The following is a 72,089-nucleotide window of genomic DNA, read 5'->3' as shown; positions in this document are numbered from 1 at the left end:
ACCTATCTGCCCTTGCCTCCGGGCATGAGGACTTGTGTGTCGTGGCCTCCGGGCCAGTCTCTGTGGCCTCCGGGAAAATCTCCTCGGCCTCCGGGCCAGTCTCCACAGCCTCCGGGCCAGTCTCCGTGGCCTCCGGGCCAGTCTCCGTGGCCTCCGGGCCTTCCTCCGTGGCCTCCGGGCCTGTCTCCATTGCCTCCATGGTCTCCAGGTGTGCATCCGTTGCCTCCGGGCCTGTCTCCATTACCTCTGCGGTCTCCAGGTCTGCTTCCATGACCCCTAGGCCTAAACATATCAGCCAAGAAAAAATTTCTAGAGTATCGATGCCTACTATACTGGACATCCATAAGGCTTCAGCAGTGCCTCAAGTTCAAGAGACGTCCATTGTGTCTAAGGTCCCACCAGGGTTGGCTAGTACACAAAAGCCAGCTGAAGAGTCTTCTGAAGATATTTGTTTTGATGGGAACCTTGCCCATTACCAGGCTTTAGCGGATCACTACTTAGATGCCATGAATCATGATCCATCTTCCAGTGTCAATATGGCAAATATTGTAAGATTTATGATCTTATCCTTCCGGGGAGAAGGACTAAAATGGGTCAATCCACTTGTTGAAGCCAATGATCCTCGACTGCAAGATCTAATATCATTCTCCAGGGCTGTGATCGAGAAATTTGAATCTAAGACTCCCTTATCCTCCCTGGCTAAAAGTCTGCCTATGCCTCTTCAAAACCATGGGTCATCTAGACGGCATACCGAGAGTACTAGAGCTTCTGCAAAAATTTTTTTTTACAAGATCTGAATCGAAGAACTCAATAGTTAGGGGCATCCGTGTCGGCTCTTTAGCACTTCATGGTCTCAAAGAATCATCCGCTAAAAAATCTTTGATTTGCACCCCAGAACTAGACTCCAACTCAGATTATGATTCTGAACACGATGCTGCTCCTTTTTTGGGTGGTCTAGTGTTGGCCAGAGCCCACTTTGAAAAGCCAGAGGCGTCTCCAGCCTTGAAGGGATCTAAGTGTTCTTCCAAGAAAAAGAAGAAGCACCACAGGCGACCTTGAAAGTATCCATGTGGGGTGTTCGGAGCCCACCCCTAGAGGGGAGGGTAATGTCACAACATTCAGTTATTGTTTGTTTCTTACCTGGTTTGTGGCTTCTCCTGTCTGTTCAGCCTGCTCCATGCTGCAAGGAAGCTCTGTGTGGCCTGAGCTTTGCTAATTACAGCACCTGGAGGAGTCTTTGCTGCTGACAAACTCTGTGTAGTTGAACTGTGCAGTGAGATCTGAGCTTAACTAATTAGTACACCTGGTAACTCTCTCCTGCAGGAGAGTTCAGTGTAAACTGAGCATGCTCAGCCCATTGATCAGTTCACCTGTGAGTTCCCTGTGCTTCCTATAAAAGGCAGCCTCTGGCAGAAGGAAGCTGCCAGAGTATAGGTTCACACCAGCTCCAGCGTTCCAGTGCCTTGTACTATTCCAGACTTCTGATTATTGCATCTGACCTCGGCTTGTTCCTGACCATTCTCCTGCCTGATCCTCGTGTACCGTACCCAGTGTTTACCAGTGTATGATTCCGGCTATTCTCCTGACTATTCTCCTGCCTGCTCCTTGTGTACTACATCCGTGACATCCAGTGTATGACCTTGGCTAGTTCTGTTACCATTCTCCTGCCTGCTCCCTGTGTGCTGCATTCCTTGGTACCGTATCTGCTCACCTGTTACTGATCCGGCTTGACGACCACGCTCCATATTCCACAAGCTACCACCACTCATACGGGGAACCTGACCAGGGGGCCGCGACCGACGTGTCGGGTGCCGCAGAAGCCCATATCCCGCTTGGAGGGGTCACTGGCAGAAAACCCCCGGCATGGTTAGACTCCGCGCCCCTGTGTCAGGTCTAGCCAATCCCCGAGTGGTAGTGCACCCCAAGTTTGTGACAGACCCATGGTATGCGGTCACACTGTGCATGTTTAGGTATTTGGCAGAGTGTCTCTTCATGAGAGCGATTCAAAGCCTTCAACTTAGCTGATTCTAAATGTTCATGATCATAACCCCACTCTAAATAGTCAGTAATCATTCTGTCAATATGGACAACAGCCTGTTCGCGTTTGGGACAGATTCTGACAGTATGTAAAAATTGTGAATACGGGAGAGAGTATTTACATTTTTTAGGGTGGAAACTCTCTGCATGGAGTGTGGTGTTCTGATCTGTTTGCTTGTGGTACAATTCAGTATGTAATTGGTTGGCAGAGACACTAACTAGTACGTGAAGGTAATTAACATATCGGGTACTGATGGTATAAGTGAACTGGACCAGATGTACAGTAGCATTGTGTCTACTGACAAAGTCCTCAAATAATGATTGTTCTCCTGTCCATATGATGAATAAATCATTAATATATTTGGTGTACAGTAAGATGTAATCGGAGAAAAGACGATCATTGAGCAAGATGTCATTTTCAACAATATACATATAGGCGTTGCCGTACGATGGGCCACAGTCGAGCCCATCGCACAGCCAGACGCCTGTAGGTAGTAATTACTGTCAAATACAAAGTAATTGCATGTAAGTACCATATCCAGCAAATCAAGTACAAGTTCTGTATCAGGTCCACACAGTAGCCCAGTATTTTACTGTTATAATGTGGGTTGTCTGGTAGTGTAAAAACTCAATAGAGGTACTGGACAGAATTTACACTACCAGACAGCCCACATTATAACAGTAAAATACTGGGCTACTGTCTGGTAATTACAAAGAAGAACTGGACAGAATCCACACTGCCAGATAACCCTCACTACAACAGTAAAACACTGGCCTACTGTGTCTGCACATAAGCAGATTTAGTTAAATGGTAATTAAATAGAGGAACTGGACGGAATTTACACTACCAGATAACCCATACCATTTATATAAAAAAACTAAAATCTGCACATTAAAGCACATTTACGTGAGACAGTGGAACCATCCAAATAAATTGTAGCTGAATGGGAATGAAATAGAGGAACTGGATAGAATTTATGCTGACAGATAATCCATACTATACTAGAACCAGAATTATTTTACTACAGTAGTAAAAATCTCTTTTGTTTGCCTAGCACTTATATGAGATACGTACTATTCGTACACACACATCCGTATATCTCCCCAAATTAATACAGAACGGATACAAACAACAATAAAACACAAACACAACACGTGCATTTTTTAGAAAAGTTTATTCAAGAGTTTATGTTGTAAATATTTCACTTAAACGGTTTTATTACAAATATAAATTAAAAGGTACATTTTATCTTGTATTTATTTAAAAAACAAAAATTTCCTCTATCAGTGCTCCAGCAAAAGAGACAATACTTTTGCCCACTCTTTTTCTTGTATGAATTTATTGTCTATGGCAGAACCCCCACTTTGACTGAATTGTAATCCACACAGCAATTAAAACTGGGGTAACTTGAACCTAATAACACAACCATACTAGTGCAGAAGTACCCCCATTCCCCTTTTTTTCCAGTAAATGTCCATACTGCACAGTAAGGTACCATCCGGTATGCGGCCAAAATCATTAACTTTTTTAAGAAATGCAGTCGTATCCAATAGGTGTCTCGGATGGTTAATATCACACGGCTGCAGCAAGACATCGAGGTAGGTTGATACTTTATGAAAAAACCATTTCAGGCAGAAATGATCAGCCGACCGGGTGGATTCTCTCAGGGACTTATGAATTTTAGGCAACATGTATATAATTAACCACCATTTGCAATCTCCCCTTTTACCAAAGACATTAGTAGGATCAGAATCTAATAATCTATACACATTGATGTCACCAAGTTGTCTATTCAACTCGCATGTATAGTCCTTAAGATTCTGTATGACAATTCCCCCACCCTTGTCGGTGGGGCGAATAATTATGTCATTATAGCCAGATAAGTCCCGTAACGCCTTCATTTCATTGGCAGTAAGATTAGTGAGATGGTTCTTACCCACTGACATGGAAGGTCCAATCACATCCTGGTTAACCCTGTGCTCCAACATAAGATTAAAAGTACAAATAGATGGATTAGAGGAGACCGGGTCAAATTTGGATCTATGTTGTAACTTACGAAATGAAAAAGGTAAGTGTGTGTCCTCAGTCCTGGTCCCAGAAAATTTTGGGTTATTGAAATACTCCTGCAGTTTAAGCTGACGTCCAAATTTATAATGTTCAATGGACCATTGCATAGTATTAAAATGGACTGTAGGGACAAAGGACAAACCCAGTCATAAGACTTGCATCTCAGTGGTTGTAAGGGGGTGATCAGACAGATTGAAAATCAGATCCTCTGCTGGCGAGGTGGTCTGTCGACATGACTTTGACCTCTGCCTCTCCCTCTGGCCACCACAACGGGTTCTCCCACAGGACCGCCACATCCACGGTGGGTAGTCACCCCTAAAGGGGCCTGGGTGGTAATTCCACAAGCCTCTACGGTGCCTTTAGATTCACTATTTGTGCCTGCGTCCTGGGAGGAAGCCACAATTGTCAGTAATTCCTCGGTCGACAATGTCTCATAAATTGGCGGCTCTGATTACCATTGGCCCACTGCTACAACTGACTGTGTTCGTAGTTAGAATTGACCTTAAGCAATTCCTCATTTTTAAACTGAATAAGGTCCCTTTTATAAGACGCTACTTGTGCGTTCAGTTTCTGCACCCAGCTTTGTGAAGAATCCTGCTGGAAGTCAATTAAATGCTGCTTTACAAACGCTGAAATGTTCTCTTTAGCAACACAAAAAAGTTCATATTGTTTTGCAACAGTTCTCTGTGTAATATGACTCAGTAATGCTACTATGCAAAATCCACCGACTCTCTGCTTTGCAGAACATTACCCCCCTGTTGCCCCCACATTTAAGGGAGGATAGGGAACATCTAGCCATTGCAAAATGTCGAGCTATGGGTTGGTTACTTATGTCCGACAATACAGCATGTTTAATAGCTGACCTATGGACAGCAGCCCTTTCTTTGAATGCCCTGATCTTGCCGACATAACGTCGGCCACATAGGAAACTTATGAGATAAACAAAGTAGCTGGAAGAACAACAGACACATTTTCTGATTTTGAATGGTTTACCCTGAATAAAAGTATACAAACACGGCCCGACAGCCGTTTCAACTGTGCAGCCTCTGAAGAAAACTGTGGTGAACAGTTGAAACGGCTGTCGGGCCGTGATTGTATACTTTTTCCTTATGCCCTGAATAAAATCCCTTTGGACTTTATAAACTGAGTTCCGGTTCTTCTAACTTTCTTTCTACAAGAGGGTGAGTGTGATTATATATATATATATATTTATATATATTTGGGTAGTTTCTGTTGTCATTATGATTTAAGAAGAGTAAACACAGTTGAGATATATATATATATATATATATATATATATATATATGTATGTATATATAATGCAAAAACTCCGGCACTCTGGCTCATTTGTTCTCACTCAGTTTTCTTACCCCGGTGCCTTCCAAAGACCATTCCGGTCTGTATAGAGATCCAAACAGGCAATAAGGCGTCACTCAGGGTTTTGTTCAGCAGGTAAATACTGGATTTATTCCAACATGTTTCGGGCTGCTTTGCCCGTCCTCAGGGAACAAATGTGCTCACACCAAATACAATGTAATATACCCTATTCGGGTCCCACCCCCAACACACATAATTAAGAAAGAGGCATACTAACCTGCGCCGTGTTGTTAGCATCACACCAGGCACCGTCCCATGGACCCAGTCTGTGTCATCACTCAGCACTCACCCCCCGGACCCTAGATGCGTCTGACCTCAAATCCGGGCAGGTGGTTGCCATGGATATAATAAGCAATCTATAATATAAAAAAGTGTCATAATTAGTACATAAATACAATACATTTAAAATACAAGTAATAGTACTGCGGATTATAGGCCTATTGATACAATTTTATCTCATCATGACATTTCCATCTTCGAGAATTATTAAGATATTTGAACATAACCCGCTCATACCTAATCCCCTGTTGGCCGCGATACTCATCACTTCTCATAAATCCTCATTAACTCTAACAGGTACAGTATATGTCCTTAAGGGAGGTGATTCTACAAAAAATTATGTAACCCCAATTGCTCATTAAGCCCTTTTGGGGCTAACGTATCAAGGCGGAAAATCCACTTTGTCTCCACCTGTAAGAGGCGCTTACTTCTATTGCCCCCTCTCACTGTTACTGGGACGTGGTCAATGATTTTTGACCTGATGCTAGCCACACTGTGCCCATGTTGAGCACATTGTCTAGCAACGGGCTGGTCACTATTCCCTGTGGTCAGGGCCTGTCTGATTGCCAGCCTATGATTTTCCATTCTTTCTTTGAACTGACATTCTGTCTTGCCCACATACTATAGCCCACATGGGCAAGACAGAACGTAAACAACAAACCTACTAGTACAAGTCAATTGGAAATGAATACTTAATTGACGTCCCGTATGTGGGTGGTTATTGCTTTTCCCCACCAGCATAGACCTACACGTGGTGCAGCCTATGCATCGATAACATCCAGCTGGTCTGGACAAAAAATGTTTAGAGACTTCAGTTCTAGTCAACTCCGTGACATCAATCTTGACTAATTGGTCACCAAGGTTCCTCCCCGGTTTGTATGCTGGCATAATGCGGGTGTTCCTTAAGCATGCCAGGTCTTTATCAGTATTGACAATGGGCCAATACTTTTTAACCTGCTTTGCAATTTCTGTGCTGCCATTGGCGTATTGGGTGACCCAAGGTATCCGGTTTGGTACATTGGTATTACTTTTAGTCTGGATTAGGGCATCCTCTCTGGGGGTATTAAGCACCCTCTCCTTAGCCTTCACAAGATCTTTATTTTTATAGCCTCTATCTAGGAATTTCTCCTGCATTAATTCTAAGTCCCTTGCTGTTTGTATGGGATCACTGGTAATTCTCCTTACCCTCAACATCTGAGAGTAAGTGAGGCCTCTTCTCAAAGATATTGGGTGATTACTCTCATGCCTTAAAATGGTATTCCGATCCATCTCTTTAATAAAGATCGACGTCGAGATTTTTTGGTCAACCACCTGGATTTTAACATCCAAAAAATTAATAATGTTCTTACTCATTACAAATGTAAACTTAATAGGGCTATTAGTTGCGTTGTGCACCTCAAAGATGTCAGTCAATTATTTTTCTGTGCCAATCCAGAATATCAACAGGTCATCGATAAACCTTACATATAGCAGCACCTTATTTGCATATGGTGCATCAAAGAATAGCGCATTATCAATCATATTCATATAGGCATTGGCATATGATGGGGCCACATTGGACCCCATCGCACAGCCAAGCCTCTGATGGTACATTGTGCCGTTGAAATAGAAATAATTTCTATTTAATGTCATTGTTAACAATTGGAGGAAAAAATTAGTTGGCGGGCCCCTGTAAAAACTCTAGACTCTATTAGTTCACCAACTGCTTTGATACCTTCATCATGCGGTATGCTTGAGTATAAGCTAACTACATTAATGTGTCTGCCGGGAACTCACCCAGGTTCTTCAAATTTTCATTCAGCATGTTGGTGTCCCTTAGATAGGTTCTAGTGTTTTGTATACATGGATTCAAGTGGGCATCAAGAAAGGTGAAAACTGGCTGGAAGAGCGAACCCCTGGCCGATATTATAGGCCTGCCAGGGGGGCTATCCAGGCTTTTGTGCACCTTGGGCAAGGTATAACACATCGGTGTTAATGGATAATCAATGCTCAAAGCTTTACACAAATCCTGTGATATGATACCCTCATTTTTAGCTTACTCCAACAATTCATCAAGCTCTTTCTTATAATCTGTCACTGGATCTTTTATCAATTTCTCATAAACCTCCTCATCTCCCAGTTGTCTGGATCATTCTTGTACATAGTTAGTTACCCCCTGCACCACCACTGAACCCCCTTTGTCCGCTATTCGTATAACGATATCTTTACGGGACTGCAACCACTTTAAAGCATCCTTTCAGGATGGGATAAGTTATTATAAACCTTCTGTTCAGACATCTGCGTGGTCCCTGTTACTTCCATCATCCTGACAAAGGAATTGATGGAGGGATTTCTTGTGGGGGGATCAAATGTGGAACGGGGTAGCAACTTTTTAACCTGTTAGGGAACATCATTAATTGGTACTTCAATGGGGGTTGTCTGTTTTTTATTCCCAAAGAACTCTCTAAGACAAAGTGAACGTCCAAACCGGTGGCAATCCACCTTCCATTGGAATTTGTCCATAGAGTCACTAGGCACAAATGATAAACCTTTAGACAAAATGTGTACCTCATGTTGGTCCAAGGTCACATCCGACAAGTTAAAGACCAGTTCCTTTATTAGTCGCCTCGACTGCGACCTCCTCTCCCTCTCGGTCTGCCCACCACGACTCGTCCTCCTCTCTGAGGCCTTTTGCTGGTCATGGGCATATCCCCGCCTAAAGGATGGGTATTCTCCGAGGTATGTGGTGTTGGTAACTCTGCCTCACTCGCCGTGGTACTGGTCCCCTCATAATCCGTGAAGCGATATTTTTGTCTTTGATGCTTGGATGGCTTCTGTGCCCCCCCCCCCCCCTGTGGGCCAGATGTACTTAGCCAATGGTACACTCTATTTAAATCATAATCAGATTGTACCTTACTTCGCTTCTCTCTTTTAAATCAAATCAAGTCCTTACGATACTGTTCAATCTGCTTATCAAATTTAGATATCCAATCGACCTGCTTATCCTCCACTAGTGTAGACTTGTGTTGTAATTCAAATGTGGCTAATTTATTTCTTGACAGAGCCAATTCTTTGGATGACTCATCCACCACCAGGATTAACAAGTCCATTGAGCACTTGTTCATGATGCTCATCCATCTTTTACAAAAGGCAGCATTTTGCCTACCTATGGTTGGGGAGTTCCTTATCCTGAAACCACGTGGTATCTGCTTGTCTTCATAATAGTCCGCAAGGGTAGAAGCATGCATCATGAAATCTTCTTCACGTTTCTTCATGAAATACCAGTCTTTGAATAAGTCCTCATTATCAACAGCTGCCGACTGAACTTGTGTCGACACTGACTGCAGGATTAGATCAACCTGTGCATCTAAGTTGCTGTAACAATCTTCCATGTCAATCTGAGAATAAATCACACCCGGTTCTCCCGAATCCATTGTGTCACCTTAGCAGTCTATTTTCCAGCCAGTGTCCACCTTTCTTGATGCCCACTTGAACCCATGTATACAAAACACTAGAAAGTATTTAAAGGACACCAACATGCTGATTGAGAAGTTGAAGAACGTGGGTGAGCTCCCGGCGAACACATTAATGTGTTGCGCCGATGTGGTTAGCTTATACACCAGCATACTGCATGATGAAGGTATCAAAGCAGTTGGTGAACTAATAAAGTCTAGTGTTTTTTACAGGGGCCCGCCGACTAATTTTTTCATCCAATTGTTAACAAAGACTTTAAATAGAAAATATTTCTATTTTAACGGCACAATGTACCATCAGAGGCTTGGCTGTGCGATGGGGTCCAATGTTTTGGCAGCCATTTTCTAAGAGTCACTTTTCATTATCAGCAGGAGCCGGCGCCGGGAGACTGGACGGGACAGTGACCGCAGATGCAACTCTATCAGGTATGGGCATGGGGAGGGGCGCTGAGGGGAGGGAGAGGGGGAGGGGGGCGCCGAAAAAGTTTGGCGGGGGGCGCAAAATATATAGTTACGCCACTGGGTCCAATGTGGCCCCATTGTACATCAATGCCTATATGAATATGATTGATATTGCGCTATTCTTTGATGCACCATATGCAAATAAGGTGCTGCTATATGTAAGGTTTATCGATGACCTGTTGATATTCTGGATTGGCACAGAAAAATAATTGACTGACATCTTTGAGGTGGACAACACAACCAATAGCCCTATTAAGTTTACATTTGTAATGAGTAAGAACATTATTAATTTTTTGGATGTTAAAATCCAGGTGGTTGACCAAAAAATCTCGACGTCGATCTATTAAAGAGTCGGATCGGAATACCATCTTAAGGCATGAGAGTAATCACCCAATATCTTTGAGAAGGGGCCTCCCTTACTCTTACAGTAGATGTTGAGTGTAAGGAGAATTACCAGTGATCCCATACAAAAAGCAAGGGACTTAGAATTAATGCAGGAGAAATTCCTAGATAGAGGCTATAAAAAGAAAGATCTTGTGAAGGCTAAGGAGAGGGTGCTTAATACCCACAGAGAGGATGCCCTAATCCAGACAAAAAGTAATACCAATGTAGCAAACCGAATACCTTGGGTCACCCAATACGCCAATTGCAAACCCAGAAATTGCAAAGCAGGTTAAAAAGTATTGGCCTATTGTCAATACTGATAAAGACCTGGCATGCTTAAGGAACACCCGCATTATGCCAGCATACAAACCGGGGAGGAACCTTGGTGACCAATTAGTCAAGATTGATGTCACTGAGTTGACTAGAACTGAAGTCCCTAAACATTTTTTGTCCAGACCAGCTGGGTGTTATCGATGCATAGGCTGCACCACGTGTAGGTCTATGCTGGTGGGGAAAAGCATCAACCACCCACATACGGGAAGTCAATTAAGTATTAATTTCCCAATGACTTGTACTAGTAGGTTTGTCGTTTACGTTCTGTCTTGCCCATGTGGACTATACTATGTGGGCAAGACAGAATGTCAGTTCAAAGAAAGAATGGCAAATCATAGGCTGGCAATCATACAGGCCCTGACCACAGGGAATAGTGACCAGCCCGTTGCTAGATACTGTGCTCAACATGGGCACAGTGTGGCTAGCATCAGGTCAAAAATCAGTGACCACGTCCCAGCAACAGTGAGAGGGGGCAATAGAAGTAAGGCCTCTTACAGGTGGAGACAAGGTGGATTTTCCGCCTTGATACGCTAGTCCCAAAAGGGCTTAATGAGCAATTGGGGTTACATCATTTTTTGTAGAATCACCTCCCTTAAGGACATATACCTGTTAGAATAAATGAGGATTTATGAGAAGTGATGAGTATCGCGGCCAACAGGGGATTAGGTATGAGCGGGTTATGTTCAAATATCATAATTTTTGAAGATGGAAATATCATGATGAGATAAAATTGTATCAATAGGCCTATAATCCGCAGTACTATTACTTGTATTTTAAATGTATTGTTTTTATGTACTTATTATTGCACGGAGGGGGGGGGGGGGTGCTGAGTGATTACACAGACTGGGTCCGTGGGACGGTGCCTGGTGTGATGTCATCGGCGCTTTCATGCAGCCGATCAGAAGGGAGATGGATTCTGGCTAACAACACGGCGCAGGTGAGTATGCCTCTTTCTTAATTATGTGTGTTGGGGGTGGGACCCGACTAGGGTATATTACATTGTATTTGGTGTGAGCACATTTGTTCCCTGAGGACGGGCAAAGCAGCCCGAAACATAGTTACATAGTTACATAGTAGGTAAGGCCGAAAAAAGACTTGTGTCCATCTAGTTCAACCTGGTATAGATATCCATTGCTGATTTGGTAGGTTCTTAAATTTAACAGACAGATTATATTTCTTATTTGTACCCATGGATGTTTTTATCCAGTAAATGTTTGTCCAACTTTGCCTTGAATGCATTAAATGAGCCGGCCATTACCACCTCTCTGGGAAGAGAGTTCCAGAGTTTGACTGTTCTGACCGTAAATAAATTGTTTCTACTAGCTGAATGAAATCTATACTCATGCCCTCGTGTCCTAGATTCCTTTCTAGTAGAAAAGAGTGTGTGTGACAATTTCTTATATTGGCCCTTGATATACTTGTACATGTTGAGCATGTCCCCCCTTAAATGTCTCTTTTCCAATGTAAATAGTCCCAAATTGCTTAATCTCTCCCTGTAGCTTAAATTCTCCATTCCCCTAATAAGCTTTGTTGCTCGCCTTTGGACTTTTTCTAATTCTATGATGTCCTTTTTATAGTGTGGGGCCCAGAACTGCACTCCGTACTCGAGGTGAGGTCTCACCAATGCTTTATACAGTGGCATAATTACCCTTGAGTCCCTAGTTTCCATTGCCCTCTTGATACATGCCAGAATTTTGTTGGTCTTTTTTGTAGCTACATTACAATGGGCACTACATCCCAGTTTGCTGTCTATTTGGACTCCTAGATCCTTTTCAAGTATGGAATTACCCAGTTCCTCCCCACTTAGGTTATAAATTTCACACTGGTTGTGTCTCCCAAGGTGCATCACCTTACATTTATCTACATTGAACCTCATCTTCCATTTTTTGCCCACTCGTCTAGAATTGCAAAATCATTTTGAAGCGTGGTGACATCTTCTGATGATTTGATGACATTGCTAAGTTTTGTATCATCCGCAAAGATGGATACATTGCTGAGTAACCCTATCCCAATATCATTAATAAAAATGTTAAACAGAATGGGCCCCAAAACCGAACCCTGGGGCACTCCACTTAGTACCGGTATCGTATCTGATACGGCACCATTCATAACCATTTTTTGTTCTCTATTACATAGCCAATTCCCTACCCATCTGCAGATATTTTCACCCAATCTTAGGTTCTCCATTTTATTAATCAATCTCTTGTGTGGGACAGTATCAAATGCTTTAGCGAAATCTAGGAAAATCACATCTACAGCATTTCCATTATCAAGGTTTTTGCTAACCTCTTCATAGAACCCTAGTAGATTAGTTTGGCATGAACGATTTTTCACGAACCCGTGTTGGTTAGTACTGAGTAGACGGTGATGGTCTTAATATTCCTGGATACCATCCCTTAAAAATCCTTCAAATAGTTTACCCACAATTGATGTTAAACGAATGGGTCTGTAATTAGCGGGATCTTCCTTTTTTCCTTTTTTTGAATATTGGCACTACCTCTGCTATTCTCCAATCTTTTGGTACTATACCTGACGATAGTGACTTGCTAAAGATATAATGTAGGGGGGTAGCTAGTTAATTCCTTCATTCCATTAATACCCTCGGATGATCCCATCTGGCCCTGGTGATTTATTTGTTTTGAGTTTGCTTAGCCTCAGTACTATTTTCTTCAGCGTGAAATCCACAATGAGGGGTACGTGAAATGCGGGAGCGGGGTCGCGGGGTTCCGCTGGGGGGTGGAATTGCCGGAAGGGGGCCGGAAGGGGGTCAGGGGGGTCTGCAAATTGCGGGAGGGGGGTGTACGGGGATCCGCGATTAGCTGGAGGGGGCGGGGGTTGGCAAATCATGGGAGGGGGCGCGGGGGGCTTGAATCGCGGGAAGGGGGGTCCGCAAATTGCGGGAGGGGGGTTGTCGGGGTCAGTGAATTGTGGGAGGGGGGTTGTGGAGGTCTGTGAATCGCGGGAGGGGCGCAGGGGGGGTGGCGCGGGGGTCCATGAATCGCTGGAGAGCGCATGTATCGCGGGAGGTGCCGCAAATTGCGGGAGGGGGGGTCGCAGGGGTCCCGCGAATCGCAGGGGTCCCGCGAATCGCAGGGGTCCCGCGAATCGCGGGAGCGCAGGGGACCCGTGAATCATGGGAGGGGGGGTCGTGGGGGTCCTGCGAATCGCTGGGGGGGGGGGTCGCGGGGGTCCCGTGAATCGCGGGAGGGGGGTGTTGCGGGAGGGGGGGTTGCGGGGGTCCCGCGACTTGTGGAAGGGGAGGTCACGGGGGTCCTGCGAATCGCGGGAGGGAGGTTGCGGGGTCCGGCGGGGTGCAGGCAGAGGGGGGTGCAGGAGTAATGTTGGATGGTGGCTGTGGAGTAATGGTAGATGGTGGGAGTATATTGTAGCCCTGGCTGGGCGGGGGGAGGTGATGTCAAGGGGGTGGAACGTTATACACATGAAAATGTTATACACATAAAACACTGGTCTTTTCCCTAGGGTGGGCGGGTTTGTGTATGAGGGACATATCTGGCTAAATATATAAGAGATACTGTATATAAAAAAAAATTATGAACTCAGTGCTTGATTTAAATCAAGTGAAGACCTTACTTGATCTTTGTAAAAACATTGATTCAAACAACCCATGTAAAACAACAGTGGTAAACAGGTATAGCCTAGAGTGAACTTCTAAACAAATAGCTGTAAAATGTTTTTCATGTCCTTCAGACTTATTTTATTGTATCATATATATACAGTATATATAAGACTTTATAGTGGGACAATATATATTGTTTACAATTACTACAGAATTCAGATTTTTTTCCTTGTTCCTCCTCATTCCAATGTTATCATACACATTGTTTTGCAGTTGATATATTGACTATTTTGCTATAGCAACAAGCAGAAGATATACTGTAATTAACTTCACTCAGTGAATGCTAAAACATTATAATTTACCTTGTTTAGCATATCACCACATAACATTTTATCTACAAAAACAAGCACATACATCCTGCAGGAAAGTCTAAAGTCTAAATATGACTGATTCGGGATGCGGTCAATATGCCAGTTGTAGAAATACAGAAGCCGGAATCCCGACTGCCACAATGCCAGCACTATGTCCCTCTATGGGTGTCCATGGCACCCATAGAGGGAAAATAAAATAGTCTGCCGAGCCTAGCGAGGCACCGGGCCCACTGCGTGGCGAGTGCAGCGTGCCCGCAAGGGGGGGGGGGGGGTCCACAGCCCCCCCTTCTCGGCATTGTGGCGGTCGGGATTCCGGCGTTGGGATTTCGACCGCCGGCGTTTCCTGCCAGACCCACTGATTCTTTTGTTGATAAATGTAACATTAATTGGAATAGATAATCAGGTCACAGTCAATGGGGGTGTGGATCATTAGGTTACCACAGGAAGGTTGGCATGCATTAGGTTGACCAGTGAAGGGCGACAGGCCTTAGGTTGACACAGGGAAAAGTTTGACATGGGTTTAAAAAAAAACATAATTAATTGAGAGTTTAGGAGTGGAGAAAGTCCCGTAATGATGAGTCACAGTCTATGACACTAGAACTCTGGTGATTGGATGATACATAAGTGACACTTGGAATTGTCTGAGACTGAATGAGATGTTGGAATCAGCTGGGACCAAAAGAGAGACTGGAACCAAAGGAGAGACTGGAATCGGCTGGAATTGAAGAGAATTTGTCGGCTGGAACCAATGGTAACCATCAATGATGAGAACAATGCCCCTGGAAACTCAGTAGTCAGAGCAAAGGTGAATGTCCCAGAGGTGACAGAGGGTGCTACTGTGTACCTTTGCTGTAATCCAATGTTGACAAGTACCGATGGTGGGAACAGATGTTGAGGAGGTACCAGTGATAAATACTATGGGTAACAGGTACTAATGCTACACCAATGTAACAGGTGTCGAGGAAGAATATTATTGATAGCAGGTACCAATGGTGGTCACTAATGGTGGCTGGTATCTTTGGTGGAACACTGATGATGGCTGGTATCGATAGTGAGACTATTGATTGAAATCAGCTGGAACTAAAGAAGAAAAGAATCTGCTAGAACTAAAGAAGAATAGAAATCTGTTGGGACTGCAGAATGGAAATTGGTGGAATAGGAATGCACGCAGCAGGATGGAAACATACACCAGCATCTGCAGTGAAGAGAGTGAGAGTGGTGCTCTGACTCCCTTTATAGGAGCCAATGTCTACATTTTATATTTTTAATAACAACACTATAGACTATATATGTAAAACTTCCCCATCCCTAACTCATTTAAAACACTGTTGCATTAGTCTTAGGAGTGGGTGTGTTGTAAGTGTAATGTGCGTGGGTGTATGCAGCGATGGTGGTGGGCTGAGCCCTCAGCCGGGACCACTGTTTAGAATGGCCACGGCAAAGCCCTACACTAACTCTGTTGGCCATCCCGGGCAAGTGACCGCAGGCTGCAAGGTGCTAGGCTTCTCCTTTAGTCGCCGCGTTCGAAGGAGCAGGTTAAGCCCTTTTCCAACCCCGATGCAACCAGGTTTTATGTTGGGACCGCCGGGCGACACGCCCAGACCTCCTCCAGCGTCACCCGGCCAGGTGGAAGTGACGCGCCGCGGCCGGGCGGACGTGACCCCTGCTGCCTGGAGCTCGCCAGGTGGAAGTGCCCGGACCACCCTTCTAAGGGCGCCGGGACGCTGCTGCAGCGGCGCCGCAGCAGCGATGCTGACAGTAAGCTTTTACAACCAATCATACAAATTCATCATTGTCAATTTTACACTTAACTCAGGGCCCAATTCAGATCTAATCAATGGGCTGAGAGTTATTGGAACCCAGCGATCAGGTACAGTAAATGCTGCCACGCTGTACAGTACACACACCTCCACCCATGTGTACATGAGGGGGAAACCATTCAAAATCGCTCATCATCAAATGGATTTTCCCTTTGTTCATAGTGCAGAGTAAGCCAGGACTTATTTGGTGCAGTGATGGCCGTGGGGAAAAGGATGCCGCTGATATCATCAGTGGCCTTACCTCCCAATGGCCAGGGAATGTACGGTTACCACCCCCAAATGGCCGCAGGGTGCCAATCACCCTGCGAGCAGCCAGCGATGGCTAGCCATTGCGGGCTGCCTTCGCACAGATGGCTCACACATGCACACAATGTACCGTGCGCATACGTGGTCGTTCCATAATTGCTCATGCTCCAAAATCGCAGCCATGTGATTGGGTCTAAATCAGGCCCTCAGTCCCCTCCAGGAGACTGCATTTGAGACTTTTCCACTACCATTTTAGTCGCATTCTGCATATGCATGCCACCTGCTGCAGAATGAAAACAGATGCAAATAGCATTTCAGACTGGCTCTGAATAAGAGCCTTAGAACGAAGATACATTAAGCATCACATGAAGAATGCAATATATTCCACCACTCATTGCACAAACATTGATGTTTATCAATGCAATATGAATGAACATTTTAGAAAAAAGAAAGCTCTCCCAGGGGCATACATACTGGGCCTGATTCTGGTTCACTTGTTTATACTTTAAACTGAAATCTATTTTGCAGTATGAAAATTAAGCAGCCAGTATTTACCCTGCACAGAAACAAAGTAAAACCTAAGTTTAACTCTCTCTGCACATGTTACATCTTCAACCCCCCCCCCGCACAGTGCACATGGTTTTGTCCATTAGAAAGAGAATTTTATTTTGTGAGTGAACCAGAATCAGACCCACTGTATGTAGGATCGCTCACCTGTCCTCTGTTATGTTGCAGGTGCATCCACAAGTAATTAGAAAATACATTAGCCGGCAGATCAGTGCTTTGAGTTATGTGTGCGACATTAAGTGTGGCCATGTAGCCATGAGAAGCATGACTACATCTGTGGCAGGAGCTGGGCAGTCACAGGTTTAACTGGAGACTGAGAGTGGCTGTTGCACTGAGCAGCTGCCTTTACTTATTCTATTATGCATTTGCTGCAGTGTTTGGTGGACTCTCACATTAAAGGAACTTCCTGTGAGCCCATATCTGCTGGTAATAGCTTCTTGTAGCCTATTCTCCAGCCACCTGTGCATTGTGCTCCAGTGAATTCCCTGGTCCTTTTCCAGTTTCTCCTGACCCAGATTACCTTGGTTCCTCCGGTGTCTCTATTTCCAGCTTTTGTGGTACCATGAGTCCGGCGGCTTTGCCTCATTTCTTGTATATACTTCGTTTGTATTGTGTTCTGTGGCTTTGCCGTTTATTTCTGTTATTTACGTTATTTGTGGTTTATTTTACCTTTGGTGCTTTCTGCGACTAGAACACTGTTTCTTTAGTGGGGCTCTGTATTGCAACAGTGTTGCAGGTCGCGTTGTTACTGAACATCTTTAGTTGTTTCTGCATATGCAACGAAGTAGCATTTATTCTGTGGAGCTACCGCTCATAATTTGTTACTATTTTACCTGTGCTTTAGTTTTGGTATCTTACATCTTAGCTTTAGCCAGTTTGTCTTCCTATCCACTCTTCAGTCTCGGTTGGTGCCTTGTTCCCCTGTAAGACCTGGCGGCATCGGAGTTGGGCAAACCTGGTTTGCCCATTCAAACGCGGATATTATGGGGGAAATTTACTAAAGGAAATGTGTAAAAAATAGGTGTATTTGTATCCAGAAATACACTTATTTTTGACATTTACTATTCCGAAAATACGGCAATTCGTATTCGTATTGATAGCACATCAATACGACTACGAATTGCCGTATCTTAAATTGCCCTCAAAAATAAGTGTATTTCTGGATACAAATACACCTATTTTTTTACAAATTTCCTTTAGTAAATTTCCCCCTATAGGTGAAGCCTAGCTTTGTAGGCACCAACCAGCAGCTGTGGAGGGATAACAGAGTTATGGCCAGATGCACTAAGCTTCAAAAGTGATAACATGGAGAGTGATAAACAACCAATCAATCCGCCCTTGTCTGCCATTTTTCAAACACAGTCTGTGACACGGCAGGTAGGAGCTGATTGGCTGTCTGTTTATCACTCTCGGTTTTATCATTTTTGAAGCTTAGTGCATCTGGCCCTTAGTCAGTAGAGTAGAGTTTGCTGTGGTTTTCGTTTCACAATCACAGCTCCACAGGCTTCGCTGGAACTCTTCACTCACCACTCTATCCTGTGGGTTCCAGAGATCCAGTCCTAACAATCTGTAATCTGTAACTAAGCCTTGGAGAGAGATAAAGTGCAGAGAGATAAACTACCAACCAGTCAGCTCCTGTCATTTTTCCAACATAGCCTGTAAGGCAGTCAATTGTGTGCTGATTGGCTGGTACAGTTATCTTTCTTCACTGTATCTCTCTCCAAGGAAAAGTATACCCTCACCCTCCCCATAAAGAGCTGTCCTCTGCAGTGTTGGGACTAGTATGTCTGCACATATGTTGGCTGAAGTATGTGTCCTGTAAGGTGCTGGGATTGTATCCCTGTTAGAAATGTGGAAAGAATTTGATAGGTTACTATTGGGTAATGCCATCCAGTGGCGTAACTATTAATTATGCGCCCCACCTGTCAGCCCTCCCCCCCAGTAGGGTTAACAACCCCCCACCCCCTATAGGGTTAACAACCCCCCCCAGTAGTGTTAACAACCCCCCATAGGGTTATTCCCCCGTGCGGCCGGTACCTCCTTTCGCATCTGTCTTGCGGGTCCCGGCTCTCCCGGCTCCTGCTGCTTATAAAAAAAGTGACATTTGGAAAAAAAACGGATTTACTTATTTTAGTCTGTACAAAAGGCAATGTCCACTAGTTGTCAATTGAGAATTTTAATCTTCTGACAAAACGAGTTATACAGGTTATTACTACATGTTTTACTCGAGTACTTCAGGCCAGGATTGAATAAAGGTTACGGTTGTTACCTGTATCCAAGACCAAAACTGCATGTTCTGATTTGAACCAATAATTGTTTGTTGTGAGCTTCAGTGTCCCGTCACTTCTTGGTGCAGGCACTAAACACTAAACTGGAAACTGTATTAGGCAAGGAAAGTCTGAACATCAAAAATATTGTGTACAATGGATACTTGCTGACTTTGTTGCTGCTCCCTTCATGATTGGCGCAACAATAGGTGGGGCTCTGGAAAATAGGTGGGCGTGGACATAGAGACATGGACCCCTCATCATGGCCACATGACCTGCTATGCGATGCCAACTTTAGCAGCATTGGAATTCAGGGATGGGGCTACAAGGACACAATTTAGTGAGAATTTCATCATTGCCGCAACCATTTTTCATGCCTAGATTGGGGTGAGTGGGGGCAAGCAGGTACAGGTGTGTTTGCGTGTGTGTGTGTGGGGGGGTTATAAAGGGGTGTGGTAGGTCGGGCAAGACTTGCCTAGCTTTCCTGGGGGCCGGGAGTGCCACAAAGATTATTCAGGTCCGGTTACATCTCTGTCCTGTGCCGCATATTTGATATTTGGTACTTTGTGCATATACCTGACCTGTCAGGTAATTATTATTAGACTACAAATGTGTACGGCTCTTAGTATGCATGAACAAGGTCATCCTGCAATAAAATCCTGCTACTTTTTTGATCGCTGGCTGTACGCAAGTTAATTGACAGAAAACCGACGATTAGGGTGGCACTCCCATTTCTGGGAGTGTCAGGAAAAATGCAGGAGTGCCCAATTGTTTGAGGGGAAGTTGTGTGAAGTCAGCTCTAGCCCCAAACACCCTGTTCCTATCGCACTGGTTTAGTAGGTCCTGGTCTCACAGGTCGCACAGACTGAACAAATTGGAAAAAGCCTATCGCATCAATGTGGAGTCAGCTTTGGGACACGTGTCCCAGTGTCCGTAGACTTCCGTTCCGCTTTTCAACCATATTTTTTGGGTGCGAATCTATTTGCTTAAATTACTTTTTGGATGGACTTTCAATGTCAAGGCATGTTTAACATGGAAGTAATCAGTGGACATATAATAAAATACATTTTGTTACTGTATTCAAAGTACATTTATAAGAGGAAGATGAAGATAGAAGAACCAGGGCTGGATCTACCACTAGGCAGCTGCCTAGGGCGCCGGGATCTAGGGGGGTGCCACCAAGTCTGCCTATAATAAAATCAAGGATGTCTGTGAGGATCCTTGTCATACTTAATGCAGGTGGTTGCGGTGGAACCTCTACGACCTCACCTCCATACTTTCTCTTGAGGCATACTTCCCTATTTTGCTGCCCTCTCTTCCTGTACTCTGTTGTGGGTGGCAAAGGGGAGGGTGCTGGGGGCCTCCAGAGAAATCAGGGGTCTTGCCCATCTACTTGAGGAGCTGGGAGGACCACTCAATTTTGGCAGGCTCCCTGCCATTCCAGAATGTTAGGCAATTATGCATTAAGGGGTTGTAAAATAGTTATTGGTTGCAGTATGGGCGGGGGGGGGGGGGGGGCGCGGCAGTAGTTTGAAGTTTTGCCTAGGGTGCTGAGAAGCCTTACACCGTCCCTGAGAAGAACACATGCAATAACACCCGCAAATGCACCACAGAACACATAAAGATAAGACAAAATGGACAATAAGTCAGAAAACACAACAGTAGTGTACATCTTACACACAGCTCAATAAATTAGTGCAATAACAAAGTTTAGTGAAAATCAGAAGTTTTATTCAAGCAATCAACTTAGCACACAATACTTCTGTGGCAGTATACTCCTTAGGTATAAGTGTTACAAAATTCTAACCAAATCATTTCACCAACTATATCAATGTTCACAGGGTATATTGAAATAAAATAATTAAGAAAGCATTTCTTACCAATTTATATTTTACAGCTACTGTAAATTGTATGATCAATATTAAAAGGACTGAATTCCTCAGTAATGAAATGACACATAGTGTCAATTCAAAAAGTTACACAAGTAATCAAGTGGATGGTCATAGAGGTACAAACCCAAACAAATATTTTATATCCAAGCCTCAGGTAGGGCAAGAGGCCAGTAGGTGTGCTATAGCACCCAAACAGTCAGTATTCTGAGGGTCAGTATACCGACATCGGCATCCCGATTGCTGGTACTCCGACAGGAAGGGGGGGGGTGAGCACATTGAAGCCCCTTGTAGGCTCAGTGGCTCACCAAAAGTTCTATTCTCCCTTTGGGGGGTTTGTGGACCCCCACCAGGGATCCTGACTGTTGGACATTTAACAGTCGGATTTCTGGTATTGAAATACTGACCGTCTGAATCCCGACTGTCGGGAAGTCATCCGGCACCAGAAGCCAGCAGCTCAACTTAGCCTCAGAAAAACAATCACTGACTTAAGGACTGACTGTCAAAAGTCAGAGTTGTCGTGGCAATATATAACAAAGCCAAAACAACTGAAAAGTAGCACAAAATGCCAATGTAAAATTCTCTGACCAAACTTAAATTTGCCTTACAGTAAGAAAAAATGTCCATGAAAATAATATTTAAAGGTATTAAATAGATTGAGTGGTAAATGTTATAGGTTGCGAGACACTGGAGGTGCAATAGTTCATCTGAAAATGGCCATATTTTTCAAGCAGTAATCAATTACAAGGTAAACCAAACTGGTTTTGTCTTACAAATGATTGTTGCTTAAAAAATACATCCATTCTCAACCTCTGGCACCCTATAATATTTACCTCTAACTATGTTTTCTACTGCATATGTGTTTATCCCTTTAGTGGTTATTTATAGACCAGCCACTTGATTTTACACTTAAATTCAATACAATATGTATCAACTTGTCAACTGCCTTCTGGCAATTGTTTTGTTTACTCAAAATTATCTTATATATATATTTCAGCCAAATCAATCTATGTCTTCTCCTTACACACTGTATTTTAAAGTGTAATTTCACTTCCTGCTTAAAAATCTAGGGATGAACTAATTTCATATTTAGTTTTTTTGTCTGTGTACTGAATCCCCTTACAAAGAACTGTATTGTGCAGAACACTAAGCTTAATCTGGATCCTAATTTGCATATTCAATTTAGGAGTCTTAGATGAGTCTTAAATGATTATATTCACTTAATGTAGTTCCAGGAAGCTATGAATAGCTTGTGAAATAAACCACATATAAATATGAATTCATAAAAACCTTGAGATTCAGACAAAGTACCAATCAAAATACAAGATTTACTGTAACTTATCATCCCTAATATTAAGCATTAAGGCAACTGTGCAGGACAGTGAAAGAACATAAGAAACTGGCTTTGTAGTAAAGCACAAGCTGATAAAATACCATATCCTAATTAGTTTGCATATGAAACATACAATGTTTCATTTCAGCTAAAATATTTACAAAATGCAATAAATGTACAATAAAGTTTTACATAACACATACTATGAAACATAACAATATCATATAGGCATATATATATATATATATATATATATATATATATATATATATATATATATATACATACGGCGTAGTGTACGACACTCCAATACTCTTGTTCAATAATCAAGGGTTTATCAGCCATGTTTCAATACAGCGTTGCTAATAAACCCATTATTATTGAAGAAGAGTATTGGAGTGCTGTACACTACACCGTCTATGATTATATTTCGAACAGCACCAAACCAAAATCTTGTTATAGAGGCTGTGCTGGACACCTGCTATACATTTATTTAGATATATGTTATACCTTATACTTCTTTATGACCTCACATGTACATCTTGACATTGGGGCGTGTTACCTCTGAAACGTTTATGTGATTCATTGTACCTGTCATTTTGAAAATGATATTTGCTTTTGGAATTATACGTTGTGCTGCTGTCTTCTTCATGATCTCTCTCTCTCTCTGTCTCTATATATAGATATCGGTACTTGTGAGTTATCCGGGCGTCCGATTTTTTGATTGTATGCCTTAAGTTAAGGCATACAATCAGATGCGATGCGATGCGATATCGCATCGCATCGCATGCGACCATCGGATGCGATGACCCGATTTTTCCATAGGAATCAATGTTAAAATGATTCCTATGGAAAAAGGGGTCCTTTTCATACCCCTACTATCCAAGTGGGCATGGAGTTGGATATAAACCTGTGGCGAGCGTAGCGAGCCACCGAGCCCGAAGCGTGGCGAGCGAAGCGAGCCCCGCGAGGGGACGGTATTCCGTGTCCCCTCGCGGGGCTCGCTACGCTCGCCACGCTTCGGGCTCGGTGGCTCGCTACGCTCGCCACAGGTTTATATCCAACTCCATGCCCACTTGGATAGTAGGGGTATGAAAAGGACCCTTTTTCCCATTGAATTCCATGTTAAAATGGACTCAGTCCATTTTAACATTGATTCCTATGGAAAAATCGGGTCATCGCATCGCATCGCATCCGATGGTCGCATGCGATGCGATGCGATGTCCCGATCCGACCCGATTTCAAAATCGGACGCCCGGATAACTCACAAGTACCTAGATATCTATATATCTAGCTATATATACAGTAAACATATATATTATATACAGTATTCATAGATACGCAATGTATCTCCCTGCTGTGTGGATGCACGACAGGCAGAAAAAGGCGGTACTCCCTGGTCTTGGTGAAAAAAACTTTTATATTAACAGAGCATACAGGTGACAGGTGGGCGCACCACCCAGCCGCCAACTGACTGGGACGCGAGTTTGTGTGAGACGCTCGTGCGTCCAAGTCTAATGGAGTCCCTCTCTGCCAGCTCTCACCAGGGGGACATTCCGGCACTAGAGGGGCTCCATCTGTACTACCTATACAAACAGGGTAAATACTTCCCATAGGCGTATTCTTCTATGTGTGTGGGGTGTTCCAGTTGGCAAGAAACCCCCTCCCCCTCAGCCTGACTAGCGGCCAATAAAAAAAGCAGTGCAAAGGGTGGAATGGAGCTGCTGCACCCGCCCAGTGGCCACAGATTTTCCTACCTAGTCTGCTGCGTGAATTCCTGTGAATCTGAGTGCTCACTCTTCGCACCGGATAAAGTATCTGTGATATGGTGATCATTTGGCCTGCATATGTCTGAAGTACTATTACATAAAGTACACTTTGTGTGGGGCAGACTATAGCTTCTTACATGTATGCATCCTTCATGGGCTGGCAAAATTAGCTGTAATGTCAAAAATTGGGAAATCTCACTCCACAAATGTTGCATTTGCCACTGCTATCAGTGCCAAGCTGCATGTATCTTGCAACAGTTTATCCTTTGCATGCATGTTTATATAATGCAGCTTTATTTTGTGAATGAAAACGAGACACGTATTTATGGACACATCTTTGGCCAACACTGTGTGTAGTTCATAACTGTTTCTAGATCTAAATCATAAAAAAATGACCCAATATTTACTGAAGGGAGACTCAGAACAGATTGTAATTTCAAACCCTGTCAGCACAGCTGTTATTAGTCTAGAGGCTTCTTTTAAAACAGCTAGTTACTTTCACATCCTGATTTTGGATTTACAAGTAAATATTTCTGCTGCTAATGTTTGTGGGTCCAGCAGTTGTGGGAACTTATTCATGACATGATCTACTAATGAGGGATGGAAGATAGCACAAAGTTTTGTACGAACACTCAATCTCTCCGCTGCGAACTGGTCAGAGTTTGGCCACTGTTGGTAATCAGTAGTCGAAGGTGTAACTGTTGGGTACACTGGGTAGTTAGGCAGTGGTCTAGAGGAGGGGTGACGTATAGGGGTTGGGTCAGACACATACTTACCTGAATGCGGAGGTGGGGTTGTGAAATTATTTGGAAGGCTACAAGTAGCAGGAATAGGGTTAGACATTTCCCTTCTGTACATTTGTTGTGATGGGTTTTGGGATGACCAGGAATTATAGGGGAAGTAAGATGCTGAATGAGAACCATGTGGAACCAATTTCTGTGAACTATAGTGTTTGCGATTATTAGAATCCAAATCACTTCTATGATGACAGCAAGGTATCTGCTGGCTACAGGTGCAATACAGTGATTGGTCATGTGACTGGTCAGAGAAACTGTTTGATATACTTGACCATGACTCCATGCCAGAGTCAGAAGAGTTATGAGTAAGATAGTCCTTTGAGCTGACAGATGGCTGGAACCAGTCAGAACCAGTGCTGTAATAATGTTGTATGGCATTCTTCTCAAATGTCCTTGCTTTTTGGGAAGACCCAGTTCTCTCTAAAGGAAGTTTCTGCATGGAAGAGGTATCTGATTCCACAGTGGAACTCTCTGCAACTGAAAGTTTCCTTGTCTTTTTGTCCTCAGAATAAGCTGTCCCCTTAGTAGGAGAAAGTCTTGCATTTTCACGCAGTTCATCAGCAACAGAACGCTGGGTCTGGTTTATCCTTTCTGGGTGATAAAACTTACACTTCATTCCATAGGTGCATTTCTTACCTACAGTTAAAATGAAAAGTACATCATATATAAAATTAATGATATGCAAAATGTGTGATAGCTTTTTCAGTATAAAGAAATTTGTTTAAAATGTGACAATTTCTCTGCAAATTATACAAACTTGTAAAATAATGCCGCTGTAAGGCCTGAAATATTACAATATGCCGCTAGATGTATCAACCAAGATCACAAGTCGGACAATACTGCTAAATAATACAACAGTAGCTTTACAGTTTACATAACAGTAAGGTATCATAGCCTCCAAAAGAATAAATACACAACAATATATTTCCAAAGTTGTAAATCATCATCAATTTTAAATATCTGTTTTGTCAGGTGTTACCTGCTAGCAGTGGAAAGTGAAGGCATAAGTGATACATAGTGAAAAATTCTTATTTACCATAAGGACATTGCACTTTTTTGTTCTCTGGACCAAGAGGTCTTTTTCTCAGGAAGTCATCCAAGTTTGGACCTTTTCGTCCCATAGGATCGTCTGGGGGCATAAATCTGAATAGAAACGAGGTTAAAGGGAAAATGAATAGCTATATAAAACAGAGTGAATCATTCTGCACAGAAGTTGTTCTTTTGTATACGTTTTCGTTTTCAACTGATGGAAAGTATATCTACTGCTACAATTTTGTGTTATCTAATGCTGTAAACTGATTTTTGAAATCATCAACAGCATTTAAATATATGCATGGTGTACACACTAATTACGTAACACCAAAGAAATATCAGTATGTCCCCGGGCCCTTAAATGCAATATCTTTCTATTCCATTATCTTCATAAGCCATCGGGGACATACTGTCCTAGTATTTCTTTGATATTGTATGTATTGATGGATGGTGATACATTTATCCAGAAGTAACCCAGTTAGGAGACTTAAATGCACGGTTTCCAATCAACACCTGTTTCAACATACTTGAATACACAACAGCATGTATTGTATAATTAATAGACCATAATTTCACCAACATCTACATATGTATGCAAATAAGCACCTTGGGACTTTCGAGAAAAAAAATATTACATTTAGACAACATACATAAGACATACATATACATAAGACAAGTACACAGCACTGTAAATGTGAACAATACATACTGAGTAGCTAATTCATCTTCTAGGGACATATAGGATAATGTGCCACAATCTTGTTGAATTCATTACAAGAATGTGGCCATATCACATATGACACATAAGCAAAGTGTGTGTGTGTGTGTACAGTATATATATATATATATATATATATATATATATATATATATTTTACAGTTTTTCAAAGGTGAAGCACTCCAAGCAATGATGTAAGTATAGCCGGTGCCAGGTACATAGAAAAGGAACAGAAGCACTTACCCCTCCAGGGAAAGGAATTGGAGCCAGCACTCAGCAGTTGGTGAAAGAAAAATAGTGTTTTAATGCAAAGACATAGTTGCAATGGTGACAGCTGTTATCCTGACAGCTGTTTCAACTGCTCCTTGGCAGTTTTCATCAGAGGTCCTCTGATGAAAACTGCCAAGGAGCAGTTGAAACAGCTGTCAGGACAACAGCTGTCACAATTGCAACTATGTCTTTACGATAAAACACTATTTTACTTTCAGCAACTGCTGAGTGCTGGCTCCAATTCCTTTCCCTGAAGGGGTAAGTAATTTTTTATATATATATATATATATATATATATATATATATATATATATATATATATATATATATATATATATTTTTTTTTACATTTGTATAAGCTACAGTAAATGAAAAATGAAATGTTGATGAATACTGCTGCCCAAGTCCAAAGGCTTCTAAGGGTAGATTGCAATACAGTCTGAGCATCAAAAAGAAACATACTTTTTTTGCACATGCGCATCTCCATGATATTATTTTAAAGAGTTTTTTTTTTATGTGCATGCGCAAAACTATCAACGGGGGACTCTCTAGGTGAGTATTGAAAAAAAGGGTGCAGGGTGTACAAATGAGCCCATATGGAGACTCTGCACCCATTATAGATACAACACTTCTTTGGAAAAAGATAAAGTGGAGAACTAATGTTTGTCATTTTTCTACCGCAGCATATAAATGTCAGTCGGAAGATGATTTATTGGCAAGGACAACTACTCCACTGTCTGCCCCTTTTGATTTCAGAGAACTAGGATCTCAAACTCGGTCCTTGAGACACTCACTTTTACCCTGGAGGTGCACAGTTGCATTCATTAGTAACTGTCACATTTTAAAATATCCACAGGTGGAGCCAATAATTTCACTTGTGATTCTGTGATGAAGCCTACAAATATGCACTGTGTGAAGTCCCGTGGACTGAGTTTGAGCACCTATCATTTAAAGAATATGATGATTCCAACAAATATCTTACATGTCATTGACAAAGGAATACATGAGTAGCCGCTCCTCTATGAACTTCTTCCATTCTGGCTTCTCACTCTGAAGGTCTCTGTAGATATCATTTGAGACTATGATCCCATCGCACTTGTAGGCCAACTTTACAATAAACCTATCATCATAGCAAACAAGCCGTTTCCCATTGACTCGACGAGATGGAGTGAAAACCAGGATTTTCTTCTTTTCAAGTTCAGTTAGAATGTGTTGATCTGCCAAAAGGGATTCAAAATAGTTTTTTAATATTCTTTCCTATCTTAAGGTGCCCATACACTTATCTGATGTGGGCCGATTTCACCCTATCCCTACAGATTGGGCTGAGAAATCGGAACAAATCGGATGAGTGCGACATCCCATCCGAATCGAGTTGTGACATCCCATCCGAATTGAGTCGGACCCTACAGGATGAACCTACAGGTTCAATCTATGAGATCGGACCCATCAGGTGTGTGCCAGCGGTGAAGCACCGAGTGGCGGTGCGGTGGAGCAGGAAGCAGCTACTGAATTTGAAAAAATATTTTAAAAAAACACTGGCCAGCCAGTTATTGACTGAGAGATTTCTCTTAGCCAATCAGTGACCTCCCATTTGATTGGCAGTAGGCTAATTCTAACAATAATAGATGGAAAAAAGCTATTCCTAAACATGAAGTTCTGGATCTGAAACACCAGAAACATGTTTTTGAGGGTAAAAAGGAAAGCAAATTCTGATGCTGACAATGTATTATAATGCTGTTTTATAATGCTGTTTCCTTTATGAATGTTACATTTGATGCAAATCTCTTCAATAGCGGGCAACTCACTGCTAATGATACTTTCTGGTGTTTTAACACAGAGCCTTTTTTTTTGTGCCAAAAAAAGACTCCCAAACGGAAACCAGTGCTAATCCTAACAACAGATGACCTTCAATTTGCAAGTTTACCTTTAGCGGCCTATTAATTAAAAAATATAAAATATAGTTACAGGGTAACAGACAATCCCAAATTTAGTAGTTTACCTATCAAAATAGTTGGGAGGATGGTATTAAAAGTATTTTTTAAAACACTTTGGGTATTATGGCCCTTATGTAAATAATATATGTATGCACTATTCCTGTATAGTTTTATTACTTAAAATAAAAAGTTTTACAAATGTTAAACAATGGAGAACATTTGTTATTTTCAAAGTGGGCTGTGGGCATTGTGAGATACCCATTACTGGGCAAATAGTATAATATAAAATCTCTCAACAGATATTTGTGATATCACAAATGCACAATGATCAGTTTACTTGGTACAAGATACAAAGCAACATTACATGTACAGTATTAAAGTTGGGCATACATGATACCATTATCTGACAGATCAAAACCTGTCACTCAGACAACCTGGGTTAATCACTGATTTAACCAATTTTTATGAAAGATTGTGCCCTTTTTCCATTGTTTGGGAGCAAATGGATGATTGTCAAATGCTGTCATCAATAACCATATTTTTATTCCAACCAGCCAGGTCTGGCAGATGATCTGCCAGATAATTGTATAATGCATATTAGTGGCGTAACTATACATTAGGTGCAATACCCAACCCCCTACCTCTGTACCTGCTTGTTGTAAGAGGATCCTCTCGCTCTCCACCCAGGCATGCAGTCTGGTCAGGGGATCTGCTTGTTGTTAGGGCATCTCACTTCCGCTGCCACACATCTGTCATACCTGTCCCCATTAAAAAAGTCCCTCCCAAAATGGCTGCTGCCTTCTCTAGCTTCCCTAATAAATGTCTCCTCGGAGGTGGCTGCTGCCTTCTCTAGCTTCCCTAATAAATGTCTCCTCAGAGGTGGTGCCCATTTTGTGAGTGATATTTGTAATAGGGGCAGGTGACGGGACCGCAGACAAGTATCTGCAGAACCCCAGCGCCTTTAAGACACTGCAGGGTCTTCAGGGACTATTGTTATGCCACTTGTGTATGTGCATCTTTACTTAGATATGTTGAATACTTCTTTGTTCCATACAATAGTCTAGGTATTAATCTGCTTTATTTATCATATTTAGTGTTTACCTGTAATGGGCATATCAGGCCTGGGCTGCTCCTTTCTCCATGATGGTACAAACACTGTGACATCTGTATGTCCTTTTTCCAGAAAAAAGTTAACAGCCAGCAATATTCCATGGCATGAGAATACCTCTTTGTTTCCATGGCTACAGAAGAAAAGGGAACAAGCAATGAGTTCTGCAGACATATTTTACCATTATGAATTAAGTTAACCACTATACAGGAATTTAAATAGCTGCTTTCCTGCCAAATAACAATGCAAGTTGTATAGGGCTCAGATTGTACAACATGCAAGCTGAAAATAATTAAAATTTCATAATTAAAATCTAATTATAGAAGTTTTGATCAGTAATACCTGAAAAACAAGCAATCTATTGATCCATTTCACATGACATAACCTTTGATGATATGTGTGTGCCTCCATGCCTCTACTTCCACCTCCATGCAAGTCAGATAGTTTGCATAAGGAACTTTGGTGTAGATATATGAAGCAGTAATAAGGGAGAAGTGAGCCAGCAGAGAAGTGGCCCATGGCAACCAATCAGCTGCTCTGTATAATTTTATATTATACATATAATAGATGTTACTTCAGTGCTGATTGGTTGCCATGGGCCACTTCTCCTTTCATTTACTTCTTCCACATCACTGCTTCAATCAGTACATCTACCCCCTTGAGAGGTCTACAATCACAATCCATAGTAAAAAGGTTGACAGGATCATTAGGTGGACAGTCTATTTTCAAAAGTTTGACATTGGAAATGTCAACACAACACACAAATGTCAACATCTTTTTATTGATTTGCAGAATTAGGGTTTGTCTTAGGGTTAGCTTTAGACTAACTGGTCAACCCTGTAGTCATGTAGATGTTGATGCCATGGCGACCGATTGACCACGTTGACATACTTACTTTTCTGATGTCAACCTACTAACTGTAGGCCTTCTTAATGTAAACAAGGCATACCAATGCATACAGTGTATACAGTACATTCATTTTTAAGTGTGTGGGTTGACCAATCTAGGCATACAAAATGTACGCTTTAAAAAGTTTGTTTACTATGATCTGTTTTCCCATCACATAAATGTTCAATTCAACCATTGTCAATGTGCTGCCAAACATCTTACAATGTCAGTAGCATAAATATTCACCAATTATGGTTGGCTCAACATTTGCTACTTTTCCTGAGCACCTGCACTTCCAAGATGTGCAAGTAATAAGTACCAAAGTTGTTGGCTGTGATTGAATTGCCAGCCACTCATGCCCCTTTCAGACCGCACTTTTAAAACGGTAAATTGCCGTTTTTTTACCGTTTTAAAACGGTAATGTGTGCGGTCTGAAAGGTCCAGTCCCACTTAACCGGTTAGAAAATGCCGTTTTTTCTAACCGGTTAAAATGCAGGGTCCTACCCGTTTCTGAACCGGTATTTTAGCGCAAAAATCGGCTCAGAAACGGTATTTAGGACCCAGCCAATGAGCTGGGTCCTAAATTCAGCACAGTGAATACTTAATGAGCGCTCATTAAGTATTCACAGCACTGGAGCCCCCCCCGCGCGTGTCGACACCCCCCGCGCGCGTGTCGACGCCCCCCGCGCGTGTCGACGGCCCCCCGCGTGTCGACCCCCCCGCGCGTGTCGGCGCCCCCCCCCCCCCCCCCCCGTGTCGACTTACCCCGTGCCGGTATCTCCGTTGTGGTTCCCGGCACTGCAGCTCAGTATGCTCGGAAAGCACTTATGAAAAAAGTGTCTTTCAGAAAATGGCTGCCCCCCATACGGAAGACAGTTTTTTTAAACAGGGTTTCCTATGGGGCAGCCATTTTCTGGAAGACACTTTTTTCATACGTGCTTTCCGAGCATACTGAGCTGCAGTCCACAACGGAGGTACCGGCACGGGGTAAGTCGACACGGGGGGGGGGGGGGGGGGGCGCCGACACGCGGGGTGGGGGGGCGTCGACACGCGCGGGGGGCGTCGACATGCGCGGGGGGCGTCGACATGCTCTCGGTCGACACGCGAGGGGGGGGGGGAGCTGCACGGAGGGGAGGGCTGAAGGCTGCACTGGCTTTGACCCTGTATTTGGAAAGTTTCCAAAAACGGGTCTGCCAGTGTAAAAAAATCGGCACTTAAACGGTAATATACCGTTTAAGTGCTGCGGTGTGAAAGGGGTTTTATCTGGCAGACCCGTTTTTGGAAACGTTTCCAAATACAGGGTCAAAGCCAGTTATGCGGTCTGAAAGCAGCATAATTAATTGGCCTCAGTGTCCTATTTCTCTGCATACAATCATACCTTGTTTAATAACTGTTAGTATTAAATGGAGGGAACATAAAATACTGTCAACCACAATCCCAAAAATGCAAAGCAATGTGCAATAATCCAGCATGTAATAGTACGATGCATTACTATCCTTGAATGCAAAAGTAACCTCTTTTTTTTTTCAATAAAAGTCACATAAAACTTTTCATTTAAACAAAAAAATAAGTTTGATTGAATTGTAACTTTTGAGCGAAGTTACATGCAAGTCATTATTAAGTGAAATTGAAACTGAACAACATACTTTAGTGAGATATGTGCTTAGATAAAACATGACTAATAAATGTTAGCCTGAGAATTGGAACCAAACCAGCATTGTAATTTTTACAACGGTTGTGTTCAGAGAAACATGTAATATATGTAGCTGTTATTGGGGCTGCAGTACCAACCATGTAGTGCAGGGAGGATCGCTTGGCACAAATAAACATACATGTTATCATGTATGTAAATGATGTGCTGGATATGTGCCAGGGATCAGCAGCACTATATGCATCGGATGCCACACAGCACCCGGGAATCACTATAAGCCATCACACATTCTTAAGCCCGCTCCAGGACTTCTATGAAAGTAGCCAATAGGAGTCCAGGGGCAGGCTATGAAGGACTGTGCGAAGGCTTATGCTGATTCCCAGGTGCCGCACGTCATCCAATGTATAAAGCGATCTACAGGGGATCCATCGAGCACATACATGATAACATGTATGTTTATATGCGCTTTCAAAAGTCCCTGCTTTGTACATAAAGCCCTATAAAACTTTACAGTACACTGTGCCTTTAACATTAATTACAATTACTGGGGTTATCATAGTGCATTGTATAGGAGGCTAATTGTAACATTTTTAAAATTCGATTGATTGAATAAGAAAAGTTTTGTACTATACTAACTAATGAGAAAAGTGTTGTACTATACTAACAAGAAAATCTAGACTTTCTTGGAACACTTGGGGGATTCTGTAATATTCCCTGCTATAAAGTTGAGTACAACGAACAACTGTCTGAAAGGTCACTGAAAAGGAAATTAACATGAATTAAAATAACATTCTTCTCATGTTGCATTCGACCTTCAACTTGTCATTATGCAAGTATATTTATGGAAGATTTCCTGGATCTGTTTAGCAAGGTAATCGTTCATAATCACCGCCCTTGTTGTTTGTACTGTATATTCTAAGAAAAAAAAATCAATGGGTATGTATGTGCTGAAGTCTGCTAACACCTACTGGTGCAAACATTGGGCCTGATTTAGTATAGGCCGCAGAAGTGCAAAAATCGCAAAAAGGCGATTTTCAGACTTCTGTGCATGCACCACTGCTTGCAGTGCGAATGTCACAGTGTTACGAGCAGCAGGGGCCGGCAACAGGGCAGAAAAGTGACATTTAGGGGCACAAACCGGACAATGCATTTGTGTCCAGACCACAACCTGAAATATGGTGGTGGTGCGTCTGCCTTTGTGGAAGGTTTTAATGCTGCCTTGAATTGCTATTGCATTGCTGAGAGGCCCTTTGCATGCTGGGTACCCTTGCCCTGTGCTGGGCGGCTCCCACCATGCGAATGAAAGCTTTTGCAGTTTTGCTATCTTAGCAAATCTAGAACTGGCCCTGAATCAGTACTATTGTTAAAAACTAGCACACTCTTTTATATGCTTTAATTATCCAACCAGAATCCAAAAGGAATTTATCCCCTCTAAAAGACAGAAATTAACATTGTATATAACAGTGGATATAAATGTGTTAACTACTTGTATAAACAATACCTAATGGAGTCTAAATTTATAGAATGGTGGGTGGGTCTAACACACAATTTTCTAAAGCAGGAAACAAGTAATTTCCACATTGTTTGGATTCATTATGATGCAACTACAGTACTTTCCAATTCAGTAAACACTGCTAACACAGTAGGCTAACAGCATGTGTGACACTGCAAAATTGTGGTCAATGCCCCTTCCAGTACTCAATGTGTACTTACACATACAGAACAGTTTACTGTCTGTCATGAGGTCCACATTATATTCAGCAAGTGATTGATGTAGTGCTAGCCTAGTGCATCATGGAATGTGTGGGTGCAAAGTCTAATGTTGCTTTTTCTTATTTCAAATGACTTGTTAAAGGATAGTGATTAATACCCCTTTTACACCAAAACGCATTTTTTTTCACCCGGCTTCAACCCGGATAGGACCCAGCGTTTGTTACCTTTTACCCCGGCTTCTGCCCCGGCAAACTTCAACTAGATCAGATTGCATGCGAAAGCTACAACTGTATGCGATTTGAACTAGATGCGATGCGGACTAGAGTAAAAATACTACCTGCAAATACTGTTTTGGCTTGCGATATGAACTACGCCGGAGCAGGCATCGAAAGCCAAAAGAAACATGGTGCAATTTGAATTTCAATCACTGCATTTTAAACGAATAAGTTCAAAACGCATCTGAAAACACCGGTTCATGTTATATAAGCCAATTGTTTAACAATTTGAAATGCAAATAAATTTTTTTTGTGGGTATTGTTCTCTAAAGGTATTAAAGTGGAGCTTTCCCTATTTTAAATGGGCAAAGCCCCGCGATCTAGTGAAAGCCAGTGCAAGCAATGGCTATCCTGCGGGCTATAGCGACACATGGGCCCGCGCATCGCTATTGCTGCAGGGCATACACACGGCGCGATCCGTGCTCCTTTTCTAACCTATCTGGTCATATCGCTTAGAAAGGGGGCTGAAATTGCCCCATGTGAATGCCCATTTAGGAACTCACATCTGTAGATGTAAATTTTGGGGCTTTTCACATTCATCTGAGATATTTAAATGATTATGAGCATTTAATCATTATCAGTCACAGATTAGTGAAAGCCCCGGGCCTACTCCTAATTGCAAGGATGGCAAAAACTGTTCAGTGGTCTGGGAATTGCATATGGATTTGCGAGAGGATAGAGATTAGCGATCCAGTCACAATGATCTCACAATTTTACAAGGGACGTTTGCTCTTTCTTTCTGGGTAATGGCTTTCTCGTCACAAATTCTCACCCTAGGTAACATAAGTGGGACACTTAGAAAAAAGTATTTAACTGCATGTGACTTCTTATAAAATGCTTAAGCTATATTGCATTAAAAAAAATATAAAAAATATTAGCCAAACCACTACAAAAGTAGTAGATTTCCCTTTACACAAGCTTCTTTTGAAAACAAGTTATACTTCCTGGCTAACCCTCAAAGTAGATATACTGTAGTATTTACCAAAGGCTAAAAGGTGTAAGTATCTCAAATAGGAGGTTCTAATTTTGCAAATGCTGAGAAAAATCCCAGGAGGAGGAAAGAGCAGGTATATTTACATAAACTGCATTTGCATAGACTGCTTGTGAGCTGTTCAGACAGGCAGGACTCTGGGCATGTGAATCAGCAAGGAACAATGTAGAAGATTAAGCATACAGGAAGTAGCAGTGCGGAATTTCCCTTTTGTGCACCTGACACTAAATTATACTTTGTACTTTGTTCTACACAGCTGCAGAATACCTTTCTTTGACAGTAAATGTATTTAACTACTGTCCTCATCTTGCATGTTTTTTCTGATCATGAATTGTCAACAACAAAAAGGGATAGAAAATGTCTACGTAGTTTAAAAAGTTGTAAATAACAACTGATGTTCTGTATGCTAAAACCTGCAAGCAGTGTCAATAGAGTCCCGTGACGTCTGTGGCTTGTACAAGATAACATCAAACAATTTAAAAGGTTAGGTTGAGAGTAAAACATCCATACATACAGGGCGGTTAACCAATTAGCTGCGACAATGTGATCCACGTAAAGTGATCGCACCTATCGTATGACAAAATGTCTCTCGTGGGTGAGCTCCTGCTTTTAAACGTATCCTAATAGAAAATCTCAAAGACAGGTGACCTGCGATATGTTACCATGGAAAATCTGATTCACGTAAAGGCACTTTCAAAGACCTTACAAAACAACAAATTACTCCCACCTGCAAGCCTAAAAACATAGAGCTCCCCCAAATACCTGTCCCACACCTTGTATCCCCATTTCCAACAACCCAATACTGACACTGTTGGCTAATTAAAAACTTCAAAGTGTCTAATTAGTCATTCAAATAGCACTTATACAAAATGTATAATTAAAACAATGGAGTCTATTTTGTTAGACCTGGTTACATGTGTTGGACAGCTTATATACAGATAAACAACATAGTATATATAAACACATACCTCCCAACCGTCCCGATCATCGCGGAAACGTCCCGGTTTTTGGGGACGTTCCCGCGTCCCTCCCGCCACCGGCAGTGTCCCGAGCACATCGTCTATCCCCCACATCCAGAGGGGCTGGGGGCTTGGCTAGAGACTCACAGAGCCTCAGAGCCATGCCCCCACAGCGTAAAACGGGGACGTGGCCTCGCGACATGACACAATTATAGGCCACGCCCCCTCCCGGGCAAGCCGCGCCCCCTAATTTCGGGTAACTGTCCCTCCTCTCGGAAAGTAGAAGTAGGGAGGTATGTAAACACACACACTCTTGAAAGAGCCAAGCCTTTCAAGTAGGTTAAAAACACACAACAAATACCAAAAAACCCAAAATATGTAGTCTGACAACAGAAAAATGGGTCAGAGTTCTTATTTTCTAAAACGACATTTCTTTGAAATAAGTTTCAAAACACAGCTAGTGAGTCCATTCTAGAACAGGAAATGAATCAGCAGAGTCCTGCTTGTAACCAACAATTGCCTATGCATCATTATTTTGCATATATATTTATTTATATATTTTTTTCTACACACAGCCACATGTTGCACAAGGCACATTAAAAGCTTATTGACCTGTTTTTGGTTTGCAAAGGTCAGTAATAATTTAAAAGTCCAATTCATGAAACCAGCAACTTAAATGACAAACAGTATACACACATTTACCAATAAAATTTAATAAAAATAATAAACTAAACTAAAAACAACATTTTCAGTCATTTGAGAAAAGCAGGTCCTTCGGATTCACAAAATGAGCCTTATTGTTTTTGCCGTCAAAATGGGTGTAATTTATGCCACACAAATATTGCCTTTCTTTATTTATAAAAGTGATACGTCTATGGACAGGCCTACGGTATCTGCAGGTCTTCATGAAGTGCACTTGCATGATTATACGTTGCTATACTCTGGATCAGTGGTTCTCAAACCCGGTTCTCAGGACCCCACACAGTTCATGTTTTTCCAGATCACCCAGCAGGTGCACAGGTGCATTCATTACTCAATAACACATTTGAAAAGATCCACAGGTGGAGCTAATTATTTCACTTTTGATTCTGTGAGGAGACCTGCAAAACATGCATTGTGTGGGGTCCTGAGGATCGAGTTTGAGAACCTGTGCTCTGGATCTCCAGAGCAAAGAGACACCAGTGTCAGTTGTGAGCTACTCTGCTTATTCCCACAGATATGTGTGGCCTCTGTGTTAGCATGCAGAGTGAATTTGTTTCATTTACACCTAGCAAAATTAAGCCTAATAAAAAAATGACAATTAGGAACTGGTTGGCAAATACTTTAGTACTAAGCAACTGCGGTACATCCCGCCACACATCGTAATTCTAATCGCATATGTACTAGCATATTTGATCAGTATCGCAAAACGGGCAGATACTAATTGCATATATTAGAGGTGCAGGGTGGAAGAGGTCACTAGACCAGGCAGCACAGCCACTGGTGAGGGGTGCATCGGTGAAAAGCAGCAGGGGGGGATTGGGCATCAGTGCGGGGCAGCAGGGGACTCGACAATAAGTCCATAGGCCTCTATGGAGTAACCCTCCCCTGACAAAGCCCCATCTAGTTTATCTAAATGCAGCTCCCCTATAACATTATAGTAATTGTATAGAATGCACTTAATAAATGTCACTTCAAAGCTAAAAAAAAGACTTGTGGCATATTGGCTGCCAGGGAGGGGGTTCTGGGTACCTTAAATCCCCCCCCCGCATGCACTAATGTCCTTGGTAAACTTCTCCACTCTTTTCACTGCTTCCTATATCTCACAATGGGGCAGATGTATTAAGCCTCAACAAGAGATAAATGCAAGGCGTGATAAAGAGAGATAAATGTCCAGGGAATCACATCCTAACTGCCATGTTACAGGCTGTGTTTGAAAAAAGTCAGTAAGGAGCTGATTGGCTGGACGTTTATCTCTCTTTATCACTCTTGCATCTCTTGTAAATGCTTAATACATCTGCCCCAATGAATGTTCTGGGTCAGGATGATGAGGGAAACAAAATGAAAATGCTAAGGACTGACATATATATATATATATATATATATATATATATATATATTGATAAGGAATTATTGGGTTGTATCAAGAGCTCCAAGGATGCTGCTCTCTTGTTATAAGTAATCTCACCCTTGAGATTATAAAAGCTTTGGGTATTGGCTGGGGTATAACAAGGAGGGGCGCTTTCTTTCTAGATGGACAGGTAAGTCCAGGAACAGAGCATGTTCTCCCTCCTATATTTATATATATATATATATATATATATATATATATATATATATATATATATATATATATATATAAATACACACACAAAAACAACAACAAAAAGTATACAAAAGTGTAACAAACCTCATAGCGACATTGCTGCCATCAATGACAATTGGCCTTAAGTTGTTACTATCACTTTCTTCATTTGAAGTTGTAGAAGTCTTTGCTCCCAAGCTCCCTCGAGGTATTAAAATAGCTTCTGTTGACTCCTCTGGCACAGCTTCCCGTTCTGGGCTTCCTCCATGTTTCACAAGCTCTCCCAATACAGAATTTGTATCTGCATCCACACCAAGATTCTGAAGGACTGCATTGATTTCCTCTGAGGTATAGCCTAGTTTACGGAAAAAGTCTACTTTCAAGTGCATCTCAGACTGGTCAGCAAGGTCGGAGGAACTGGCCTTTTCTGGTGCCTGGTCATTTCTTGACCCTTTTTGACACCTTCCTGGGCCATAGTTTAGGCTATAGAAACCTGAGTCATATCTCAATGGAAGGTCATTATTAGAAAGTTCGTACCCATTACATTTGGGTTCATCCCAGCTTTGCTGATCCAAACAGTAGTTGAGATCAAACGGAAGGCTATCCATTACAAATGCTTCAGTCTTTTATGTTGTAGTGACCTCCAGCTTCAGCTGCAAACACAAAATTAATCATTAACTGATATTAACCTTAACCAGTAATATTCACTGTAAAATGTCAGCATTACCTTCCCCTGATTAATATAGCTCAAGAACTTTCCACATAAGCTATTGCTCATATATGAAATCATTTCTAAGTGCAGGCTTTCCCAAACTCTGCTATAACAGTCCAGATTTTAACGATATCCATGGTTGATCACTGGTGGCTTAATTAGTACCTCTAAAAACCTGGACTAATGGCAGAATTTGGGAATTTGGGAAACTCTGTCTTAGAGGGGTATTTATGAAAGCTCAACGAGAGATACAATTGTGAGCAATAAAGTGTTTGCTAATCTTATGCATAGCTCTCTCCAAGCTTTGATAAATACTCCCCTTAAGGCCCATACACACTGGGTGACTTTGAGCTGAAACCCGCTCAAAACACCAACTTTGAGCGGCTTTCAGCTCAAAGCCGCCCAGTGTGTATGGCCCGGCGATGAGCGGTGATGCACGCTCTCGCATCATCGCCGGGAAAGCTGCTCATCTTCTGCTTGAAGGACGTCTTTGCTAGCGCTGCGCTATGCAAAACTATCCTCCCCCTGCCAGGGGTGGATTGGCACGTCGGGAAACCGGGTAATTTCCCAGAACTCATTAAAACTGGGCCGGCCGCGCTCCCCCCTGGGCTGGCTGGTGAGACATGCGGTATGGAAGATGGCGGCCCCTCCGTTACCCCCCACAGCAGCATGGTGTGTGCAGGGTGCAGACTACATCTCCCAGGCTGCCCCGGGCCCCGCTACGACATGCGCGCTACCACCTGATGGGTCAGTGGCCGGCAGCTCCTGCTGGAGGCATCATAGTGTAGCAGCGGCTGGCTCCCGGGGCACAGACCATGAAGCGGCGCAAGCAACCGAACCCCAAGCACCTGGACTCTGAGGGGCAGCAGCAGCCCCAGCAGGCATACGGTGAGTGCACGGGGGACAATGGGAGGGGAGGAGGAGGCTGCACTGACCCACTGCGTGGCACCTTGCCCCAGAACCTGACCCCTCGCAGCTACGGCCAGGGTCGGATTGTGAATTTAATCCAGCCTCCCCCCCCCCCCCCCAGGCTGCTTCTAGATTTTTCCAGGGCAGGATTCAATTTCTAATCCGCCCGTGCCCACCGCTGACTGCGCCAGGCAGGGGGAAAGCTGTTCAGTGTGTATGCACTGAGCGGCTTTCCCACCAGCGATGACAGCGGTCATCACTGTCCATACACGCTGGGCATAATGGCCTTCTAGTGTTTAACAAAAAGTATCATGCACACTTGCCAATGCAAGCAGCAATGTAGCAGTTGCTAGGCTGTATTCAGCTGCATGGCCACCCCGCTAGTAATGTCTTCCTAACTAGCAGGAGTGCGCATCGTCAGTGTCACAGTGAGTACACACTAGATGATTTGCCCATTATGTTAGTCCAAACGCATTAGTGGTACGCATCGCATACCACTAATTAAGGTATGCGATGGCATGCGATGGACCCGATTTCAGCCTTTTTCCGAGCTGAGTATACAATTTTTAAATCGCATCACATCGCATGCCATTACAATGGCATGCGATGAGACACGATTTCCCATTGAGTCCCATGTTAAATGGCACCCCCAGACCTGATTTTTAATTGTATACCCACCATGATGGGTAATAAATATGTAAAATGCCCCCACATTGTTAACGGTCCCAACTATCAACGCCCACCCGAAGCGTGGCGAGGGGCGGCTGTACGCGTCCTCCGACCTTTTCATACCCCCACTATCCACGTCGGCGTGGAGTTGAATTTATAAAGTGTGGCGAGCGCAGCAAACCACTGAGCCTGAAGCGTGGCGAGCGGACGCGCATTACTTCACAGGTATAACCGTCCCCTCGCGGGGCTCGCTGCTCTCGCCACGCTTCGGGCTCGGTGACTCGCTGCGCTCGCCACACTTTATAAAATCAACTCCACGCCGACGTGAATATTGAGGGTATGAAAAGGTCGGAGGACGCGTACCGCCGCCCCTCACGAGCTCGCTGCGCTCGCCGCGCTTCAGGTTGGCGTTCATAGTGGGGTGGCGTTAACAATGTGGGGGCATTTCACATACTCATGTCCTATGAGGGTGGGTATACAATTAAAAATCGGGTCTGGGGGGGCATTTAACATGGTAATAAGGCATCTGGGTGCCTGTACAATTAGAAATCGGGTGATATTGCATCGCATCGCTTGCGATCATATCGCATGCGATGCGATTTTTCATCGTACAATGCCCTGCAATGGAAATCGTGGGCGCCGTGATAATACACAAGTACCAAAACAAGAAATTCACTTTCACTGCAGGATATCTATACAGACCTATACAGACTAAACAATATTTAAAAGAAGATATTGATCATTTTGGGGCTTCTGGGTGATATCTTTTAAAAAATTGGGTACTTGTTTCCTAGCAGGGCACCCACTAAGCAAATAGCTTAGTGTGCTATTCAACGTAGAAAAATCGCATTGCTTCGCATCACGTACCGTATATAGTCCTGTGCGATGCGATGTCCATGTTAACTGCACAGGAGTGCTTATACAATGAAATATCGCATAGGATCACGTGGCACCAAATGTGATGCAATGCCATGCGATCGTTTATTGTACAAGCACCCATGCCATGAGATGTGATGGGTGCTTACAATGAGATTGTGATGGGTGCTTACAATGAGATGTGATGTTATGTGATGTGATGTATGCATAGTATGTGATGTGATGGGTGCTTACAATTGTAAGCACCTGCACCTACGCCATTGTTTAGCGTCAACCCCAGTATCCACGCCACCTCGAAGCGTGGCGAGCCCCGCGAGGAGTGACAGAACGCGTCCTCTGACCTTTTCATACCCCCACTATCCACGTCGACATGGAGTTGATATTAGATAGTGTGGCGGGCGCAGCGAGCCACCGAGCCCGAAGCGTGGCGAGCGCACGCGGAATACATGTAAAGTAATCCACGTCCCCTCGCGGGGCTCGTTGCGCTCGCCATGGTTCGGGCTCGGTGGCTCACTGTCTAATCTCAACTCCACTCCAACATGGATAGTGGGGGTATGAAAAGGTCGAAGGACGTGTTCTGCCGCCCCTCGCCACGCTTCAGGGTGGCGTGGATACTGGGATTGACGCTAAACAATGACGAAGGTGCAGATGCTTACAATTGTAATTGTGTATGCTCAATATAGTTAATGAAGCAGGCTCTCATTGTCTCAAACCTTACTGTTACATTTTTCATCAAAAGTCAGGAGAGAATATACTTTCAAAATTCTGAAATTACATTATGACTTTAAACTCAGAGTAATGCATCGGGATAATGTCGACATTATCCAGATGCAAATAGTATAATTATGTTTAAAAACATACAGTGTATACATTGTACTTGCAAAACATTTAGAAACTTAGCTTATTTTTAAACTTTAGCTTCTGACATCATTGGCAGTATACGTAATGGAAATATAATGTTTCTCAAGTGTAAAATTAAAAATGTATGGAAACATATTTAGACTTCTGCTTTCCATGCTGACTGGTGAACTAAATATTGAAAATTGAAGTAGTAGATTAGATCAGCTGAGCATTATTCAGCATCCCTATAAGTTAAAAATGATCAGGATGACATGATTGGTTAATGTGTGCTTCTCTTTCTGGCACTATGCCCCAAAGGGGTAAAACACTAAAAATCATAAACACCCTTATATACTATATCTTCTAGAGGGTGGTAAATAAATAAGAAGCAGCTTCTGATTGGTTGCCCATAGCAAAATGACCTGTGAAGTGTATTTCACATCTTAGTAAATTTCACCCTTTATCTCTGTCCACTTTATCTCTCTCCATTGCTTAGTACCTAGACCCTGAAGTACCAGCCAATCAGCTCCTGCCTTATATTTTACAGTCTGTGTTTTAAAAATGACAGTTAGGAACTGTCTTTGTTGCTCTACAAGCAACTGACTTTGTTGCTCTACAAGTTTTGATAAATACCACCAAAGTCTGCTATCACTTCACATGCGCAAAGCTATATCGCATAAAATATTATGTCTCATGTAAATGTAATAGACCCATGCATCAAAATATGTCATAAAATAGGTCATACAATAAAATACCAGCTCAGAAGACACTGCCTACACAATGCTGCACTCAGGTGTAAAAGTATCATCATAAAAGACAACAACTAAAAAGACTTATCTAACAAATGTATAAACATTTACTTGCTGTAATAACTTGTATCTGTCTCCAAAACGCATTTTAGCTCAAATTAAACCCAGGAAACCTGTATTACTGTATCTAGCAGTCACCATAGCTTACCGGATGATTCAGAACAGACACACATTGAATACAACAATCCTTTAAGCTTAGAAGCAGAGACTTGCAGTGAGGGCCTGTGTGACATCTGTGTTTTATGTAACAGGAAGCTAGTAGAGTACAGTCAGCTGGGCGTGTACATGTGGGTGGTAATAACACAGCTTCATCTGGTTATTTAAAGATATATTCACCTTAACTAGTGCAACTGGATGTTCCCTGTCACAAACATGTTCTCACTTTTCTGGGTAAGGGAAGAGGATACTGTATCGGTTCTGTGTCTTTTTTCTCAGTATCTCATATGTTTATTATGTAAAGTATGCCTGTTGGGTGTCATTTATTCTATCTTGATTATGACATGACGATGCATAAGAAGGTGTAATTTTATACAATAAATATGAGTTGGATTTAAACATTGCATTGGACTGGTGCTGGTCTCCCTATCTATTGGGATCTACTATTATATTGAATGCTGACATGGCACGGTAATTTTTTACTACTGTGGTGGAGCATTGTGCGATCTTATCTACTTATATATACATATTTGTATGTATATCTACATATATATATATATATATATATATATATATATATATATATATATGTACCCGATTTTTGGGAGCCTCCTGGCCATTCTGGGAGGGTAGGCAAGCCTGCCTTAGGTCGACACATGAAAAAGTTTGACATACTGTAGCATTAGGTCAAAACAAGCATTATGTCAACATCGGGAAGGTTGACAGTCAAAAGGTTGATATGGCTTTTTCATGTTTTTTGTGTTGACACAGTCGACATTGACTGTATATCTATCTGTATACACTGTAGATAGATATAAACTATCATTTTTATCTATCTGTCAGGTAGATAGAGAGATATACTGTAGATAGATGTAAAACTATCTATCTATATATCTAACTATCTATCTATCATCTATCTATCTATCTATCTATCTATCTATCTATCTATCTATCTATCTATCTCAGATCTAGATAGATAGATAGATAGATAGATAGATAGATAGATAGATAGATAGATAGATAGATAGATAGATAGATTAAACAAAGTGGTTAAGGTGCAGCCGTGAAACGATATATACTTTCACTTACTTTACTATTATTTTTACTTGCTATAAATCTAGCTAATCACCGATCACTTTCTAGCAAAGATACATAGAACAGGTCAGCTAGGACACACAGCCGGAATGATCCCTTATTACTGTACTTCTTACGTCCCCTCCTCCCCCTCTGCCACATCGCCGGCTCTGTGTCACCAGCCCCGGGGCACTTACAGGCAGGGCATGAGAGATTACACTGTGTGACTGGCATCAGATCAAACTTTCTGGAGACTTGTATGTTTTCCCTGTGCTCCCGTCAGTGAAGTGGGTAAGAACTAGAAAGAGACAGAGTGCATTGTACTCACAGCGGGCTCCCAGTCGGCAGTGTCCCATAAGGAGTAGGGAGGAAGGGACACTATCTGGACTGTAATGACAGCCGGAAGCCTGCGCTGTATAACTCAGGTACAGTAGTAGGCGGCCTCTGCAGCTGATTAGCAGCAGCAGCAGCACTCCCCCTTACCTGCCTGGCATTACAATACTCTGCAACAGGGGGAGGGAGTAGAGAAAGGACACAGAGTACAGTGACTGGATATTGGTCACTTGGCTGTGAAGTAATTACAGTATACTGTAGCTCTGCTTTGTGCATACAGTTAACAGGGGTTTACTAAACTCCGAACAAGTTTCCGTTGTAAGCTTTCATATAATAGAAAGAACACTTCCATTTGCTGAAATGCCTGCCCCCAATGTTTCCTAGATCTCAGAGGTTTCTGATCCAAGGGTTAAAATCCTCAATTTTATTTATATATATATAAGCCCGCTTGAAGCTAATGCTTCGAAAAATAGTTGATGTAGTTACACTTGCTGCCAACAGTTGGCAGTGTTTCGGAGACACACGGACACTAGGCATATATATTATAGTATACTATTTCTATACTGCGTTATATTGTGTTCAGCTTTGTTTTTGAAATGATGTCATGTCCTCAGTGTGAGTCTTTATTGCTGACTAATCAGTAATATTATTGTTCTTCAGCAAAAAGCAAGTCTCTGTAAACATTATGAGGGAAATTTACTAAAGGCCCATACACACACTGGGCGACTTTGAGCTGAAAGTCGCTCAAAACAGCAGGTTTGAGCGGCTTTCAGCTCAAAGTCGCCCAGTGTGTATGGCCCGGTGATGAGCGCTGCTGCGCGCTCCTGCAACATCTCCGGGAAAGCCGTTCATCTGCTAGTTATACCAGCAGATGAGCGGCTTTCAGGACGGCTTTGCATAGCGCTCCCCCCCCCGCTCCGCTATGCAACGCCCCCCTCCGTCAGCGCCGGGCAGGGGGAAAACCGCTCAGTGTGTATGTACTAAGCTGCTTTCCCTGCAGCGATGAACGCTATCATTGCTGTCCATACATGCTGGGCATAGTCGCCCAATGTGTATGGAACTTAAGATAGGAGTTCTATTTTAAATGGGATGTTGCTATGGGCAACCAATGAGATACTATCTAGTATCTTATAGAAGGGGCTAAATAATTAAGAAGATTCTTATTTATTTATCCCCTTCTAGAAAATAATACATATTGGGCTTTATTCAGATCTGAGCTCAGTACAAATTTGTTTGGAAAATGGGCAAAACCATGTGCACTGCAGGTGGGGCAGATGTAACATGTGCAAAGAGAGTTAAATTTGGGTGGGGAGTGCTGAAACTGAAATCTAAATTGCAGTGTAAAAATAATGCAGCCAGTATTTACCCTGCACAGAAACAAAATAACTCACACAAATCTAACTCTCTCTATACATGTTACATCTGCCCCACCTGCAGTGCACATGGTTTTGCCAATTTTCCAAACAAATTTGTACAGAGCTCAGATCTGAATAAGGCCCATTATCTTATTGGTTGCCCATAGCAACATCCCATCTGAAATAGAACTCACATCTTAGTAAATTTCCCCCTATGGGTCCACTTGCAGCTTCCTGCTTTGGTGTCATATTACAGCTTTTGACTGTTTTAATGGACAGACTGGATGCCAGCATTTAAAAGACTGACAATGACATTCAAATGATCAGAATCCAGAGTAAGTAGGCTTACCCTCTTCCCTACCCCCTAACCCTAATCCACCCTGCCTGACCCCTAACCCTCCAGCCCTGTGGTATACGGTCAGTTGGTCAACCTAAAGATGGTCGACAATCATTAGGTTGACACCACTAGGTCGACATACTGCAAGGTCGACATGGGTCTAGATCGACATGGGACAAGGTCGACAGGTCATTAGGTCGACACAAGCATTAGTTCGACATGGTCTAGGTCGACATTCAAAAGGTCGAAAGGGTTTTTTCACTGTGTTTTGAGCCGACGTGCCTACAGGTGGTATTTCATGCCCTAACATCCACTAGGGCATGGTTGGAGAATAAAATAATGTGCCGAGCGCAGCGAGCGGTCACTTAATCCTGTGTCCAACTCGACTGTGTCGATATTCGGGTAATATAAAACCCACGTCGACCTTTTAACTGTCAACCTAGACCATATCGACCTAATGCTTGTGTCGCCTTATGTCCGGTCGATCTTGTACCATGTCGACCTTACAGTATGTTGACCTGTTGGTGTCGACCTTATGAATATCGACCATCTTTAGGTCAACCGCAAAATCCATACCCACCCCGGCAGCCTAAGGGCGGGGTGTACTAAGACGAAAATGCGGTCACCGCAGGCAGGGTATCGCCACCTTTGGGCCAACCGCCGCAGTCTCATACCCCCCTCCCCGTCCTCTGTGCTGCTCCTCCTCCTCCAGCAGCATGTCACAGCTGGGGATGTCCTTCCTGCTGCAGGGGGGGGGGGGGGGGTAGGAGATGCCGAGGACCGCTGCACATCCCGCCCTAACCCGGCTCCCTTGGTGCATAACTTTAACCCCCATTTTTAGTGCTTTATCCACTCACACCCTAACTATAACCCCCCCCCCCACACACACACAAACTATAAACTAATGTTTTATTCACAGGACTAAAACCCACATTTACTAACATTTAGTGGCTATTGCCCTCAGGAACCATTAATGGGCAGCAATTGTCAACAGGAAGCACGCAGCACAAGGGGCACGGGCATCCAGGGGCAGGTGGAACGCTGTGTCAGGGCCGAGGGAGGAGATAACAGCAGAGGACCGTGCACCTCTGCACCCGGAAGCGGCTTCTCATCCCCAGCTGCTGTGTGCGTGTACCGGGTGTATATAAGGTACGGAGTCTCTGTGATAGCGCCATCCAGGGGCGGATCTAGACTTTTCTTCTAGGGGTGGTGACCGACCCATTCACCCCCCCTTAAATCCGCCCCCGGGCGGGGTTTCAAACTGATATCTATATTGCAATGTAAAAATAAAGCAGTCAGTATTTTCCCTGCACAGAAACAAAATAACTCACCAAATCTAAATCTCTCTGCACATTGTACATATGCCCCCTGCAGGGCACATGGTTTTGTCTATCTAAGATGGAATTTGCCAGAAGGAGTGAACCAGAATAAGGCCCATTGTGTGTGTATTATGGAACCCCATACCCACTACAAATCCTGGCCCTAGTTCATATGTGCAGCTGCGGTGTTACAAAAATAGGCCCATGAGTTTGGCAACTTTAAGAAAAAATCAAATTCTACCCTTTAATGTGATATATTATAAATAAACAGTATTATTTTCATCAATGTATTCCCTTATTAATAGAAAAAAATTATTACTTTGTTCCCAATGTTATTTACTAGGATATGGACCCATCATTTCCAGAGTGGTTAGCTATTATGATCACAATGCAGGGTTTTCTTTTAGATCTCTGTCCCACCTCCCTCTTTGGGGTGTATTCTATGATTTTTGCAAGCTGTGACAGTAAGCAGTGCTGACTGCTCGCTGTCACAGCTCGCAGGGTCAGTGTTCAACTGACCCCCTGCACACGCTGTTTCCCCCTCGCTAGGTTTTTGTAGCCAAGGGGAAACGGTGTTTGCGGACTCTAAAACAGCAAGGCTTGCGGCTAAAGTCAGTGGGCTCCCTGCATTAGCCGTGAGCCTCGCTGTTTGGGTGAATCCTTGCCATCCTGTGACAACGAGGATTCCCCTGGAACGTAGGGTGAGCGGCCAGTGTAGGGGGTTAAACGGTGAGGATCACTTGTTTTCGGCAATCTCTGCTGTTTTTTCCCCTCGCCGGGCGCATTGAACACGGGCCTTTGTGTCCCTCTCTCATCTCTTTCCCTCTTGTTTCTCCGATCTGTATATTTTTATTACTATTCCCTCCTCATTTCTTTTTGCCTAACCTCCTTAACCTCTCCAGCCTGTCTCTCCTGTCTTTCCCCCTGCACTCTCTATCTCTCCTCACTTTCTGTCACTCTCACCTTTGTTTCCTTCTTCTGTCCCTCTCACACTGGGGCAGTTTTATTAAGCCCGGTAAAGTGAAAAGGTGCCCTGTGATAACCCACTGGCCAATCAGTTCCTAATCGTCATTTTTTAAACTCAGTGTTTTACTTTTTTTAGTTTGGAGCTGATTAACTGGTGTGTTTATCACTGTCCACTTAATCACTTCTGCGGGCTTAATAAATTTGCCCCTGACCTCTATCTCCCTCCCATTTTTCTCCCTTGCTCATCTTTGACCCTCTACCTCTTCTCTCTCTCTATCTCTCTCTCTCTCTCTCTTTCTCTCTCTCTCTCTCTCTCTCTCTCTCTCTCTCTCTCTCTCACACACACACACACACACACACACACACAAACACACCACTCTCTATCTTTCTCTCACATACATACATATGTCTCCCTTGCCCTTCTACCCAATGTCTTTACCCTCCATATCTCACTGAAGAGGGTACATATGTTTGAATGTAAAATTCATATAGCACTGTGGAAGAAAACATGCCATGTGCAGCCAATAAAGCCAGTGATAACTTTGAGGGGAGGTTCTGTCCTTAAGTGGATGTGATTGATGAGGGTCTCACTCCACCGTGTCCCTTGCAACCATTTACAGCTGTGATGGAGACTGGGCCTCCCTGTGTTTAACTGCTATAGGGACATCTCTTATATATTTAGCCAGATCTGTCAATCATCTGTCAATCATCCTGTGTAGTTAACGTTCCCGCCCAGCGGCATACACAAACCCGCCCCCCCCCCCTAGGGAAAAGACCAGTGTGTATAACGTTTTCATGTATATAACGTTCCACCCCCTTGACATCACCTCCCCCTGCCCAGCCAGGGCTACAGTACACGCCCACCATCCACCATTACTCCACAGCCACCATCCACCATTACTCCTGCACCCCCCCCCCCTCTGCCAGCACACCCTCGGATCCCCGCGACTCCCCTCCCGCAATTCGCCACGGGACACCCGCGACCGCCCCTCCCGCGAGTCGCGGGACCCCCTCGACCCCCCCTCCCACGATTCGCGGGACCCCCGCAACACCCCCCCTCCCGCAATTCGCGGGACCCTCAGACCCCCCCACCACGATTCGCGGGACCCCCGCGACCCCCCCTCACACCATTTCGCGGGACCCACGCGACCCCCCCTCCCGCGATTCGTGGGACCCCACGCGACCACCCCCCTCCCGCGATTCGCGGGACTCCAGCGACCCCCCCTCCTGCGATTTGTGGACCACCGCCCCCTCCCGCGATTCACGGCACCCCCCCTCCTGCGATTTGCGACCTCCCCCTCCGGCAATTCGCACCCCCTCCCGCAATTCTAGCCCCCCCCCCCGCGATTTGCAGACCCCCAACCCTTCCCACGATTTGCAGGACCCCACGACCCCCCCTTCCCGCGATTTGCGGGACCCCCGCGACCCCCCCCCCTCCTGCGATTCGCGGGGCCCCCGCGATCCCCTCTCCCGTGATTTGCAGGACCATTGCCACCTCCCCCTCCCACGGTTCACGACACCCCCCCTCTTGCGATTTGCGACCCCCTCCCGCAATTCGCACCCCCCCCTCCCGCAATTCTAGCCCCCCCCACGATTCACGGAACTCCCCATAGCGCCCCCCTCCCGTGATTTGCGGACCCCCTCGGCACCTCCCGCTCCACCCCTCCCGCGATTCGTGGACTCCCCCGCGATTCACACACCCCCCTCCAGCGTCCCCTCCCGCAATTTGCAGACCCCCTACCGCGATTCGCGGACCCCCCTTCCACGATTCACGCCCCCCCTCACGCAATTCACGGCACCCTTCTCGCACCCCCCCTCCTGCGATTCGCAGCCCCCCACAACCCCCCCTCCTGCGATTCATTCTCCCTCCCGCGATTCACGGACCCCTGCGCCACCCTCCCTGCGCCCCCCCTCCCGCGATTCACGGCACCCCCGTGCCTCTCCCGCGATTCACGGACCTCCACAACCCCCTCCCGCAATTCACTGACCCCCCTTCCCGTGACTCAAGCCCCCCCCCCCCCTCCCACGATTTGCGGACCCCCGCCCCCTCCCGCTAATCGCGGATCCCCGCACACCCCCCCCCTCTCACAATTTGCAGACCCCCCTGACCCCCTTCTGGCAATTCCACCCCCCAGCAGACCCCTGCGACCCCTATCCCGCATTTCACATACCCCCGTGACAATGGGGGATCCTGTACTGCCACAAGCAGGTGCCACTCCTAGGTGGGAAATCTGGCCCTGGCTGCCGCGCTGCAGGTTCCCCCTCTGCCAGAAGTGACCCCTCAGTCCTCTGCACCAGCGCCACAACTTTTATCAATGTCTTGCCCACATACCACTATTATACAGCCTCCTGCTCTCATGCATGCTCACTCCCTCCTAGTGGGAGGAGACGCTCACCCACTGCCGGGAGCTGCAGACTGTCCCCCACCCTCCTCCAGTTCTACGGATGCCCATCGACCATCAATGATTTCAAATAATCAATGGTTTATGGCCGATGTTGAATACTTTTGCCATAGATGTGGGAGGATCAGATGGTTTCCCTACATCGATGGCAAAGGAGAACCGATCAAGTTTCAAATTTTTTTAAGGTGCCGGTACACGGAGCATAGCTCCACCCCCCACACCCAGAAGTCCCGCCACCAAGTTCTGATTGACCCACGGCCTATTCAGTCAGATATAATAGATGACCATCGATAGCTACAACAATCGATGGTTATCCAAGTAATATGTTACTACTTTCGATGGCAGGGTGCAAAATCGCAATCAATGCCAACCATCGATGGCGTCTGCACCAATGCCTACTTCTACTCAGCAACAGCCAAAAACTTTTACTACCCCTCATGCCCACACACCTCTATCACTGCCCTGCCTCCTGTTCTCCTGCCCCGTAACTTCCGCCAGTGGGGACCCGCTCACCCTGTGTTGCCCACATTCCCCTATCATGCTTTACCACCCATCCTCCTGCTCTCATGCACCCTAACGCAGGGTTGCTGACTTTTTCTGTCTCCTCTCCGGGAGAAGCCCGGAGAGGAGACTTCGAGGTGCAGTTCGGGGGCGGGGCTTGAGCTTTACATCATTAAGCCCCGCCCCCAGGATGTTAAAAACCCCAATTCACAGATCTCCGTGGAGGAGGCGTGGCTAAATTTTAGCTCCGCCCCTCCTCTGAGACCCACCGATTACCGCATTTAAATCCGAAGGTATTTGGAAAGACGACGCAATCGGAATCCGGGAGGGTTGCCCATGTTTCCGGGGGGCCGGGATTTTCGGGATCCTCCCGGCCATTCCGGGAGGGTCGGCAACCCTGCCCTAACTCCCACCCAGTAGGAGGAGACACTGACTCAGGGGCACCATCCTGTACTCCTGTGCTGCCACGCTGGACCCTCACCCACTGGCAGAAGCTGCACAGTGTCCCCCACCCTCCTCTTTAGTCCCCCATATGCCCACACACCCCTATCACTACCAGCTTCCTGCTCTCCTGAACTGTAACTTCCACCTCTGGGGAGTCGCTGATGCTGTGTTGCCCACATACCCCTATCATGCCTCATAGCCCAGCCTCCTTCTCTCATGCACCCTAACTCCCACCGAGTAGGAGGAGACACTGACTCAGGGGCACCGTCCTGTACTCCTGTGCTGCCAGGCTGGACCCTCACCCACTGGCTGAAGCTGCACAGTGTCCCCAACCCTCCTCTTTAGTCCCCCTTATGCCCACACACCCCTATCACTACCAAGCCTCCTGTTTTCCTGTGTCGTGACCTCCATTAGTGGGGAGCCGCTGACTCAAAAACACCCTACTATACTATTGCACACACACACACACACCTCAACAACACGCACCCTCCCCCCACACCCACAAATGTCACTGTACCCTCCACACTATCAATGTACATCTTACTCTGTAACCGCTTTTTAATTAAACAAAACAATACACACCCCCTTCCAAGTCATATGCTCTCTATTTAACACATTTCACCTATAACTCAAGTTGTATCTTTCATACAATTCTAACCATATTTCACACAATACAAACGTTCACAAATTAAGGGGGCGCAGCCCCTTACGCCGGTGTGAAGAGCGCCCGTAGGGCGCGATGAATCACCTAGTTTAGGTTATATTTAATTTTGTAGTGCAATGTCCAATCTTCTTTTCTGTTGTAGTCCATGTGTAAGAAATAAAATAGCCTCTTACACTAAATTGAACTGCTGAAGAAGAACTCACTTTGCTAACTGAGATAATGTCTGGTAAACATGTTGAAGCTGGAGAGCAACTTCCATCCCTAATCGAGATGGCCTCTTTCTGTACTTCTGCGCATGCATGACAGCATCTTGACACTGTCAATACAGAGAATATCCCACTTGATGCCACTTCAGTTAGTGCATTATGCACTGCTACCCACATAGTCACAAACTGGTGTACAGTATGCTCTGCTCAAGCTCCACTCCATGTATGCTGAGACATACCCTCCAACATGACCCCCTTGCATTCGGTACACAATGCTCTGTTCCTGGACTTCCCTGGTAATGTATGATTGTCATCACCTGTGTTGAAACACCCTTCTCGTCAATTACCTAGTTCCACACAGGTGCTGGCAATCATACATTACCAGGGAAGTCCAGGAACAGAGCATTGTGTACCGAATGCAATGGGTCATGTTGGAGGGTATGCTTAGAGTTTTATGCATACTTGTGATTACAGCTATACATCGCAAATACTGCTGAATAAACTACTTCTATAATAAATTACTGGGCTGATCACTGACTTCGGGACATCTGTGGGTGTGTACCATTACTCTGCTATACCATCACTAATAATACACATGTATTTCAACACAACACACCTACTTAACAGATACAGTAAACAGTTAAGAAATAGTTTTCCATTATCCAAAACAGGTGATAATAGACTGTTTCTAATTGTCTTTTCAATATTTAAGTAGGCTTGCCAAACATTAACAGTGGATTACCACATTCACCATCATAGGCGTGCACAGCACATTTTATTAGGGGCTGTACTGTCAAAGCTGTGTGCCTAGCACCACCTATTGGGCATGTCTAACGCCACCATTGGGTCTGTCTAACACCGCCAATCAAGCGTGGACTCACTACAATATAAAACGTCTCTCTGCCACACCATTATATCCTGCGTATATTACAGTTTTAATCTTCTAATTACTCTGTGTAACAGTACTGTACGTGCAAATAAAGTCAAAATCATATCTGGATGACACAGATATGTAGTGATATGACAATGGTGTAATACAATTAATAATGCAAAACACACATAATTGATTGGCGCTTATTTTAATGGAATACAGATCTAAAAAGTTATTTGGTAAAAGGTATTGCTGGTATTACTAACAGCAATAAGTGTGGTGTGGGGTGGTGGGGGGGGAAGAGGGGGGGCACAGCATTAGGGGGTGCCTGTGCACCCCTAACACTCAATGTGTGCACGCCTATGTTCACCATATTGCAAAAATGCCTAAAACTTTCAGAAAAATTGTAATGGATCTCTGAATACTATACAGCCATAACATTTAAATCACCTGCCTAATACTGTGTGTGTGTCCCTTTTACAGCGGGATACGGTCACTAGGTATACAAACATTAGGTCGACAAGCATTAGGTCAACACCACTACGTGGACATGCATGAAAGTCGATATGACTGAAGGTCACCATGGTATTAGGTCAACAGAGTCATTAGGTCAACACAAGCATTATGTCAACATGGGGAAGGTCGACTGTTAAAAGGTCAACATGGGGTTTTTCACTTTTTTTTACATATACATATAGATAGATACATATAGATATATAGATAGATACATATATCTATCTACGCTTCGGGCTCGGTGGCTCGCTGCGCTCGCCACACTATTCTATTCTCAACTCCACGCCGACGTGGATAGTGGGGGTATGAAAAGGTCGTAGGACGCGTACCGCCGCCCCTCGCGGGCTCGCTGCGCTCGCCACGCTTTGGGTTCACATTGATCGTGGGGTGGCGTTAACAATTGTGGGGGCCATTTCACACTTCAGGGTGTCTATTTGGCCTCTGTGGGCCATTTAACATTGATTCCTATGGAAAAATCGTGTCAATTGAGGCATTGAACAGAAAAATCGTGTCAATTGAGAAATTTAACTTTGGTCCCTATGGGAAATCGCGGGCATCGCGGGCATCGCGTCGCACCCGATTTTTTAGTGCATTCAATGCCCGCGATGACCGCGATATCCTATCTGTCCTAATCTAGTGGCGCCGTGAAAGTAAAGAAGTACCGAAATTTGTTTCAGGATCCGAAACTTGAAAACTCAGAAGTCCTATCTCATCTCTCGGGATCAGAAGTTTTATATCCACTCTAATTTATCATGGCTGACAAAACAGAATGAGCGAAGAAAAGCCCCATAGACACTAGACTATATCGTTCCCAAACTATATTGTTATTAATTTTCCTCTTATTTCCTCTTAAACTCTTTCACTGCATAAACGTTGAAAAATATCGATAACAATATCGTTCAGTGATCTCATCTGGTCCTCATTGAACATAGAGTCAACCTTGTTGATGGAGAGAGAGATAGAAATAAAAAGAATAGAGTTCAAATTGTTTGTGATCCTACTGTGGCAGTGAAAGTATGTGGAGGATCCAGGCCAGGTTTTGGAGCAGTAGCAGCAACAATCTTGTGTAATCAGTTGCACACGTGCGCTCTTGATTTAAAAGTGTTTCCAGGGCATGAGGAAAATGCTCTTGATGGTGGATTAGCTGCCCAAGTGATAGTGTGGGCTATGGTTGGAACAACTGGAGCTTCCCGAATTGCTTATATTATGCTGTGATTTGACTTCTCATTGATTTAGGATTGTTGCGATCTGGTGGTCAACCATAGGTATAATAAACAGAGGCCTGAAAGTAGAAGAGAAACAGATAGTTAAGTAAAAGTATACATTAAGCAGAGTGCAGAGTAGATTAATACAAGCAAGACAAAACTGTAGAGATGTTAAATTTGAAGGCATTCAAAGAACAATAGTGTTGCATCCAAAAACTTTAAAACAAACCATTGTGCAAGCAAGTCTGTGAAGCAATTGAACTCAGATCCCTGTAGGCTATGTGCTAACCATGTTTAGATATTACTATAAAGGTATTTTTAAGTGTTGTGGTAACCTCTTGATGCTGAAAGATGAGAGAGTCTGTAAAGAACAATGTAGAGAACAAGAGTGAAGGTAATTATCCCCAAGGCATTAAATATCTAAAAATTACTTTAAAATGTAATTGTAACTATTTAGCATTGGATAAATGTATAGACATTACCAAAGCATGGCCTGGTGCCCAATTATTACAACTGTGATACTATTAATAAACTAGTCTGGTAAAACCCTGAGTGGGTAGCAAGCACCCATATATATATATATATATATATATATATATATATATATACAGAGGCGTAGGGAGGGCGGAGCCACCGGAGCTCATGCTCCGGGCGCTGATTGGTGGAATGGCGCCGCCGGCCCGCCCTCCTTCCGCAAAGGATACCTGTACACATTCAAGTATGCCGGGTAGGGCAGCGTGCGCCGGCGGCTGCCCTGCCATACCCGGCGCCTGCCTCCGTCCTGCCCTGCTCGCCCGGCCCCTGCCGCCAAGCGTCACGGACGGTGATGCCGGGCGGTGGGCTGAATCCTCTGCTCTAAATTGCTGCTGCTGCCCGGTCCGGCTTCCGGGCAGCGCAGCGTAGCAGCACTAAAGACTGACTCCTCCCAGACTCACCCCCTCCTCCCTGGCTACAGCAGCTGAGCAGCGTCATCAGCCTTCAGCCTTCCCAAGAGCTGACTGTAGCTCTGGAGGAGGAGAAGGTTTGCTGCTGCCGCCCCTGCCGCCCTGTTACTCCTTATTGAAGGTGGATTTTTTTTTTTATATATATATATATATATATATATATATATATATATATATATATATATATACAGCTAATTAATGTTCTTAAAAATAGAAATAAACATAATAAACTTGGGGTTTGGGATTCGTGGGGGGAGGGGGGGGGGGAGAGTGAATCTCTCTGGCTTCTGCTGCCACCCCGGCCATGCTGTGTGCTGTATTTATCTTTATTCTTTAACTGTGTATGTATATATATATATATATATATATATATATATATATATATATATATATATATATATTTACAGCTGTCAGCATCTTATATAGCACAGCAGATTCCGTCAGTGTCTTATATAGTGCAGGAGATTCCGTTAGTGTCTTATTTAGCGCAGCAGATCCCGTTACAGTGTCTTATATAGCGCAGCAGATTCCGTTACAGCGTCTTATATAGCGCAGCAGATTCCGTTACAGTGTATTATATAGAGCAGCAGATTCCGTTAGTGTCTTATATAGCGCAGCAGATCCCGTTACAGCGTCTTATATAGCGCAGCAGATTCCGTTACAGTGTCTTATATAGCGCAGCAGATTCCGTTACAGTGTCTTATATAGCGCAGCAGATTCCGTTACAGTGTCTTATATAGTGTCTTATTTTTTAAGTTTTTTTTTTCAAATGTAACATGCCAACACATGTTAGCCACACCCCCAATTCATTACCGGGGGGGGGGGGGGACAAAATATGTCCTTGCTCCGGGCACCATGGCACCAAGCTACACCGCTGTATATATATATATATATATATATATATATATATATATATATATATAAAGTTGCAAAAGGGATACATATATGTAGTTATAGCACACTTAGAAAAGACCATCTCAAAACATCAATATGGATTTCCGAATGTGATATTATAACTAGGTACATACCTTAGAGACATGAGTTAGTTCTCTATGCAAAGCAATATTGATATATAAATATGCTCATTTACAGATGTGAGTCTGGGGTCTTCACATTCAAGCAATCTAAAACACTGTAAGGCTATGCACATGCAAGTTAAGCAAAACCTATTAAATCAAAATATGTGACCCAAACATATATATATATATATATATATTTGCGGTTTAGTACAGCGGTATGGTGCGCCTGAATCCAAAATGGTGACCATTTGAACCCCACTTCCGGCTTGTGTGGAACGCAAGTTAGCGGCTATTCTGATATAGGGAGCTGGGCACAACGTGCGCCCTTTATGGCGGCGATCGGCTGCAAGTAGCAGGACTCAGAGCAAAGTACGTTGCTCCCCTACCTCCCCTCTACTATAAGAGCCTAAAAATAACTTTTATTTTTAGCTTTAAAGCCCCATACTTGTTTAATGTATTCCACATGACTTCACATATAGCCCACACAAAGGTTTATGGGTAATTCCCATGAATCATGGGTAATTCAAACATTAGCTTATCCCACTGACCTCAAGGGACTAATCCTTCCATTACTCATATGTATAGATTGAACAATAGAGAAAAAAGAAATCAGTTTAGTTAGGACGCACTCCTCATCCACATAGTCTCCTTTGAGACTTGTTACTTAAAACATACCTAGTACTAGGTGTATACTTTATTAATTAATAACTTTTAAACTAGCAGGCCATCATATTGTATTACCAATGTCAAATTTTATTAATTGTGTATGACCTTTATTGAATGATTCCCTGTGCCAGGGATTTCAAAGTAGCTGAAATGTTAAAATAAGATAAATATATAGAAAGAAAGAAGAATTTTTAAAGATTAAAATAAATCTCTGTGATCTGTGGCTTAGTGCTTTTTATCTGTGTATCGCTCTTTATTGCAGATACTTAAATTATTGACATTAAAGCCTGTGTTTGTTGTACAGTAAGCTGAAATAAATACTTATTGTATCACTTGTCAAATGTATTGTGTCTTATTTTGTTGCCAATTACTCTGGTCACTTATTCACTGGTAACTTATATCTTGATGTTATAGGTACAGTGTGTTTTGAGCCCAGAGGTTTATAACGGACACTTTTTATTCTTATTTAATATAGTATTATGTCTCCAATGTGTATGCTCAGAGTGTATTGTCAGTAAACACTGGAGGCAGGAGTGTTTGCAGCTTAGCCTGGCACCCTGTCTTCAAGTGAAATGACATTTATTGCACACCCAGCTGTCTAAAATGGTCTGTTTGATATTGTGCTGGTATATTGTATTAATGCATTCCTCATATACGCAGAGTAGTCACCCAATTGTGTCCACCTTGTGACACTGCGTACATAGGAAATAAATTGTTTTATTAAATAGCACAGCAACAGGTTCTATTATTAGACTCGTACTGGTTGGTTGAACTCATATAGTTGCATGCATACGGGGCAATCCCGAAATCGGATCCTTCCAAATGACACACTGTATATGATTTCACAATATTGATGCGTGTTGTTTCACATAATACTTGCACAATACGCACTATAAAGAAGGCTTGGTGGCCTGTACAGTAAATTAGTATGTGTGGCAAACAATGGTGACAAATGTGTACCAGAATATACAGTGATACTATAGGTCAGCAACAACGGCGGGGCACAAAGAATGGCAGTATTCTGGGTATTGTACTATGCTCTTTGTATTACTGTAATTGGGGCTAGAAAAGCTCCTTAACAATTTTATTTTGAATTGACAGCTTATGATTTAGAGCAGTTTTTGTGCTGTGGGGTTATATTGTTCAAATTGCGCACCCATCAGGCAATACTGAGATTGGGTACTCTCAGAGGGAATTCAATACACAACATATGATTTAAGGCAGTTTTAGTGTTAATCGGTTGTATTACCAGAATTGCGTACACACCAGGCAATATGGAGATTGGATACTCGCAAGAGATATTTTAATTTATTATGAATATTTGAACAATACATGTGCGCTTTATCTCATAAATTGCCTGCACATTGGGTACTAACCCAAAGGTACAGTGCCATACAGAGTAAGTTTTAGTGGAAATTCTATGCCTTCATATGCTGCAAGGTTATGTGACCCAAAATTGCGTACTCATCAGACAATGCTGAGATTCTATACTCTCAAGAGATGTTCAGTGCACAGCGTATAATTTGCAGCAGTGTTTGTGTTAGAAGTTGTGTTGTTAATATTGTATATGCACCAGGCAATGCATAGATTGGACAATCTTAGGAGATATTCAATACACTCTAACTATGCTGACAGTGCCTGTACGTTACATCTCATGACTTGCCTACACACTGTACAATAATGCAGAAGTGGTAATGTGCTTTTGCATATGCTGTGGTACTCCTACAATATGTTGCGGTACTGCCTGTATACCTTGGTGGCAGCTATGTGCCGTAATATGCCTGATACTGCCAAGTCTCTGCTTGTATGTGTCTGAGGATGCACAAGCTCTCAACCGATGCTACTAGCTTAGTGCGCGTAGATAGAACAGGATGTGGTGATGCGGCGAAAATGTGTGCCGGAATCTGCACACGCACTTTCTGTCACCCCTCGCCTGAAGCCAGAGAACTGTTCTCCTTGGCTGGCGTGCGCTACCGTGCCTAAGCGCTTCTTACAGGAGAGCTAGGTTATTGCTGACACAGGTAAATTTTACACCAAACCAACAGACATTTTTAAACACAGGCTAAAATTTGCTACCGATTTCACAGAGGGAGAATGCCGATGCGTATTTCGCTCTGTTGCTTTTTCAAGGCTTTCTCTCATATGAATAGATGTTAGACATAGTTAGTGAACTATATTTTAATACATGGTTTGAAATAAGATACTCCTATGTAGTAATTATTCCCCTCTAGCTGGTGACCCATCAAACCATTAGAGGAAGTGAGGTCATCACTCACTCCCTATATATATCCCACTAGGACTAATCAGTCAGTCAGTTGCCTTCCCCAATTGGAGAGAGATCTCCTAGGGAGAGGTAATTGGTACTGATACTTTCTGATATGATACCTGGAGTACTATATGTTTTATGTTTTGTGTACATTTTTTATGGAATAAGTCTCTCCTTATCATATGTTTATTCCTATATAATATTGGTTGGTAGACTTTTTTAAGTTAATATTTATTAAGACAATCATTTCTTAATGCTATGATCATTATAATTATAGACATTGTTTCCGGTTGATTTTCCGATGAGATATCACCACATAATTTCCTTTGGTCATTTTCGGATAGCGCTACTGGGGAGCATAAGCAGTCTTTAATCTTTTATTGGTACGCCGATAAATATACTTTTCTTTCTTTCAATTCAGATCTTATTCACTTATTCTAATTTATATATATATATATATGTATATATATATATATACACATCATGTAGGTTTCGCATTGATATATGATAGAATGCGCATCAGTCACTGCACTAATTAATGTAAGTTACATGGTACGTATATATATAAATACCGTATTTATCGGCGTATAACACGCACAGGCGTATAACACGCACCTTCATTTTAAAAGGGAAATCTCAGGAAAAAAAGTAAAATTTCTAAATAAAAACTTTGAAGCAAAATAAGGGTAACTCAGAACTTTTTTTTATTAATATTATTACCACTTATAAGGTAAATAATGTAAAAGGACTGTAAAAGCAACTGTTTTAACAAAAGAAACTTGGATATTTTGTTTTTACAAAAGTTTACTCAGAAATCACTATCTGCGAAACCAAGAAACTCTTCATCTTCACTGCTATCTGCAAAATCGCAATGAACACTGCTGCTTTCACTGCTACTATCTTCATAAATCAGCTCATCTTCTTCACCATCCAAAGCATTACTTATGCCACATTTCTTAAAAGATTTGATAACAATATCTTCTTTAACTGCGTCCCACGAAGTCTTTATCCACTGACAAACTTTTGAAATGCCAGGTCTTTTCATTCGCCCAGAATTTGTCATTTCATGTTGGTTTTCATCACACATGTATTTATTCCATTCTTCACGCATTACGGCTTTGAAGGGCTTGTTAATGCTAACATCCAATGGCTGCAATTGTGATGTAAGTCCTCCTGGAATGACAGCTATTTCTGTTTTGCATGTTTGAAATTCTCTCTTTGTTGGTTCTGTAAGATGAGATCTGAATGAGTCCAGTACTAACAAGGATGGCTTCTTTAACAAAGCACCTGGGCGCTTCTCCCACACATTTCTAATCCAAACCTTCATGCCTTCTTCATCCATCCAACCTTTGGGATGAACATGCACCTGTATGCCACTTGGAATTTTCTCTTTAGGCAAAGTTTTCCTTTTAAAAATGACCAATGGTGGCAGCTTGTTTCCATCTGCAGTGACAGCAAGGACCACGGTATAATGATTTTTTTCATGCCCTGAAGTTTTTATTGTTACTGTCTTGGCACCTCTTGCTTCCACAGTTTTGTTTGAAGGAACATCGAAGGTGAGTGGTACTTCATCCATGTTGCCTATTTGACCAATTTCAAATTTTTTTCTTTTCCTTTGTTTGATAATAAACTTATGAAAATTTATTATCTTCTCTTCATAATCATCCGGCATATGCTGGGCAATCCTGGTTCTTGTTCGCATCCGAAGCTCATGCCTCTTCATGAATCTTTGGCACCATGATGCTGTTCCTTTAAAATCATGTATTTGCAACTCTTTGCTGATTTTCACTGCTTGAATAATGATCATTTTTGTTGATAAAGCAATACCAGCTTTTCTATGATTTACTACAAATTCCTTCACCTGTTCTTCTAATTTTGGCCATTTAACAATACCGCTGCGAAAATTGCATTTTGTTTTTGATGATGTCTTGAGTTTTTCTTCCATTTTTCGCCACTCTCGTATTGTGCATTCTGTTGGTGGCTCTCCAAAATGCCTTGCTGCAGCCCTATTTCCGTGTTGTTTGGCATATTCCACAACCTTCAACTTGAAAGCAGCTGTATATGCTCCACGCTTTTGTTTTAAATCCATTAGGGATACCAGTAGTCACACTGCAGTGGTATACTTTTTAACCTAAGTTTAAATTTTAAAAAAAGAGTAAGGTACCGTAGTATCAGGGGGGTGTAAATTTTACCACAAAAAACTGTGAAAACTTATTGAGTATAAGCCTAGGGTGGGAAATGCCGCAGCTACTGGTAAATTTATTTGACACATCAGTAGGTTAAATGTTTCTGAATATTTATTTCACAGAAACACAGTAAACAAGCTAGCTCTTTCAGTGGAAAAGAAGGTCAACCAAAACAATTGGAGATTTATTGAGCTTGGTGTGGTGATAATGTGGCTGGTACTTTGTCACCGACCAATCAGCTCCTAACGCTCATATTTCAAACCCAGCCTGCAACTTGGCAGTTAGTAGCTGATTGGCTGGTGAGAAATTGCCAGCCACCTTTTCAGTTCACTGGGCTTTATAAATCTGCCCCTGTGGACAGTCTGCTATATTTTATTTTCTTGGACACAAATCTTTATTTAAAATACGGTAAACTTACTTTTTTAAATATACCCCTGCACTAAGGAAGGTGGCTGGCTGCACTGGCACACTTCACGGAGTCAAGAGCAACAAATCTCAGACTCCGCAAAGGCCCATGGGAAGAGCTGCTCTGGGCATGCTCAGCAGCACTCCTTAAGGACCGGCAGCCATCTTAGACACTGGCAGCCAGCCTCCTCGCATAAGTACCGTACAGGCTGCACAGAATCCCGGTAAATATGAGCGCTGGAGCGGGTGCCTTCGGGGGGGGCGGGCGGCAGGACTCTGCACATGATGTGCTGGTGTGGCGCTGGAGCGGGTGCCTTCGGGGGGGGGCGGGCGGCAGGACGCTGCACATGATGTGCTGGTGTGGTGCTGGAGCGGGTGCATGCGGGGGGACAGGCGGCTGGACGCTGCACAGCGTCCGGCTGCCTGTCCCTCTGCATGTGCCCGCTCCAGTGTTGCCCCAGCGTATTTATTGTGTGCGGCGTCCTGCCGCCTGTCCCTCTGGGGGTGCCCGCTCCGGCGCTCCCTCGCTATATCGACGTATAACACGCACATATCGGCGTATAACACGCACCCATCTTTTCCCCCTATTTTCAGGGGGAAAAAAGTGCGTGTTATACGCCGATAAATACGGTAATAATAATAATAATAATAATAGAAAAAAAAAATATATATATATATAGGTCTCTGCTGGAGAAGGATCTCATATTTGTCTGCCTGCTTGTCTTGAAAAAGGACTGAGATGCATACCGAAACGTTGACTAAGTTCAATATTTTAATGGATTAAATAAAAGCTGAATTTTTATCTGTGAAATGGTGAGTGCCCTCCTTCAAAAATAGTACATTGTATATCCTTTCCACTATATATATTTTCTCTAATATGTCCTCCTTAGATATTATGGATCTTCTTTAAAAAGAAGAAGGATACTTATTTTTACCAGAAGCATCTGGCATACACAACTGGTTCATTGAAGGTATACTTACCTAATCAAAATTCTTTCATTAAGGTTTTTTTCACGCTTTTTTCATCACCACCCTTGTTCTGTTCTTCTCTACTCCTTCTCTCCTTGGTAAAGGTAAATACCTTAAAACTCCCTTGGATCTATAGTGAAGCCTTTTTATTGTGTAATTTTTTTATTATCTTTTTTATTCTATGTATTAAAATTAAGTACTTAGTACATAATACATTGTTTCCCCTGATGAACGGGTCACTTCATGATTGCTCGGTCCTTGGAAACATGGCTTCATGGAATCTCAGCATTCCCCCTGGGAGAACGATTACATTTCTCTGAAGATGAGTCCACTGCAGTATTATTCAAAGAACGCCTAGATGAGGTGGCTGAAGCACTGACTCCAGATGACATCTACAACAACTTATTTAAACTGAAAAAGAAGGAGATCGATGTTCTGCTCCATGGGGTTATCCTGTCTGAATACTACAGTGAGAATAAAATCCCTAGAGAATTTAGAATAAAAAATATTCCAACTATAGGACGCTACAACAGTGAGTTCTGCCGACGCTGGGTGGCCATCTAAAACAACTGTTCCTCGATCTGATGACATTAGTGATCGAAGAATCAGCCAGAGAGATGAACTTGATACAGAAAAAAATTGAAGATTATGAATTAATCCACAAAGATACACTTCTGAAAGATGTTACCAAAGATTACATACAAAAACTAAACGAACAGTGCGCTTCCTTTAAAAGGGATCTAGTAGCCTTCAAGAGAAGTAAATTTGAGAAGGTCAACAAGGATTATTCGGAATATAATGTCTACCAATGGGTATCAGGGTCGACTAAAGCATACCGGAGAAATCTGCGTCCTAGGAGACAGTTCAATAGAGGCACACAGGACACAGAATCTAGCAGTGAATCAGCCTTTTCACGTAATGACGCCAGGTACCAAAAAACGGGCAGCGTCCCCCCTCTGGAGTCCGGACCAGAGCGGGGCGAGAAAGAGATTCCGACCCCCTCATAGAGGAGGAATAGGGAGAAGGGGCAAAACAGAGAGGCTGCCAGAAAAATCCTTAATATTTAATTTCTCTAAGAGAGTACTGACCCAAGCAGAAATGGCAGTGTTGTACCGGGGTCTTTCTTTCATCCCCACGCATAAATACAATGAGTTCAAATGGAAATTTGATTTAAGCAGACTTAATAGGAACCTCAAATTGAGGGACTACTTCAGTAAAAATGCCGAAACTGACACTAACTTATCCAATGAACTCTGGGACCCATTTAAAAGCAAATCTAAATGGGATCCACCATCGAACAACACCTCTATTCAAAGTTTCATCAAAGTCTTGAATGTTCAAGTTAACACACAGGCAAAATCCAGCCCCCCATGTTCTAACCTCCCTAAAGCTGAGTGGGAAGCTCTGAAATCTTTAAAATCATATGATGATAGCATGATCTTCCCCACCAATAAAGGTGAGGGGATAGTGATTTGGGACCTGGAATCATATAAAACTGAGGTATATTCACAGGTCAATGATTCGGAGACTTATATACTCATTCTAAACGATCCTACCTTAAAATTCAAGAAAAAGTTGGATCTGATCCTCAAAGAGGCAGTGACAAATGATTCTCTACTGCTTAGCACCAAGCAATTTCTTACTACAGAATTTCCTAAGACTATGTACTGCCTCCCTAAGATTCATAAAAATCTTGAATGACCCCCTGGCCGCCCTATAATATCGAGAGAAAAGCTTTTGTTTGCTGGAAATGGATTAAAGAATCCTATAACCAGTTCACAAAAAAACCTGGCGCTTCAATAAGATTGTATATATTAAAGTAGTCAGTATTTAAATGTAAATACCTGCTGCTGCATGCATCATCTGTGGGTATGCCGTTACCCACAATAAATCACACAAAGAGAACCACAGTGGTGAGAATTGTGCTGCTGGGTATATTGTAGCAATTTGTACTCCGAATAGCACTGTTAGTACAGAATGAAGTCAGACACACTGGGCCTTATTCTGGTTGGTGCGTACTTTCCCGAATTCTTTCGGATGGCGTTTTTTAGCCGTCTGCGCATGCGTGGGGAACGCTATGCGCATGTGCCACGCATGGTCTACATACTTGTTCTCACTAATACCGTACAGAAATGTGCACCGCAATCACTCGGGAAATATGGGCGTATTATGGGCGTCATTCGGAAATACACGGGGCGTACTTTCAAAGTGGGCTAAACTGGGCGGAAACATGGGCAGACACGGGGGAGTGCACTTATTTTGGTAGGCGTGCATTCGGATAGCACGCCGAATTCACGCGAACAAAAAGTTAAGAAATATGCGGTGTCCATAAGCAAGTATTGCTTTGCGGGCACCACTCGTTCATGCGCTAGGCAATCGGAACGCCTAATCAGTACAACCAATGTCAGCTGAACACAATACAATCCACTCCTTTACTCATTACTTGTTAATTACACGCTTGTCAGTGCTTCAATTGGAACCATTGCAGCTTAAATGGTCCATTACTAAGCACACACATATATGCTGCACTTTTCACACACTTTTACACTGCAAATAATGAACACAACTTAATATTAATAATACAAAAACACATGTCACTTCTACATGTATCAATTAAACCACACATTTGGGTGAAACAAAAAAACATTTATTACATGAACTTATAAAATAAAATAGAAACCGTCACAAATTAAAAGGTACCATTGTAGGAATAAAATTAAATAATATATCATAAATACATGTATTCTTAACATACATAGCCACAGCAGAATCATTAGGAACACATCAGGTGGCTTCACAACAAAAGTATAGCACCAACACTTCAAGTACAGCACACAGTAATGCTAGCCGAAAGAGGGCAACAGGGGAACCAAACATGACATTCAAAACGAGGGCAAATGTGGGTACCCTCTGCACGGAATTGGACACAGGAAGCTGACACACACAGCTCAATGAAAGATTTGGGAAGACATAAGGGTGGAGATTAATGTGGACACAAGTTCATCTGCGGGCACGTTTGCCCCTGGCAGGCTCCTTGCCACGTGCAGCAGCTCTTCGGCCACGGCCACTGCCACGGCTACGGCCACCTGTCGCTGTACTCGAAGTGCTGGCCAGGCTACTCTGTTGGGAAGCCACATGCTGTGTTCCCAATGATTCTGCTGAGGCTGAAGATGGGCCAGCTGCCGATTGGGCTGATGTAGATGGCCTATCTGGCATCTGTTCTCCCAATGGCTGGTCTGGGTTGAGGGGGACATAGCTGGTGCTGGAGTCCATGTGGCCAAACAGGTCCTGCAACACCTGGTCTTCCGCAGAATCTGAGCCAGCCATGTTTGCAACAACATTGCATTTTTCTAACACACCTTTATATCCTATTTCTGTAATTGGCGTACATCAGCAACACCCTGCGTTCCGTACGGCAGCGTAGACCGTGCGGCGCATAGGCCACGCCCCTAGCTGCGGAAAAAAAAATTAAAACCTTGCAAACTTAGTAAGTCTGATTTAGTAGGTAATTGCAGATTTGTACTCCAATGACCAAATAAAACTGAGGTCAGACATGAAATGTATATGTGAATGTACATCTGTACTAAGCACTTGTTTGGTATGTAGTACAAATGACACTAACCATTCCATATGTAAATCCAGTCCACCACTTAGGCAATAGTAATCAGTGCTAGCATCCAAATCACATGTGAAAGGTCTCCAAATTCAGCCTTGAAGCTAGCTACTTTTCATTCCACATCTCTAATGTGGCCCAGTAGAAGGTAAGTGTACACATGGCACCATGGCCTAATATTGGGAAAAGGTCTGGCACTATTTGCTATGTTTCTGCTGTATAGCTTTCACTATAATAAAGCTGTTTAGTACCTTGTAGAGGTGTAACTGGCTAGTGATGCAGACTATTTCACCTGTTGCTTTAACCCATGTTTGGTGAATGTAATAGATTATATATAATGGGTTCCCAACTTCTTTTACACTGTCTGTTTAGGAGATAGTAAGTAATGGCATGGTCTGCTCAACTATGCAAAGGTACAGCAAGTGTGGGTTTGCGATGCAATGGGTTAGCCGTCTGTTGTGGCGCATACACGCTGTTACTGTCAAAATGAACAATAAAGTTAATACCAAATATCACTCTGATCAACCAATGACAGGACATGATTGCTTGAATTGTGCCATTGCTAAGATGGCGGCCTATGGCAGAGCAGCACCTTTCTCGCCAGCGGAGCTGAGGACACTGGTCTCCGTTATGGAGACCAGGCTGGGGCGGGCGGGCCCATTTATTACTAACCGCCAGAAGCGGAATGCTTATGCGGTGGCCCGCCGGTGCATATACGCACGCACACAGGTGCGGAGGACCATCGCTCAGCTGGAGCGGCGATGGTCAGACCTGAGGCGTCGGCAGCCGGATTTGCTCCAGCAAATCAGGGCCAGGATTGCGCGATGTGAGTGTTTACACTTAAAATGGCCATTTGTACATGATTGTGCGGGTGCCTTCGGGGGGGGCGGGCGGCAGGACGCTGCACATGATGTGCTGGTGTGGTGCTGGAGCGGGTGCATGCGGGGGGACAGGCGGCTGGACGCTGCACAGCGTCCGGCTGCCTGTCCCTCTGCATGTGCCCGCTCCAGTGTTGCCCCAGCGTATTTATTGTGTGCGGCGTCCTGCCGCCTGTCCCTCTGGGGGTGCCCGCTCCGGCGCTCCCTCGCTATATCGACGTATAACACGCACATATCGGCGTATAACACGCACCCATCTTTTCCCCCTATTTTCAGGGGGAAAAAAGTGCGTGTTATACGCCGATAAATACGGTAATAATAATAATAATAATAATAATAGAAAAAAAAAAATATATATATATAGGTCTCTGCTGGAGAAGGATCTCATATTTGTCTGCCTGCTTGTCTTGAAAAAGGACTGAGATGCATACCGAAACGTTGACTAAGTTCAATATTTTAATGGATTAAATAAAAGCTGAATTTTTATATGTGAAATGGTGAGTGCCCTCCTTCAAAAATAGTACATTGTATATCCTTTCCACTATATATATTTTCTCTAATATGTCCTCCTTAGATATTATGGATCTTCTTTAAAAAGAAGAAGGATACTTATTTTTACCAGAAGCATCTGGCATACACAACTGGTTCATTGAAGGTATACTTACCTAATCAAAATTCTTTCATTAAGGTTTTTTTCACGCTTTTTTCATCACCACCCTTGTTCTGTTCTTCTCTACTCCTTCTCTCCTTGGTAAAGGTAAATACCTTAAAACTCCCTTGGATCTATAGTGAAGCCTTTTTATTGTGTAATTTTTTTATTATCTTTTTTATTCTATGTATTAAAATTAAGTACTTAGTACATAATACATTGTTTCCCCTGATGAACGGGTCACTTCATGATTGCTCGGTCCTTGGAAACATGGCTTCATGGAATCTCAGCATTCCCCCTGGGAGAACGATTACATTTCTCTGAAGATGAGTCCACTGCAGTATTATTCAAAGAACGCCTAGATGAGGTGGCTGAAGCACTGACTCCAGATGACATCTACAACAACTTATTTAAACTGAAAAAGAAGGAGATCGATGTTCTGCTCCATGGGGTTATCCTGTCTGAATACTACAGTGAGAATAAAATCCCTAGAGAATTTAGAATAAAAAATATTCCAACTATAGGACGCTACAACAGTGAGTTCTGCCGACGCTGGGTGGCCATCTTAAACAACTGTTCCTCGATCTGATGACATTAGTGATCGAAGAATCAGCCAGAGAGATGAACTTGATACAGAAAAAAATTGAAGATTATGAATTAATCCACAAAGATACACTTCTGAAAGATGTTACCAAAGATTACATACAAAAACTAAACGAACAGTGTGCTTCCTTTAAAAGGGATCTAGTAGCCTTCAAGAGAAGTAAATTTGAGAAGGTCAACAAGGATTATTCGGAATATAATGTCTACCAATGGGTATCAGGGTCGACTAAAGCATACCGGAGAAATCTGCGTCATAGGAGACAGTTCAATAGAGGCACACAGGACACAGAATCTAGCAGTGAATCAGCCTTTTCACGTAATGACGCCAGGTACCAAAAAACGGGCAGCGTCCCCCCTCTGGAGTCCGGACCAGAGCGGGGCGAGAAAGAGATTCCGACCCCCTCATAGAGGAGGAATAGGGAGAAGGGGCAAAACAGAGAGGCTGCCAGAAAAATCCTTAATATTTAATTTCTCTAAGAGAGTACTGACCCAAGCAGAAATGGCAGTGTTGTACCGGGGTCTTTCTTTCATCCCCACGCATAAATACAATGAGTTCAAATGGAAATTTGATTTAAGCAGACTTAATAGGAACCTCAAATTGAGGGACTACTTCAGTAAAAATGCCGAAACTGACACTAACTTATCCAATGAACTCTGGGACCCATTTAAAAGCAAATCTAAATGGGATCCACCATCGAACAACACCTCTATTCAAAGTTTCATCAAAGTCTTGAATGTTCAAGTTAACACACAGGCAAAATCCAGCCCCCCATGTTCTAACCTCCCTAAAGCTGAGTGGGAAGCTCTGAAATCTTTAAAATCATATGATGATAGCATGATCTTCCCCACCAATAAAGGTGAGGGGATAGTGATTTGGGACCTGGAATCATATAAAACTGAGGTATATTCACAGGTCAATGATTCGGAGACTTATATACTCATTCTAAACGATCCTACCTTAAAATTCAAGAAAAAGTTGGATCTGATCCTCAAAGAGGCAGTGACAAATGATTCTCTACTGCTTAGCACCAAGCAATTTCTTACTACAGAATTTCCTAAGACTATGTACTGCCTCCCTAAGATTCATAAAAATCTTGAATGACCCCCTGGCCGCCCTATAATATCGAGAGAAAAGCTTTTGTTTGCTGGAAATGGATTAAAGAATCCTATAACCAGTTCACAAAAAAACCTGGCGCTTCAATAAGATTGTATATATTAAAGTAGTCAGTATTTAAATGTAAATACCTGCTGCTGCATGCATCATCTGTGGGTATGCCGTTACCCACAATAAATCACACAAAGAGAACCACAGTGGTGAGAATTGTGCTGCTGGGTATATTGTAGCAATTTGTACTCCGAATAGCACTGTTAGTACAGAATGAAGTCAGACACACTGGGCCTTATTCTGGTTGGTGCGTACTTTCCCGAATTCTTTCGGATGGCGTTTTTTAGCCGTCTGCGCATGCGTGGGGAACGCTATGCGCATGTGCCACGCATGGTCTACATACTTGTTCTCACTAATACCGTACAGAAATGTGCACCGCAATCACTCGGGAAATATGGGCGTATTATGGGCGTCATTCGGAAATACACGGGGCGTACTTTCAAAGTGGGCTAAACTGGGCGGAAACATGGGCAGACACGGGGGAGTGCACTTATTTTGGTAGGCGTGCATTCGGATAGCACGCCGAATTCACGCGAACAAAAAGTTAAGAAATATGCGGTGTCCATAAGCAAGTATTGCTTTGCGGGCACCACTCGTTCATGCGCTAGGCAATCGGAACGCCTAATCAGTACAACCAATGTCAGCTGAACACAATACAATCCACTCCTTTACTCATTACTTGTTAATTACACGCTTGTCAGTGCTTCAATTGGA

General features: G+C 43.2%; 1 protein-coding gene across 3 annotated transcripts; it reads right to left on the bottom strand.

The window, feature by feature from the left end:
* Positions 1-23,574: 23,574 nt before the first annotated feature.
* On the bottom strand, positions 23,575-45,327 carry ZC3H12A (zinc finger CCCH-type containing 12A). Of its 3 annotated transcripts, none has more exons than XM_083173550.1 (6): positions 45,094-45,164; positions 38,957-39,504; positions 30,084-30,223; positions 28,031-28,265; positions 26,065-26,171; positions 23,575-25,664 (listed from the first exon to the last, which is right to left on the bottom strand). In XM_083173550.1, the coding sequence occupies exons 2-6, from the start codon at positions 39,457-39,459 to the stop codon at positions 24,730-24,732; spliced, it is 1,920 nt and encodes a 639-aa protein (XP_083029676.1). In that variant the 5' UTR covers positions 39,460-39,504; positions 45,094-45,164; the 3' UTR covers positions 23,575-24,729. The 3 variants fall into 3 exon arrangements, with proteins under 3 accessions (XP_083029676.1, XP_083029675.1, XP_083029674.1); XM_083173549.1 differs by lacking the exon at positions 45,094-45,164 and adding an exon at positions 45,225-45,327 and having other exon boundaries at positions 23,576-25,664; XM_083173548.1 differs by lacking the exon at positions 45,094-45,164 and adding an exon at positions 43,815-43,921 and having other exon boundaries at positions 23,576-25,664.
* Positions 45,328-72,089: the final 26,762 nt, after the last annotated feature.

This window comes from Crinia signifera, chromosome 2 (assembly GCF_055691185.1).
Source record: "Crinia signifera chromosome 2, ASM5569118v1, whole genome shotgun sequence".
NCBI classification, from domain to species: Eukaryota; Metazoa; Chordata; class Amphibia; order Anura; family Myobatrachidae; genus Crinia; species Crinia signifera.
This window is presented reverse-complemented; position numbering and strand designations above follow the sequence as displayed.

Excerpts from the sequence above, each read along its gene's own strand:
- ZC3H12A (XM_083173549.1), bottom strand. The coding sequence starts at position 39,459 with ATGGATAGCCTTCCGTTTGATCTCAACTACTGTTTGGATCAGCAAAGC. Across the intron at positions 30,224-38,956 it reads GGCAGCAATGTCGCTATGAG|CCATGGAAACAAAGAGGTAT; the intron begins GTTTGTTACACT and ends TTTCTTCTGTAG. Across the intron at positions 28,266-30,083 it reads GCCTGATATGCCCATTACAG|ATCAACACATTCTAACTGAA; the intron begins GTAAACACTAAA and ends CCCTTTTGGCAG.